General features: G+C 39.1%; 4 protein-coding genes across 6 annotated transcripts; 3 read left to right on the plus strand and 1 right to left on the minus strand.

The window, feature by feature from the left end:
- Positions 1-6,901: 6,901 nt before the first annotated feature.
- LOC121970550 (SNF1-related protein kinase regulatory subunit gamma-1-like) lies at positions 6,902-19,712 on the plus strand. 2 transcript variants are annotated; one of them, XM_042521333.1, is made up of 7 exons: positions 6,902-7,058; positions 7,138-7,178; positions 7,999-8,185; positions 16,711-17,150; positions 17,215-17,481; positions 18,813-18,985; positions 19,242-19,712. In XM_042521333.1, the coding sequence occupies exons 3-7, from the start codon at positions 8,026-8,028 to the stop codon at positions 19,501-19,503; spliced, it is 1,302 nt and encodes a 433-aa protein (XP_042377267.1). In that variant the 5' UTR covers positions 6,902-7,058; positions 7,138-7,178; positions 7,999-8,025; the 3' UTR covers positions 19,504-19,712. The 2 variants fall into 2 exon arrangements, with proteins under 2 accessions (XP_042377267.1, XP_042377268.1); XM_042521334.1 differs by lacking the exon at positions 7,138-7,178.
- Positions 19,713-20,306: 594 nt separating this feature from the next.
- On the plus strand, positions 20,307-28,489 carry LOC121970551 (ras-related protein Rab7-like). Of its 2 annotated transcripts, XM_042521336.1 has the most exons (9): positions 20,307-20,481; positions 20,566-20,636; positions 20,757-20,783; positions 21,083-21,182; positions 21,270-21,416; positions 26,649-26,729; positions 26,810-26,955; positions 28,016-28,115; positions 28,232-28,489. In XM_042521336.1, the coding sequence occupies exons 1-8, from the start codon at positions 20,479-20,481 to the stop codon at positions 28,077-28,079; spliced, it is 639 nt and encodes a 212-aa protein (XP_042377270.1). In that variant the 5' UTR covers positions 20,307-20,478; the 3' UTR covers positions 28,080-28,115; positions 28,232-28,489. The 2 variants fall into 2 exon arrangements, with proteins under 2 accessions (XP_042377270.1, XP_042377269.1); XM_042521335.1 differs by having other exon boundaries at positions 20,308-20,481; positions 28,016-28,489.
- A 17,247-nt stretch (positions 28,490-45,736) lies between these two features.
- Positions 45,737-47,058, plus strand: LOC121973549 (probable WRKY transcription factor 12). Its single transcript, XM_042524957.1, has 3 exons — positions 45,737-46,325; positions 46,449-46,580; positions 46,660-47,058. The coding sequence occupies exons 1-3, from the start codon at positions 45,847-45,849 to the stop codon at positions 46,883-46,885; spliced, it is 837 nt and encodes a 278-aa protein (XP_042380891.1). The 5' UTR covers positions 45,737-45,846; the 3' UTR covers positions 46,886-47,058.
- Positions 47,059-50,341: 3,283 nt separating this feature from the next.
- LOC121970552 (formin-like protein 20) lies at positions 50,342-52,421 on the minus strand. The gene has a single exon (XM_042521338.1). It carries the CDS (start codon positions 52,321-52,323, stop codon positions 50,710-50,712), a length of 1,614 nt encoding a protein of 537 aa, XP_042377272.1. The 5' UTR covers positions 52,324-52,421; the 3' UTR covers positions 50,342-50,709.
- Positions 52,422-71,745: the final 19,324 nt, after the last annotated feature.

The raw sequence follows: 71,745 nt of genomic DNA on the forward strand, positions 1-71,745 counted from the left end.
GATCACAACGAGTGATGTTGTGAACAATGATGAGTAACTCTTCAGGGGGAGAGTCGTCAACAAATGGATTTGTTGATGTGTACCCAAAATTGGGGCATGGGTTGATGTGTGCCCCAAAGATGGGTTGATGTGTGCCAATAGGGGGAGAATGAAAGGACCTATGAATGGGTGTAAGTTAGGCTTTCATTACCTAGAGGGAGTGTGCCCTCGTAGGGGGAGAATGAAGAGCTTAATTTATATGTTCATTACCTAGTGGCATGAAGATTGAGGCTATAGGATTAGCCTAACTTACATGTGGTATTGTAAGTGTTATTGTGGTATTGTCAAACATCAAAAAGGGGGAGATTGTTGGTGCAACATCCCTCAGGTCAAGGTTGACCTGGGTGACCAAGCTGAGTCTTGGTTTGAGTTTAGATGCTTGACAATAAGAAATTGATTGAAGCCAGGTGAAAGTCCTGGTGAGTGAAGCCAGGCAGAAGGAAAATCCTAGTGAGTGAAGCTAGGTGAAAGTCCTGGTGAGTGAAGCCAGGTGAAAGCCCTAGTGAGTGAAGCTAGGCGAAAGTCCTGGTGAGTGAAGCCAGGTGAAAACCCTAGTGAGTAAAGCTAGGTGAAAGTCCTGGTGAGTGAAGCCAGGCAGAAGGAAAACCCTGGTGAGTGAAGCCAGGTGAAAGTCCTGGTGAGTGAAGCCAGGCAGAAGGAAAATCCTAGTGAGTGAAGTCAGGTGAAAGTCCTGGTGAGTGAAACCAGGTGAAAACCCTAGTGAGTGAAGCTAGGTGAAAGTCCTGGTGAGTGAAGTCAGGCAGAAGGAAAACCCTAGTGAGTGAAGCTAGGTGAAAGTCCTGGTGAGTGAAGCCAGGTGAAAGCCCTAGTGAGTGAAGCTAGGCAGATGGAAAACCCTAGTGAGTGAAGCTAGGTGAAAGTCCTGGTGAGTGAAGCCAGGTGAAAGCCCTAGTGAGTGAAGCTAGGCAGATGGAAAACCCTAGTGAGTGAAGCTAGGTGAAAGTCCTGGTGAGTGAAGCCAGGCAAGGGAAAATCCAGATGGATCAAGGATGATCGGACATCTGGTGTTGGGAAGTCCAAGTAGGTCAAAGGATTGACTGGATACTTGGCACGAGGAAATACAAGTGGGTCAAAGGGATTGACCAGACACTTGGTGGGAAGTCCTAGCAGGTCAAAGGAGTGACCAGATGCTAGGCATGATGTACCAACAGGTCAAGGTTGACCGGATGTTGGTTTGAGAGGCTTGGAACTTGGTTTTGGGCAAAAACCAAGTGTTGGATCGATCAGTGGATCAATCCAGGCTTCTCCTAAGCGAACAGAGAGCCTCTGGATCGATCCAGATGTTCCAATCGATCAGTGGATCGATTGGGACGCGGCTGCTTCGCGCGATAAGCGCTGGATCGATCCAGGCGCTTTTCCAGAGCACAGAGGCGCTCTGGATCGATCCGTGGATCGATCCAAAGCCTCCCCGATCGATTGGGAACATTCGAATCGATCGGGATCCGACCGTTGGCGTCGATAAAGGCCGCAGGCGTTCATTTCCTTCGGCATCGCTTCACCGTTTCATCTCAGATCTTCGCCAGCTCCTCCACAGCACTCTCAAAGCTCGTGATCGCCAGTTCTTGAAGGTTCTTGGAAGCTCTCCGAGTCAAGAGGCGGATCAAAGGCAAGAAGAGAAGCTAGGGTTGGGGTTTTCTGCATTCATTGTAAGCTTTGTGCTTGTATTTTGTTTCCCTTTCCTTCTTCTTGTACCGAGAGTCTTGTAGGGCTTCTCCGCCCTCGGTAGTTACCGAAAAGGAGTGTTTCATAGTGGAGGGTGCGTGCGTGGTATGGATCCTTGGATTAGTCACCTCCTTTGGAGGTGGATACCAAGTAAAATCCTAGTGTTAGCGTGGGTGTATTTGTTTCTGTATTTTCCGCTGCACATCTTTGAAGAAACAATCAATGCCAAGCAACGCCGAGCAACGCCAAGCACCGAGCGAACGCGACGAGCTATTCACCCCCCCTCTAGCTACTTTTGGTCCTAACAGGTTTAAGTTAGGTTCACCCTTGTATTTGATATGTGTATTTGAGTTGTGCAGGTTTGCAGGATACACATGTGACTCAGGTTGATGGTTTCGGGTTTGGTGAAGGATGGAGCATCCGAGGGACCGTGAACAAGGTAGCAAGGACAAGGGTCGAGGGAAGCGACTTCGAGGCATACGCGAAGGATGGCATTGGGGACGAGCCGCGGGCTTGAATGCATCCGAGGGACGAGAGCCAAAGGAAGTAGGCTTGAAGGTAAAAGGTCAAAGCTGCAAAGGAAGCATCAAGTGAGTCATAAGGGTGAGGGTACGAGTGCACGAGAGATTGTACTCGGAGTAAAATCCTAGTTTTTAGGGTTTTACTGTAGCAGTACTGTAGCGCTACTGTAGCAGTACTGTAGCGCTACTGTAGCAGTACTGGCAGCGAACAGAATGTGTGGAATCGAGCCGTTGGGATGTAACGGTCGAATTTCCACAGAGGGCAGTCGACTGCATGTTTTAGCAGTCGACTGGTAGGCGGGGTTTTCCAACCCGTGGCCTATAAAACCAAAGCTTGGGAGCTTGGTTTGAGTTGACGAAATAGAGGTGGTTAATCTCTATTAGTAGTCTACTTGTGCCCTAGCGTCAAAAGAGTTCTTGTGAGGGTTGTGGTGAGGTTTCTCCACCCACAAGGAGCTACGTGAGCTAGCCGGAGTTTGCCGGGGAGTAATCCACCGAAGGATCGGGATCGTCCACCTTACGGACAGCCGTGGAGTAGGAGCCCTAATCTCCGAACCACGTTAAACGATCGTGTAGCTTGGTTTGCATTTCTTATTCTTGTCTTAAGCTTTCTTTGTATTCATATTTGTAGTTAGTATTAGATTTCCGCTGCGCATACTAACAATAGTGTAGAAAGCGAGTATTTGGGGGCGCCGTCTATCCAACCCCCCTTCAAGTCGGCCGTCCGATCCCCAACAAATTCTTCACCCAGAACTACAAGAAAATAAAGCTAATTAGTTCCGATTGAGGAATGAACAGAAAATATTTAGTTGAAATTTATCCTAGTGGATTTTTGAGTAAAGCCGTCAGCGAGCTCCCCGGGTGGAAGAGTGACCGCTCTGGCCGGGGCATTTGCCTATGTTTGTATAAGGAGACCTTGGATGGTTATTTGGTGCCTCAGGGAGCGAGGCTCGACATCGTCTGGGTGATGCCACTTGTTGGTAGGCAAGCGAAGGATGACCTTGATGCTTCGTTGGCCGCTCGTGTCTGATGGTTCTGAAGTGGTCTGACCCTTGGACTTGAACATAGGGATGACAAATTATGGATACCTGGCCGATCGGGTTGATGGGAGGAGACGACAAGTAGGCAACTAGTGATGTACATATTGTCCCGAGCGACAACGCAGACAACGAAGGTGTCCGATCGGAGGATGGAGGGCTAGGTAAGGTAGCCTCCCTCTTAGGGACTATCGAAGATGAAGTTTCACCCCGCTTGGATGGGTGCTGGAAAGTTGAAGGAGCATAGGGTTGTAGGGCTGAAGTCGTCAAGTGGGAAGAAGCCTCCTCCCGGTGCCTCTTGTGAAGTTGGATGAGCGGCTCACTAGAAGTGGTCGACTCCAAAGGCATTGAGATCGGCGCCATGGATTGTCGTTCAGGGGGCAATTCGCTAGTGGTGGTTGTTGCGTCGCTAGCTGCCACCCTACTTCCCCTAGCTTCACCGGTCGACTCTTCTGAGTGCTCGACTAGCAACAGATCCCGACTCTAGCTCGGCGATGCCTTTGGCATGATCTCTGTGTCGGCAAGCTAGCTCTTGCCACTCAACAATGCCCTCAACATGACTTGAGCTGTAAAAATGATAAAAAAAATCAGTTAGATTCAAAGACATCGGAAAGCAAAAGGACATACCTAAGGGGATGGGCAGTCACGTTCGGATAGGGCTTAGCCCAAACACATACAGGACTCCTTCTAGTAACAGTCGATGTATGTGATATTTCTAACCGGCCAAGCTAGTGGTTGTTTGGAAGTAGTCCGACCGGCTTCGATACTGACCGATCGGAGGAGACTTTGCTAATTCTATTTGCCAGTCAATCGGGCAGTCAGGCTGGATGGAGAGAGAACGTAGAAGTAATGCTTCCTCTAGTGCTTATTTAAGAAAGACATTTTATCGAAGTAAACAACGCTCACTCGAGATTGAAACAGAAAAGTGTCCTACTCAGATAATTTAGGGTAGAAAAAGTAATGAAACACATGGGGTACTAAGGGAATTTCGTGTAGACAACAAAGTATGACTACCCCGCACAATACTTTAAAAGAGTTGGACACTAATTGATACAGAGAAACATGACAATATCTACAAAATTTGGAGAAAAAGGGGTGAATGGGAAAGTGCAGGCCGGTAAAAAATTGGTCCTTAACGAATGACAGAAAACCATCTAGAGGCATATGCAGACGATCATAAGTTGAAGGGATAGCAATTTGATAACTATCGGGAAAGTGATAGGTAAGCTTCATTTGGTCGACCTCATCGTTGTTAAATTTAGACTCGATGGAGGTATACTATAACCTGGGGACAACCAGAAGGGGGTGGGGGGAGAAGTGAACTGTGCCATGAAATATGAAGGAGAAGTTCCAAAAAGAGAAGAGAAAAATGGCTTATTGTGAAGAAAATCGCCGGCAAAGGCTGTGGACGAAGAAGCAGAGAAGATGACAATGAACACGAGAAAGATAATAGGGTAAAAGAAAAGGCTGGGGGCTTAAAAACTTGGAGGATGGTTGCTCTGAGCCTTCCGATCAAGGGTTTTGGAAAATGGGGTTTCGTTGCAATCGTTGAATTCGAAAAGGCTACTGTCACATTAAACCCAAACAACCGTTTTGTCATATCATGTGACAACATGCAAAGGTGACATGTGGTATTCAGTTACAGGTGGTATTAATGATGAGGCAGAAAGCATGATTATAAGTCATGTGCAAGCGTGGGTTGCATTAATAGGTGAAGATCTGAACGATTTTCAAGAAATTATGGTGATATTAGCGGGAATTAAAAGACATTACAATCAAGGCAGAGATCAGCAAAGAGTTAGAAAATTGGCTAAGTGTGGCACACGACACACCCGAACGGCGATTATAAAACTATTTGCGGTTTTCATTAACAGCCAAACGGTGGCTATAAAACCATTTATGGTTTTCATTAACAGTCAAACGACAACTATAAAACTATTTATGGTCTTTACTAACGGCTGAACGACGACTATAAAATTTTTTGCTATCTTCATCAATAGTTGAACATCGGCTATAAAATTGTTGGTGGTCTTCATTAGCTGCCAAATGACAACTATAAAATAGTGCATGGTTAACAACAGTAGTCGAACGACGGCTATAAACCCAGGAACACCCAATCAGGAAAAAAGGAGTTCCAGAACACACTAATTATCCAGTCAATCTGACTTGCAGCCTCCTTCGACTATATTTGAGGGAAAGGCTTGTAATACTGTGACGAAAGGGGTGTCCACTAGTGGGTCAAAGTAGAAGAAAAGCAGCGGGCGTAGAGGTCAAAGTTAGAACAGTCAAGGGCCCAGGCCCGTGAAGTAAATCAATTAAGTCGAGAGGTGGTTATCTTCTGGTGGGATGGGCGTGACCATCTAGTCAACCCAATCATGTCCAAATGGCCGCTCTGGGAAAGCCCCCGATTAAAGCTAAATAGTCAAGCAGCAACTCCCCTGGACCACTACCCCCGAGCGAGAGGCATGTTTGGTTGAACAAAGGGCAACCCTCTGACAACAATACGACCGAACAGAAAGTAGGGCAATAGCTCTGTTCATCACGTCCGAGCTGAAACTAGTTGACCAAGCAGCGGCTGGTCAACCACGTGTAGACCCACTAGCTATCTTGTCATATCTTTTGGGAAGTTTATGCCGTTGAGAGCAGAGCATGTCCAGTAGGCAAATCGTACTCTAGAAGTTTTCAGGTCGTCACATCAGAGAGTTGCATGGTTGTTTAAGAAATGACGTCAGGGATACTTTTTGATTTATTTTTTCTCAGGATGCCTAGGAAAATGTGCCTACGCTTTAAAATGGGTTCACGAACACTACAACGACACTATAAAAGGAGGTTCCTATCTATAAGTGGAGCTATGCGTAACTTTGTTTTTACACGCTCTTGCTATAGTTTTTCATTTTTCTACTCACTGAAAACTGATTTGAGCATCAGAGGATCATTACTGGAAACTACTTCTCGACCCGACACTAATACCTCCTATAGTCCTATGTTACAGGTTTACATGAAGTAAATAGTTACTGTCTACTATATAATTATAAATTATCTGTCAAAAAAAAATTAAATTAACAAAAATAAATCATCAATTTGAGCTTCCAAATATTTAGTTTGGGAGACCATATTATTATGATTGTGAATCCATAAACTTATATATTTTGATTTTAAATATATAAGCTTAAAGGATTTTACTTTAAAAGTTTCTATACTAAGCCAATCAGTATTTTTCATTTTTTTTAAATTTATGGTTATGTCATTTAGAATTTTATTTTTCGTGTGTAGAAGTTAAGTTATAATATTAAATATAAATAAAACTTTAAATTGTAAAAATTTTAGATGTACACAGTTTGTGAATCAAACATATAAATTATCTTAATGGTTAAATAGGTAACTTTCGTCAACAATCATCTTCCTTCCTCATTTTCTCAACCACTTCTATTTTAGTTAACTAATGAACATGAGTTACTTTAATAAATCTTTAAAATTTAAAATCCCTTTACTTATTTATATTTTAAATAAATAAAAAAACATATATTTGAGCTTTATCGTAATTCCAACATAATTTTCCTGAAAAATACTTATTTATTTTAATACTCATAAACGAGGGTGTTTTTATAAAAAACCATACAATTATTAGGTCAGTGTGCCCTTTCCCCATTTCACGAACTCGCCGTCACCACCCCTCAGGTCGAGGCTGCCGTGTCCACGCGGTTGCTGGTAAAACTTGGACAAGCTCTACAACATCGTCCTTTCCAAGCTCTTCCTTGAGTTGCACAATCGAATCGAGGTCGTTAGCTCTCATTTATGACTGTGTTCTTTGTTTATCTCAACTTGCCCCTCTTCTCATTACCATTATATCCATGTAGATAACCTCAAGCCATTAGGACCAATCACACAACTGTTATAGGTATTATTCATCCGTATCCGCAATTTATTCTCATTTTTAAGAATGATTGGTTTTTGAACTGCCCTACTCCATAGAGTTTGTTCGTAGGCTCTTTGGGTTCAAGGTTATTTCATTGTCAAATGGATTACTAAATATAATATGCATACGAAGCTTCTCAAACTTGCTCATGCTTCATAGATCAAGAGAAAGATCAAATGCAAAATGGGAGAAGCTGAGAGCGGTTTTATTTCACTTATTGACAAACCAAAAGTATTACATTTTCCTTTTTTAGATAAAACTGAGAGTGATTTTTATGAGTCAAAGAATGATGCAGTACATATTTTAATTCTATTTTCACATTGGGCGTCAAATACTAATGCATTATGTTTTGGCAATGCATTTACAGTCCTTGTAGAGATGAATAAATGTTGTAGTAGAAGATGGTTCATGGAACCATGTCTATGCTTTAAGCTTTGAGTAATCTTTTGAATTGCTCCCTTTATGTATTTTCCGTCATAATTCCTGTGTTTTTTTTCCTGTTTCATTTCTGCTTTTTTGGTTTTCTCATAAAGCTCCTTGTTGTGATTGTAGGGTTAATTAATATATCCTGAACTTTTAGGATCGTATCAATTTCATTCAGAACTTCACTTGATATTTATACAGATTCAAATATGTAACAGTGGTATTCTTATGTTGAATTATTTTTCTAGTATTTATTTAATGCCTAGCCTGAGAAAAAAATACCGATTTTGCCACTTGTCTTCCCATTTATATACCATTTCACTCAAGATTTAGAGGTGCTATACTTTACTCTGATTCATCTTTCCTTTATTGTTGTTAGTGGAGATTAAGCATTGCAATCTTGGAAATGGCTCCTCCTGAAACAAGCTCTAGACTTCCAAGCTGTGATGCATATTTCGATGCTATCCAGTCGAAAAAGAAATTGCCATATTCTTTGCAAGAATGCCTGACTTCTGCATTTGCAGGGATTCCTGTTTCATCATTTCCAGAAGTTCCTGGAGGCAAAGGTAAATTTCCTCATTTTATCCAGACCTTCCAAGTTCAACTCTTGTATCTAACATGTGTATTCAGGTTCCTCTATTTCTTCTTCTTTCCTTTTAAGAAATTGCTTCTGATTGTGTACTGTAAAGGTAATTTATTACATTGTATTTTTTTCCCCTTTTGAAAAAGGTATTCTGATGCATGTTCTCTAAGTGCTGTTATAAAAATAAGTCTATTTTGTTGGTTAGTCCTAGGAAAACGTACCGGTTCCACTGTACAAAAATTTTTTGTACAAGTGTCAAACCTTTTCTTAAATAACCTATTGTGTTATTTAGAAGTTAAATTAGGAATCGCAGACGGAACTTAACATCATTGATTCCAAATTTAACTTATCTGTTCTTAATGGTTTAGATTTGAATCGCAAGCGGAACTTAACACTATTGATTCAAATCCACCTATGTTATTAATTCCATTAAATATTAATTTCCAAAATTGACTTCTAGGCATGGTTTAAAATTTCGAGCCGTGCCGGAGTTTCGGTCCCAGACCGAAACGATACAGTTTCGGTATCGTATCGTACCGTGCCGATACAGTTTCGGTAGTTTTTAATTTTAAATATAAATGTAAGGCAAAACAAATAAATATATTTTTCTTTTAAGAAAATTGATATATGAACAACTCAAATTAAAATTGATACATCATAATACAATACCTTACTAATACCAAAAGGAATGACGTGAATCAGATTGAAGCATTGGTTCTTGCAACATTCTCGTTAAATCAACTCCATAGTTTTCCAATGCCCAGATTAAATAATCATCCCATGACATGCAATATTGATATTGATTTCTCCACATGTCCATCAGCATGTCTCGATTGACCACTGAAAGTTGAATTTGAACTGGCACCACTAGAATTGGAACTAGTACAGGCACAGACACAGGCACAGGATAAGGATAAGCATACGTCCCTAAACTCTGATATGATGGATCACCATATGATGCATCAGAACTATAATAAGAAGGTTGAGAGTACGATGAACTTCGATCAGAATCAATCTCAGTTAAACTCTCCCGCATATCATGATAATCATGAGCTTTCTTTTGTTTGTCACCCTTAGATCGACGTTGATACTGGGATTTAATAATTCTACCTCTATGATCTTTATCTTGGGATGTATGTGTGTAATCTTTCTCACATGTCCAAGGCTCCGGTGCCAGAGTAGGAGGAACATAAGTGCTACAGCCACCAGATGCATCACCACTGCCATCGCTTCCATTAGTACTTGCACTGCTATTGACATCACTATCATCATTTCGAACTTCTCGTCGGACTATAGTGTCAGAAGGTGATGATGTTTCATCACTATCATCATGCTCTTGCTCATCAATTGCATTAAGTGGATTTTCACTAATTCTCAATGGACCTCTTTCTTTAAAAGCAGGAGTTTTGACTTTTCTTTCCTCTTAAGTAAAAATTGCAGGAGTTTTACCTTTGTCTTTATCTATGGACTTTGGTTGATTTTGAGGTTGAGATGATTGAGAACGTCTCGGTCGTGATCCGGAAAATCGAAATTCTTGGTCAAAAGCCTCATCATTATATTCTTCGCTGACATCTCCTCTAGCTTGTATTTTTTTAATCTCTTGAGTAAGAAATTGAGATGGTCGTGGTGGATCTCCAGTTTCATCAAGTAAGGGATTCTCAGCCTCCACGCCACTCCACCAATCTATCATTGGATCATCCTCAGTTTGGACAAATCCAATATCAAATGGGTCTACATCACTAGATTCTTGTTTTTCCAGTTCTTGTTCTTCTGTTATCGCTCTTAGTTGAAGACGCATATTATAATGAACGTAGACCATCTTCTCCAAGCGACGATAAAAGGACGATTGCGTACTTTTGTATGAATGAGGGAGAAAGTTGACCAATTTCTTTCGTAACCACTTGAAGACGTTGTCTGTGAGAGAATTTGTACTGTAATTTTTTTTTTAAATTTGGGGCTGATCCTCCATATTGTAACCACCACTCAGCTGTAAGATAAATAAGAATAAAATTAAAACAGTATTTATATTTATTGACAAAAACTAGTAATAATTTTTTCTATATTTACCTGCATCCATCTTATATCTGCATGATACTGCAAAAGAATCGCTAAAAGAACCATATGCCTCTCGAAATAATCGACTTTCATTAATAGCCTCAGCAGCTAATTCTCTATTTTTTTGGAGTCTTGATATTACATTTCTGAGGGCTACTAATAGATCTTCATTTGTGGCAAAATTATAACGATATTGATATGCCGGATTGAGATAATAACCTAAAATAATTAAGCATATATATAATTATTAATAGTAATATTAAAAATTCTTTATCATAAAAAATACGCACCTGCTAAATGAATATGTTTTCCCATTTGGTTGTCCCATCTTGTAGTGATTATATCAATATAATATTGATACTTGGTTGGTGATTGTAGACGTCTCTTAATTTCCTCTTTCGCTTCATGAATTAGACGGTAGACGTTGCCCATTTGTGGCTTCTTGTCCATATCGACTTTACGTAGAACGACGTACAAGGGTTCCACTGCAATAAGAATATCTGAAATATAGTCCCAAAATCTAGCAGATGTAATAATTTTTTGTACCTCCCTTCCTTTAGTAGAACTAGAGTATCGAGAGGTTTCCCAATCTTCAGAAGTGAACATGGCTTTCAATCCGACTTTTTTCTGAAATAATGATTTTAATAGGAGAAAGTGAGTTGCAAACCTAGTTGCTCCTGGTCGTAGAATCTCCCCATTAATAAATTTCCTTATTAATCCGTGAACCCAATGATGATTATAAAGGAATTTTGTTAACGATTGACCTTTTTTCACTACCTTCTTTACTATATCGAGTTTACCAATATCTGCCATCATCAAATCAATACAGTGTGCTGCGCATGATGTCCAAAATAACGTTTGATATTTTTGCTCCAGTAATTCTCCAGCCCTCTTGAAGTTGGCACCATTGTTTGTAATTACCTGCACTATATGTTCTGCACCTATCTCTTGAACTACGTTATCCATCAAATGATATATATAAGATGCATCATGATAATCTGTAGTTGCATCAACAGATTTATGAAAAATCATCTTTCTATTGCAGTATAGCAGAAAATTAATAATGCTCATTCGTGTAGGTCCTGTCCAACTATCACACATTATTGTAACCCCATATAAGCTCCATTGCTTCTTGCATGATAGGATCCAAGTTTTGATTTCCTCCACTTGTTCATCTAAATATGGACTAGCAATTTCATATGCAGTCAGAGGTTGAATACCAGGTCCAGATTTTTGAATGTTGGACACCATGCTGCGGTAGTATGTGTTATTTGCTGCATTGGGAGGAATTCGATTAAAATGAAAAAATTTAGCAATACTTTGACCTATTGATTTCTTCTTCTCCCTTGTATAAACATCATCAATCCTAGTCTGTTTGCTAGCTTGGTCTGAGAATGCTAGTGGATCAATATCAGCAATATCAACTGCACGTCTTCGTCCCATAGAAAGAAAGAAACGACCAATACCACCTTGTGTTGAAGTAACACGAACACTTTCACTCCTCCCCAATGTTGCTGCAGTAGTTGAGCCACTTCCACTAGCACCAGCTGAGCCACTTCCACTAGCACCAATTATAGTACCACTATGTTGCATATGTCGCTCATATTCATATTGAGTTCGAGAGGTACTAAGAGCTGCTAAATATTCATCATTTGGATCTTCACCACGACCTTCAAATTCATCATAGACTGGTTCTTGAGAGCTCCGCCTATCAAGCATTTCACGTTGTTGTTTATGCTTTAATTCTTTTTTGCCATCAAGTTCGTCTTTTATTGCACGACGAATTTCTTGAGAAACTTTTGGGCATTTAGAGACATCTGGATATCCACCAGCAAGATGTTGTTTTAGGCGTGTGATCCCACCGCCACGTCCAATCATATCGCAATGCAAACATTGCCATTGAAATCGGTTTTCATATCGACGTGCATGTTTCCAAGCTGGATCATAAGATTGTTGTTTTGGTGCCATTACCTATACGTTATAAAAATGTAAATATTCATAACTATAAAAATTAATAAAATTAAAATTTTAATTAATAAATATGATAATTATATTATTATTTATCAATTTAATTAATTATCTATTAATTTATATAATATATATCTATATAGTTAGTGTTTATATATTTTGTACCATATATAATAAAAATTACTATTTATATATTTATATATAATTTTAAAACTAAATTTATTCAAAACATCTAAAATTATATATTTTTAAAAATATGATTAATAAATAAATAATTTAAATTATTTATTCAATTATTAAACAGTTTAACAATTTTTCTTATAAAATTTTCTAATATATCACAAATTAAATTATTTAAGTAAACATGAAATATTTAATTTAGATATACATAGAGAATAATTAATAGATAAAATTTACTATAAATTAGTTAATAAAAAAATATTAAATTATTTATTCGATTCATGATCAGTTTATTTTCCTCATAAAATTTTCTATGATATCACTAATTAAATTATTTAAGTATATATGTAATAAAATATTTAGATATTAAATAATTAATAGATAAATTTTAATAGATTTTTGTGATAGATTTTATTTGTATTTTAAAAAAATAATTTTAAAATATTAATTTATATATAATTATATAAATTAATTATTAGTTCACTTAATTAATTAATTATTTATTTATAAAAATATACTAATTCATGATGATTTATTTAGAAAAAATACATTACAGTTTAATAAAAAAATGAAAAATTAGCAAAAAAAAAGACTAAAATTATGTATAAAATAAGTGAAAATAAAATGCAAGTGAGTTATAACATGCCTAAATAAATTTTAGGCCATTAATGATCAAATTACTAATATTTGACTAATTTAAGTTAATTTACTTAAGATAATATTAAAGAATTAATTAGAAAATTAAAAATTAATAAAAGGGATATAAACTTTGATACTGGAAAATAGTCAAAATTACGTTAATTTTTTAAAACTCCAACTCACAAAGGAAATTGGACATCTATTTAAATTATAATCTACTTTATATAATTCTGTTTATAAATATTCTATATAATTTTTATATTGAATAATTAAATTATTAAATACTATAATTTATATTAAAGAAAAATTAAATTTATTTAAAAGATTCAAATTTATTTTAATTTTTAATCATTTATAAAATTTTTAAATTATTTATAATTTTTAAATTATTTTAAAATTTTAAACTATTTTATTTATAAAATTAATTTAATCTTTAATTTTTAATAAATTATAAATTCAAACTTTTTTAATTATTTTTTTAAAATTTTTATATTTTTAATAATAAATAATAATAATATATATTTATATGTCATAATTATATTAGTTAATTATAATTTATATAATAATTAATTAGAAATTATGCATATTTTAAATAATTTATTACATATTTATGTATATAATTTTAATTTGATTTTTAATCAATTACAGATATGAATTTAAAATCTAAATACTTTTATTATTAATAAAATTAAATTTATATATTATAATTATATTAGTTAATTGGTAATTTATTTAATTAATATTATTATATATATAATTATCGTTTATATCACAATTAATTAGAAATTATATATATATATATATATATATATTAAATAATACATTATATAATTATATATGTAAATTTTTATAAAATTTAATATAACATTGTTATAATAATTATAACAGTTATAAGTTATAACATATAAATAAATATTTTATTTTAATATAATGGTTTTAATTAAAACTGTTATATTAAAGATTTTATTAAAAGAAACCCTATTCCTCCTCGCGAAATCGCGATCATCGCGATTCTGCCGCCCTTCCTCCTCCTCCTCTGCTATGCTCGCGATTCAGATCGCAGATTCTCTACTTTTAAATTGAAAATTTACTTCGTTACCTGCCGAAGAATTGTGATCGCCGCCTCGTTGCGTCGCCTCCTCGCCGCCTCACCGCCTCGCTGTCTTGCCAATCTCCGTTGCTGATGCTTCCAGGTAAGTTTCCGTCGTTTATATAATGTTGTTTCTGTGATTAAAGTGATTGCGTGATCGACAGAAGGAATCGAATCGATTCCTTCTGTCGCGCACTGTGCCGCAACTGGACGCACGCGAAGACGCATGCGATGACAATCCGAACTTCAAGCCCTCGTGTTGTGTCAGTCGCGTGCTGTCTCGCTCGCGTGCCGGTGCCGGTCCCCCATTGGAACGGTAAAATCCGTGAGTTTCGGGCGGAACGGCTCGGTATTTCAAACCATGCTTCCAGGACTGCATGGCGAGGCACATGACCTTCTTGGATATGGGAGCAACCACCACCGCCTAGACAAAGCCTTTTAAGGAAAGCTAATATTTAATTTCCTTAAATAACTCTAGGTTAACCAAAAAGAACAATCGAATCACAAATTCGATAAAGAAGAAAACACAAACTCGAAAAACTAATTCGAAAAGCTAGATCTAATGCCTCTTGTGTTTGAAATTCTTACAAAAAGAAATAACTAGCATGATGCGGAAAACAATTGCTAATTATACCTTCTTTTTGTATGCTAATAGCCTCGAGATCTTATGTCGTATTCCTCGCCTCGCCTTGGACGTCGTGTGGGCGACGATCCTCCAAGATGAACGCCACCCAAAAGCTTTCTTCCTCTTCCTCTAAAATCCTGCCACCATCACCACCAAGGAGAAGAGAGCAAAGGGAAAGGGAGAAGAGAGAGGGCCGGCCACCAAGAGATCCTCCAAGCAAGAGAATAAGAGTTGTGTCTCATGAAGTCTCCTCACCCCTTCTTTTATAATACTTGCCCAAGACAAATAAGGGAAGAATTTTTACAAAAAATTAAAATCTTCCTCTAGTTTTTCCTTTTTCCTTTTAATTTTCCTTTTCTTTCCTCTTGATTGAATCAATCACCAAAAATTAATTGATGATTTTATTTTTTTCAATATGGCCGCTCCACCTTGCTTGGGCACCAAGCAAGGGTGGCTGGCCCCATAAGAAGAAAGGAATATATTTTTTATAAAATTTTACAAGAAGAAAAACTCTTATAAAATTTTACAAGCTCTCTTTCCTAAAGTAGGAATTAAAAAAGGAAAGTTCTAAAAATTAAAACTATGTTTTAAAATTTAAAACTTCTCTTATAAAATTTCCTTTTTTAACATGGCAATAGAAAATTTAAATTTTAAAACTCCTCTTCCTTTTTTTTTCTAAACCATGAGGATGGTTAAAAAAGGAAAGTTTTAAAATCTTTTAAACTTTCTTTTAAAACATGTGACCTAATACAAATAAGGAAAGTTTTTAAAATTAAAATCTCTCTTTTAAAACTTATAGTTTTCTACCAAGAGAAAATAAAAAAAAAAAAATTCAAAACAACCCTCCTTGTTTGATTAATGTGGCCGACCCCTACTAAATTGTTCATCAAACAATAGGGCCGACCCCTATTGGAAGAGGATGTGGCCGACCCTTGCTTGGTCACCAAGCATTGGACCGACCCCCTTCTTGGACACCAAGATGAGCTTATATTTGGATGGACTTAAGGTTTTAATGAGGCTACGACAGGGACCTAGAGGAGAAATTGGTTTTGACCTTCCGATGATCTTGAGTATCCCGTGTTCGCCCCGAACACACAATTCAAGTTTATCGATAATAACTCATTCCACTAGAGAGTTATTATCGCACTACCGCACCAATCCCAAATTATATTATGGGTTCCTTCTTATCATGAGTGTGTTAGTCTCCCTGTGTTTAAGATAACGAATGTCCACTAATTAAGTCAGTTACTGACAACTCAATTAATATCTAGCTCCAAGAGTAGTACCACTCAATTTCATTGTCATTTCGGACTAAGTCCACCTGCAGGGTTTAACATGACAATCCTTATGAGCTCTTCTTGGAGACATTCTCAACCTAGATAACTAGGACACAGATTCCTTCTATAATCAACAATACACACTATAAGTAATATCATTTCCCAACTTATCGGGCATATTGATTTATCGAGCTAAATCTCACTCTTTGATAAGTCAAAGAAATAAATATTAAATATATGTGCTTGTTATTATATTAAGATTAAGAGTACACACTTCCATAATAACTAAGGTCTAGTTCTTTTACTAAGTCAGTACAAAAAGAACTTACCTAAATGGTCTTACTCAATACACTTAGAGTGTACCAGTGTAATTTATTAATCAAGATAAACTAATACTTAATTACACTACGACTATTCCGATGATTTGTTTCTTTCCATCTTAGTTGTGAGCAACTATTTATAATTTATAAAGAACCGACAACATGATCTTCTGTGGTGCATCATGTTGTCTACTATATAAATTAATTGAACAATTACATTTAACAAATAAATGTAGATATTGACCAATGTGATTCTTTTATTTCAAAAATAAATGTTTACAAAAGCTAGACTTTTAGTATATATTCTAACATATTTATCACTGAATAAAATTAAATTGCACACCTCTTTTACAGTAATTGAGGTACCAGGAGATACACCAATTGTTGAAGCAGTAAAGATTCTTTCAGAACACAATATAATGACTGCTCCTGTTATCAGAAATACTGATGGAGAGAGTAGCACCGATTGGAGGGATAGATACCTCGGAATTATTGATTATGCGGCAGTCATTCTCTGGGTTCTAGAGAATGTGGAGCTTACATCCATTGCTTTATCTGCAAGTTCAGCAACAACTGCAGGAGTCGGGGAAGGTGCATCTGGTCCAATTGGAGCTGCAGCTCTTGGTGCAACTGGTTCAGCAGCAGTTTCTGGGTTAACCATTGCAGTAGGTGCAGCTGTTGGTGGTGATGTCGCCATTGAGAAGGGCACAGGGAAAGATTCTCTGTCAACTGATCAACACTTAGGAGATAATTTCTACAAAGTCCTTCGAGAGGAACCTTTTGGCTCTACAACAGTAAGCACTCTGTTATTCTTATAGTTGATATTAAAGACTTACTCGTCTCATTTTATGTGGCCAGGTTAAATCAATCATGGAGTCATACCGATGGTCACCATTCCTCCCTGTTGGACTTGAGAGTTCCATGCTCATTGTCATGCTGTTGCTATCAAAGTATAGATTAAGAAGTATTCCAGTTGTTGAATCTGGCAAGTCACATGTTAAGAATTTCATCACACAGACAGCAGTTGTACGAGGTCTCCAGCAATGTGGAGGGAGGGACTGGTTTGACTGCATTGCTGCATATTCCCTTTCTGACCTTGGACTTCCTTTTATGTCATCTGAAGAGGTTACTTGCAAAAGCCTTGTGAATTATTGCAGTATATATAATTGTTAAAGTAATTGAAATTGCAGGTACTAATTTGACAAGTTTATGGCTAACTTAGTATTACATCACGGTTAAAACTTACAAGAATTTGCTACCATATTTTGTTCACTTTATTTGCCAACAAAATTTTATACAATTACTGCATACATTTCTGATTGGTTGGGGCATATATAGGTTTCCACTTTGTATGTTGAAGTTTGGGTACTCTGTTCCCATTAGTCTCATATGGGTTGGCACATTGGTTCATTATGTCTATATATATTGAAAGGGAAGCCTCTTCCTAAATGACTAGTCATTTTAAAATGGAATAGGGTATTCCTCAATCCAACATGGTATTAAAGTTAACATGGTATTAGATTTAAGCCCATACATCTAAGTAATGTGTATCAGTGTATGTGGAAGCGTGTTCAAGCTATGATGTTGTAAAGTCATCAATCTCACACGGATAAGAATGGCGGTTCATCTATATATTTGAATGATGTCCTCTCTCAAAATGACTAGTTATTTTAGGATAGAATGTCCTTTGTCCCAGTTCAATATGGAATCAAAGCTAGACTTGTAACTATGTTGAAGCTTTTTACTTGTGCCTAGTCAAATTATTCATCACACCATGTATAACCATCTGTCACAAACTTTCTGCCACACACAATGAATTACTTCTTAACAACTTTCCTTGCCTTTTGTAACTAGTAATGTGGAGTGGAGATTCAGTTTCATCCTCATGCTAACTTCCTGTCTGTTGAGCTTCTTTGTCATTCACCCATGAAATATCCAAGATAAGTTGTTATATATACAATTTTAAAATTTATACTATTTGTTTGTTTCTGTCTGAATACTTGCATTATACCCACATAAAGCTCCTTTTTCCTTAGTTTCCTGGATCAGGTTAAATAAATATTTACTTTGAGGACCAAGTGGATCAAAAAATGAATATTCTCATACTTGTGTACCAGGTGATTTATCACAATGTGTATCTGTGATTTAAATAGTTTTGTTCAGTAAACTCATTCAAATATTCTGAATGTACCATTGATTTAAGACAAAAAGTTGCAAGTGTAGTAATTCAGAAGATGCTTCGGCGACAATATGAATCATAAAATTCTACAGGATACTACACGCATTTGTTTAGTTTCACATTCTTGCTTGCATCCACTACATCTAAATTAGTAAATGTTTGCTGATGAGGTCTTCAAGTTCACTGTAGTTTCTGCTCAGACTTGTTTTCATCTGTTATATTATCTTCATCGGAAGAAGACCAATATCTGAAATTTGTATTGAATTCTCACTTTCAGGTTATCAGCATAAAAGGAGACGATCTGGTTTTAGAAGCCTTCAAAAGAATGAAGGAGAACCACATTGGTGGCCTCCCTGTCATCCAGGGACCCAGACGCAAAATCATTGGCAGCATTAACATTCGAGACATCAGGGTTTTGCTGCTGAAGCCTGACTTGCTCACTAATTTTGGGTACTAAAATACTGAACTATACTAGTAGAGATTTGGTAGGCCTTCATTTTGTTAGTCGGAGATCATTCTAATTATGTTTGATTATAGTCTGTTAAAGCAACTTAATATTGCATTGTAACTTCACCATATTAAAATTGGATAAATGTTCTTGGTCAAACTCAGAAAATATATAGTATTCTGGATCCATAATTCATTCATGCTCTGATATTGGCTATAGCACTAGTTTTCTGGCTCATGGTTCTTGATGTGTTTTCAGGCATTTAACCGTGATGGATTTCCTGAAGAACTTAGAGTCAGTTGCAGAACAACCAGTGACTTGTTCACCAAATGCTTCCCTTGGAAGTGTTATTGATCGTCTAGCATCAAAATCTGTTCAAAGGATTTATGTGGTTGAAGAAGAGAGTGAAATCGTTGGCGTTATTACTCTGAGGGATGTCATCTCCTGTTTCATCTTTGAGCCACGCTATGTGATTGACAAATACTTTGGCTGTGCCTTGAAGGAGTTGCAGAGCCGATGAAATCATGCAAAGAAGCAAATTTTTGATCGAAAATTGGAAGAGCGACGCTAGCAGCAAAGACAAGCTTCGTTTATGTACAGCCATGCAAGAATTTTGTAGTCTTTTTAATCTTTCGTGGGTTTCACATGAACTGTGCAACCTTTTAGTTGAATGGTAATATCAACATTGATTTTACGTGATTAGATACAAGTTTCTTGCCAGTTTGACTATATTGAACTGATGCATCTGTGGTAGCAATTAGTCTTTATCCTGCCATTAGTGTGAATATAGAATTTAAAAAATAATTCAATAAATTAGTTTAGTATTTTTATAAGTATAAGATTAATTATATTTTTTTAAAAAAAAGATAAAATAAAAAAGATAATTCTTATCTTTCACTTTTATAATTAGATTGTAGTATAATTTTCAAATCTATTTTATATTAATTGTGTTTTAAATCGAGTTTGGCTATGTTATATTGTTTTCTTTAGGTTCATGGCCATATGTATTTGTAATTTTAATTTTTAAGTAAATTCGAAGCTCATTATAGCACATAATTTGAGTATCCCAATTCACGGCGGGTACTCACGAATATCCTATTAATTGGGTGAAAAGGGCGGCTCGTGATCCGTCAGCATCCATCGGCATGACTCAGCTACTTTTATATCCCAACTGTCTCGACCCATTCCCAGGGGCCAGGGGGAGGGGCTCAACCATCCACCCTCCGTTTCAGATCCAAACGGAGATCGCCGCCCATGCCCAACGGTCCAGATTTCCTGCACCGTCTTCAACTCCAGCGGGGAAGTTAGTGGTATCCCCGTTCCGTTACAACCAGGCTCTCGATATAGAATCAATTATCGAGACCAACGGCGATCGATTGCAGAAGTAAACGACGGGTCACGCTGTCCCGTGCACCACTTTCGGTCGGCGCGCCCTCCCTCAGCTCACGTTCCTCCACGGAATCCTCGAGAAATAATAGCTCCGCAATTGCAATCAATGGCCGGTTCACTGATCCATCCCATTAATGTGATTCCATAGCCATTTCCCCCCTTCTCTGATCGGCTCCCGCTTGCCTGGTTTTAGGCGAATCCATCTTCGGCCATGTCGACCAGGAGGCGAACTTTGCTCAAGGTTATCGTTCTCGGCGACAGCGGGTAAGGGATTCCTCCGCCTTGTTCCCTCCGTCTTGATCTCGCCTTGTTACCTTGGATCCCTCCGTTTGGCTACCTAGGTTTTGGCTAACTCTTATTTGGTTTATTTGTTTTGACGTGTAGTGTTGGAAAGACGTCGCTGATGAACCAGTATCCTTCATCATCCTCTTTGTTTGTCGTCTCTGTAAATCTGAGGTTTCCCTTACATTTGATAATTACTGATCTGGACTGTTTTTTTCTTTTATTTGTCTTTTTTTTTTCCCGTAAACATGAAATGCCAATTACCTAGAATTGCACTCCCCTTGTTATTTCACTACAAACCAGAGATACTCGAGTTTCTGATCTCGGATTTATGGTGCTTATGGGTCGTTATGGAACAATTTCTTCATGGTCTAGTTGTTGTGTAGCCTTCTATCTGCATTTAGTGGTCTCTTAAACCTCACCATTAGATATGTGCACAAAAAGTTCACGCAGCAGTATAAGGCCACCATTGGCGCTGATTTTGTCACCAAGGAAATTCTAGTTGATGACAGACTCGTTACCTTGCAGGTGAGTTTGAAATTGAACGAACCATCGCCAAGCTTCTTATTGGTTCCTTCATTTAGTGCTTGAATTGTGCATCATTTTGTGGTTTAGATTTGGGATACTGCAGGACAAGAAAGATTCCAGAGTCTTGGTGTTGCATTCTACAGAGGAGCTGACTGCTGCGTCTTGGTCTATGATGTTAATGTCCGAAGATCATTTGACACTCTTGATAATTGGCATGATGAATTTCTTAATCAGGTCCATAGTATTATCTCTTTGGCTTTCTAGCCTAATTTGGCATTTTTTTACTCTAATTTTGTATATCTTAATGCTTTTGTTTGTTGATTTTCTGAAATATAATCCCTTTTCTGGTATTAGTTTTAGATACATCAGGATCTTATAGAGTGCTTCCATATCCTCTTCATTTGGATTAATCATGAATTGACTCACCATACTAACCAAGTAGCCAATGCCAGGTCTCGAGTTTTGTATGGGATAAGTATATGAGTTTTCCCATGAGTCTCTTATATCTGCCTTTATTATAGTCTTCTTTGGTTCCTAGTTTGATCATCCAAGCATTTATGTTTCTTTTAGAAGGTCTAGGATATATTTTGGTTGAGAGACTCAAATTGTTGCATTCGGCTGAGCTATTTCCACTCCACGAAAATACCAGCGGCTTTCCAAATATTTGATTTTAAATTCTTTGGCTACTTGGCTCTTGGGTGTGCTTCTCTCTTGCATAAGATCTCTTGGTAGAATGATGTCTTCCATGTAGACAATAAGGATGGCGGGTTCTCTTTTGAGGTGAACATTTAACTAAGAGGGTGGTATCCGTCCGACATTGTAGATAACCACATTGCTTGACTACTCTCGCAAATTTGTCAAATCAAGCTCTTGGAGCTGGTTTGAGTCGATATAATAATCCTTTCAGCCTATGAAGTTTGTTGATTTCAAGTTGCAATTCGAATCCAGGAGGGATGCTTACGTAAACTTCTTTCGCCAGGACTTCATTGAGGAAAGCATTATTGGCATCCAATTGATGAAGTGGTCACTTTAAATTTGCACCCAGAAATACTTCTCGAACTGTGTTCCATTTGGCTATAGGAGCAAAAGTTTCTTCATAATCGATTAAGACTTCCATCTTCTTTGTATTTAATTATGAAGACCCATTTGTAATCTACAAGGCACTTTCAAGGTGGTAGCTTAGTGAGCTTCCGTGTTCCATTCTTCTCTAGTGCTCACATTTCTTCTTCAAGAATAACCTTCCATTTTGGTATTGTGAGAGCTTCTTGTATGGATTTGGGAGCCCATGTTTGATCTAGACTTACCACAAAAGCCTTTGTACTAATTAGATAATCCCTTATATGGCACAAAGTTATACATTGGAAATTTTGTGCATTCTCTAACACCCTTTCTTTTTGCAATAGGAACATCACCATCTTAAAAGGGCTCAAATTAAAGTTACCTTATGGATCTTTTGATCTCGAATCCAGTTTCAATTCTTGGCTCTACTCAAGGAGTAGTTAGTGCTATGTCTCCCTTTTATTCTTTTCCTTCCTAGTCTAGGTGATGAGGTCATTGTTGTTTTCGAATTGATTAATGAGGAATGAAGGCTAGAAAGACTTGGGATTTTGTTTGGCTGAATAACATATAGAGAAGAGGAAATGTATGGAAAAGAAGTATTTAGAGGTTCGGACAGTTATGCAGGTGAGTCAAAGTATGGGACCATGAGTTTATTTTGGTGAGTAGGGACAATTTCTATTTGAGTATTGGCTGGATTTGATGAAATGTGGGGAATATCTAGGTCACTGTCCTCCATATTGATATCCCAAAGTTGATATTCTTATGTGCAACTATTCTTCCTTGAATGTCAGATTTTGGATAATATAGCTGATGTTTAATAAATGTAACATCCAAGGAGTTATAAAATTTTCTTGTGATTGGAAAATAATATTTGTACCCTTTTTGAGAGGAAGAATAACCCAAGAAAATACACCTAATCGCTCTAGAATCAAGGTTTCCCTAGTGTTCAACGGATATAGATAAAAGCAGAACAACCAAGTAACTTGAGAGGAATGGATAGAGATATGAGATGTATAGTTGAGTGTGTTTTAAGTGGGGTCTGACATGGGTTTTAGAATTTTAAGACTGGAGATCAAAAGCTCCTAAAAGTATTCTATTTATGAGGATATGAGATTAAAAGATATTAGAGTTACCTTGTGGATCTTTTGATATCGAGTCCACTTCCAATTATAGAATCCATGTTAGATCGGATTGATATATAGAGAACATAAGTGATTGGACTACTTCTAGGAGATGTCTGTATCTTCTTTCAGCTATACCATTTTGCTAAGATGTGTCAATGCAAAAGCTTCGATGAATAATCCTCGACTTAATATGTAATCACTAAGAATGGATGCAAAATATTCTTTTGCATTGTCTATTCTCAAAATTTATATTTATGTTTTGGAATTGAATTTGAACCATGGTATTGAATTTTGAAAATATTGGACTTGCCTCTGATTTTTTTTTTTTCTTTTATTAGGAAAACCAATGAAAAACATTGTGATTTGTTTTGTAAGGTACGTTAGGATAAGAATTTCAAATATGTATTGTGAGTTGACAAATTTTAACTCATTTGGATTTTTATCATTGAAAAGTGATGGAAAAAGGTTCTTAAGCTATATAGAATTTGGATGTGCTAACCTAGTGGCATAATATAATAGCATTGTCCCCTTTTGAAAAATGGATTTTAGATTTTGACTTGTAGACGTTAAACAACTCGGATGATACTCTAATAAATGTATGAAAATGCCTCAGGAAGCAAGGTATTGAATGGTTCATGAAGTTATTCAACTTGATATTGAAAATGTCTCATAAGGGTAAGTACTTTAGTCCTCCAATAAAAAAATAAGGAAACATACAAAATTGTGTGAATTATAGGTGCATTAAATAGATGAGTCATACCATAAAACTTTAGAAAAAAATAATAGAAGAAAATTAAGAAAACCAATGTGGTCGAAAATTAATTCGAATTCGAGCCTAAAAGTTTGACGATAGAATCTATACATTTTCTTAGATAATTAATCAAAAAGTATCGAGAAAAGAAGCAAGACTTACACATAGTATTCATTAAACTAGAAAAAGATTATGACAAAGTTATGAGGAAAATTATGTAGAGAATTATATAAAAGAAAGGTGTTAGTGTAGAGTATATTAAGACAATTAAAGATGTGTATGATAATGTAAGTGCATTAATTGAAGCGTTTTCTAAAAAAATTAGGGTTACCTCAAGAACTTTAAATCCATATCTTTTTGTACTAGTTATGGATAAATACACTGCAAGATAAGTTATTGTGATATATATTTATATATGACATTGTTTTGATCGATAAGACTCGTGAAGGTGGAAATGTTAAACTTGAATTTTGACTGGAGACTTCAGAAGTAGGTTTTAGACTTAATAGAGTAAAGATAAAATATATGAAATTTAAATTTAATAGTAGTAGACACCTCAAAAAGGGAGTCTTGGTACACTAGTAAGGTTGTTGCTATGTGACCTTGAGATCACAGATTCGAATCACGGAAAAAACCTCTTACAATGTAAGGTAAGGTTGTCTGCGATAGATCTAATGTGGTCTAACCATTCTCGGGACCTCGCATTAGCGGGAATTTCATACACTGGGTTGCCCTTAGTAGTAGATGTAGCAAGACAATTGTTAATATAGGAGATGCAAATTTTAAGTATTTATGTCATTTTTTAAAAGAATAGAGGGGTAGATAAAGATGTTTTACATGAGATACAAGTAGAATGATTGAAATGGAGAAGACCATTATATATTTTTTGTAATCATAAGGTACCTTTAAAACTTAAAGAGAAATTATACAAAATGATAATTAGATTTGCTATGTGATATGGAGTTGAATGTTAGACTATGAAACAAACACACGAGCAAAAATAAAGATGTTAAGATAGATGTGTGAATACGAGATGGATAGTATAAAAAATAAGAATATTAGAGAGAATGTCAGGTTGTACCTATTGAGGAAAAATAGACATGTTTAAGATGGTATGAACATGGACTTAAGCGACCAATAAACGCCCCTATTAGGTGATGTTTGAGTGTGACAAATACACATTAATCGAGGAAGAGGGAGCTTAAAGAAAAATTGGTTATCAACGATAAAATATGATAAAATTCATTTAAATATAGAGAATGATATAGTAGAGATCAAGTCTAATGGTATAGTAGGATCCATATTGCTGACTCTATTTAGTGGGATAAAAGTTTGGTTGTTATTGTTGTATTCGCATAAAGTAGATTGAGTCTTAAGCATTCTTTAGCATTGTCAATCATCTTCCTCGAATCTAAGACCTAAATTTCATAAGAAAATGGAAAAAAATTGATGACACAATTCTGATCAGTGAGTCTACTAACTGATTAAGTGATGGTAAATTGCATTTTAATTGAAGCACTAAACAGACAAAGTTGAGTGTTAGGTCTTTTAAAGTTTTTTACTTATTCGGTACGTTGAAGGTTGTTACACTATCTATCTCTAGTCATGCAATCTAAAGCTTCTAAATCTACAATCCATAAATTCAATTTATCTTTTATAATGCTTAAGACATTTATAAAATTACCTTTTTGTGCTATTGATCTGGCCCCAATTGCTAGAATAGAGTCAAATATTTTAAAAACAACAAGTTGCTGGTACATCCAAAGATTTTTTAGGAGATCACATAAGGCAGTGAGCAATGAAGGGAGTCTTGGTGCAATGGTCAAATTGTTGCCGTGTGATCTAGTGGTCACGATTCGGGTTGCGGAAATAACCTGGGTGGGGGTGAAATACTTGCGATGCAGGTAAGACTACATACAATAGATCCTCGGGACCCCGTATTGACGAGAGCTTTGTGCACTGGACTATCTTTTTTACATAAGGAAGTGAGAATATTCTATATATATATTTTAAAAAAATTATCATTATCCTTCACTAAGAAGAGTTGGATCTCCTAAGTGAGTAGATATGAAAATGTTATAGATCTTCAAACAAAGACCTTAAGCAAAAAATATTTATTTGAAATTAAGGAGTTGTTTTTGGTGCCTGTTGGATTTCATCAAACTTTTCTGGTGCCAGTTGCAAAGTTCTTCTCCTAGTTCTAATAATAGATAGATTATGTTGATGAGTTTTACCATAAAACACAGCAGGGCAACTGAGAGAAGAATGTGTTGTGAATAAAAAATTTTGAAAGTCAGTTCGGTTTTGTGCATGGAAGATCAAATATATATCAAGCCATGTATTGGTTTACCACATTTTGACAGTAGGCTTAGCATTGCTGACATCTTAACAGTTGACTTGTGGTGTCATAGCTGACATCTAAAAACTTGCTTGCTAATTCAACATTGCTTGACCGAGCGTAGTTATCTAATTTAGATGAATAAATTTTGACGACCGACATCTGATTTCTATCTTACAAATGTGATTTTGCAGGCTAGCCCTTCAGATCCCTCAACATTTCCGTTCATTTTGCTTGGTAACAAGATAGATTTAGATGGCGGAAACAGTAGAGTGGTACAGTTGGCAAAACGTAGTTCTTCAATTTGATTTCATTTCTCTAAATTCAATATATTTTTCTGTCGATTGTCATGAAGGTCTCTGAAAAGAAAGCGATAGAGTGGTGTGCTTCTAGGGGCAATATACCTTACTTCGAAACCTCCGCAAAAGAGGATTACAATGTTGATGATGCTTTTCTTCGTGTTGCTCAACTTGCATTGCAACATGATCGTGATCAGGATATGTAAGTTTTGTCCATGTAGATAATTATTTTTAGGGTTCTATTTATTTTAAATAACTGCATCTCATCCTTTTTTTTCCCTTAGTTGCGCTTATACTAGTTTGTTTCATATAAAATATTCCACATGCAAACCCAAGCATTTACATCAACTTTCTTAAACATAGAATTTATCTTAAATTTTACATTTTATGTAAAAAAACCTTTTGCATCAGCTACCTACCTTATCCATTCCCTAAATTTAGATATCATGCAATTTCTCTAAAATTAGGAAATGAAATTCATTCCCTAAACATTAAAATATTATTTAATTTGGGAGAGAGAAAAAATAAAGAGAATGGATTAGCTACCCTATCCATTCCCTAAATTTAGATATCATGCAACTTCTCTAAAATTAGGGAATGAAATTCATTCCCTAAATATTAAAATATTATTTAATTTGGGAGAGAGAAAAAATAAAGAGAATGGATTGGGTAATGAAAAGTAGATATTACATACGAAGAGAGAAAAAATAATAAAAAAAGTGGAAGAGAGAAGAAAATAATTAAAAAAAATAAAAATAATGAAAATTTTAGAGTAGTTGATGTAGTATGTAGTGAAAAATGATTGTCTAAATTTAATAAAGTGAATTGTTTATCCTAAATTTTAAAGATATTATAAAGAAACTAACTTTGGATGCTCTTAGAATATGTCGTAACAAGAAGAGGCTTTAAATGCAGCCCACTTTATGCAAATAGCACGTGTTTTGGCAGACTTGAATGAGATAAAATTGAAATGAGATTAGGAAGGGAGTATAATGAAATAAAAAGGGAAAATGAGATTACAAAAATAGTTCAGGAGGAATTTACAACAGAATGCAAGTGCCAAATTTTCCTTAATATCTAATCTAGTTTGTCTCGGATGTAGATCAGGAATTGAGGTTCCGTTACATCCCATGGTTATTGCCTTATGTCACCTCCGAAAGCAGATATTTGCAATTTAGTTCATTCATTTGTCCGTGCAACTAAACTTGGTATATTATTAAATGTTCAATTTTAAAACATTTTGTTTTTCAAAATCTTTTCAGATACTTCCAGACCATTCCAGAACCTCCATCCCAATCCGACCAAAGGAGTGGATGTGCTTGTTAGGTTAGCTGCTGCAGATACACTGCGTGGATTCTCCTGGTCTGTTGATTAATTGAAGTTTTCTTTTTGTTAATTTCCTGTTACCGTACGTTTTGGAGACGTAATCGGTATCCTGTGCGTTTGATCATCTATTGGTGAATTTTGTGGCCAAACAGTTTGGGTAGTCTGGTAAGCGAAGAGATGAGCAATCAACAAGACAAATCTTTTGGGTTTTACCATGCTTGCAACAGCATATGGTATAACAACCTGAAGTAGGAATATCTGTTGGTCTTGTGGACGCCAATTCTGTGCCTGTTGGTTTAGTTTATCACTTTTCAAAATGATTTTTCTTATATGTTTATTTTTGTGTAAGACCACATAAATAGTGATGATCGCTTGTTACTCAAAAGTAAAATGCCAATTCTGATTGTTTACGTATATTTTAAGGTGGGGGAGGTGTAGAAGAACTCCCTAACCAAAACATTTTTGACTTGTACCTTTTTAAGCAGAAAAGGCAAGGGAAAAAGGAACGATTTTAAGTTTCCTTTGCCGTTTTTAAGACGTCCAAAAAGGACGGAAGGGAGCAGGAAGAGGAATGATAACACTTGTTTAGCCTTGTGTATCCTGCAAATGACCAAATCATTTCAGTTCTCTCTTCTAGCAGACAAAAACAGAGAACTCTCATCTCTCTCTGGTCTTACTATCTTCGCCCTTACTGTTCCTTTCTTTTAGTTCATTTTTCACTCAAGTAGATAACATTAGAAAGAAGCATCGGTTGGCATGTGGTCACGGTTAGGAATTTGTACCGACTGTTGGGTTGGATCTAACATTTGTTGAGCATCTCCTTGATTTTGCTTTTTCTTTGAAAATTCACCTAAAAGTTATTAGTAGTTAGCATAGATGTGGATTAATGGCAGTCTGAACAATGTTTTATAGACCTTATATATAAATACAATGTTATGAATTATGGGATTTATAAATAATAAATAATGAATGTTAATATTAAAAGGAATGTTATGGAAAAATAATATTAATATAATGAGTATATCACTATAGATCTTTTATATATATATATATATATATATATATATATATATATATATAATTAATGAGATGATGGATATCCTAAACAGTGAAGTAGGAAACATCATCAGAGGCTGCTTGCTGAAGGACGACCTCCAAACGCTACCACGCTGGACTTGCAGTGGCGCCAGTCGAGACCTTTCCACGTTGCTGGCGGGAACTTTCTAGGAAAACCGTTTACTTATCTTTACGTTTAGTTGCATCCTGCTCCTTTCACACCCTCCACTGCTTTCCCTTTTAACAAAGCTGACGTCCATTTCTGCCTTCCCAATTCCCGCATTAAATTTGTTCCGTGTCGCTATTGTATCCCATTCCCTAACCAGCGGGATAATGCCACGCACCACTGTCGCCGTCTTTCAGAAGGACTGTAGCAGTGCTTGTAGCCGGCAGCGGCACTTTCCCCGTGGTTTCGCTCGTTACGGGCCAACAAATTGTGCACCTCAATTAGTCAATGTGGCATCGGCATCATTTGTCTCTTTTGAGTGTTTTACCCACCAACCAACTCTGGTTAGTCTAACAGAGATGCAATGACAATTGTTGTAGGGGTGGCTATAGTTCGCAATAATCTGTGTCTACGTACCACCCAATTTGAACGGGTCAGATTTGGATACTAGTTTACTTGTGGCTCAGTTTCGGAGATGTTAATAAGTCTAAATAGTTGGCTATATTGGACTAATTTAGTTACCCAAATCGATCAAATATATATGTCTGAATCTTGCTCACTTATGCAATGTTTTTAATTTTATGTTCATTTTTTTCTTCTATACCCTTTTGCTATGCAAGTCTCTTCTGTTTATGATAATTGGTCGAGTTCTATCATTATATTAGAGCAAAAAATAAAAGTTATCATCTTAACGGTCCCTCCAAAGTGGCTTCACATTCTCTGGAAGGAAATAAATTATCAGAAGTATCTGTCCTAGCGCAGTAACCCTTTACGTGGGGAGATCAGACACCCAATATAATATTTTGTACTTACTAAGAATTGATCATAATATCTATTGAAATAACCACTCATACTAATACCAATTATGTCAACTTGTGAGATAGTTATATCATTAATTATATATATATATATATATATATATATATATATATATATATATATATTATACTTGTCCAGACCTTACTAAGGCGTTTCCAATGCATTGGAAACGCTTTCGTCAATTTTTTTTTGTTTTACAGTGTTGAAATATCGCGATCAAATCTAGACACCTCAATTCAATTAAGTATATTTGTTTTTGTTTATTTTGTTTAGCTCCCGATTAAGCTAATTAAATTTTATCTTTAGAACTTAGAGGTTGAATTATAGTATTCAAGATAAAAATAAAATAAAATAAAATAAATTTTAGGTACTCACGAGATATATATTTAAGATGTCTAATAATATATTTTTTATTTTTTTAACTTTTAGTTGAGTCAATTATATTTTACCTATAGGGTTTAGGAGCTGGATTATAGTATTTAAATTGAAAAAATATAAGACTAAAAAAATTAGATATTCATGGAATATAATATATGTATTTAGGATTTAAAATTTAAAAAATATTTAAAAAATAAAAAAATGAATTGAGAAAACTGGATCACACATACAAGGTAAAAAGAACCAAATAATGTAATAACAGAAGAGAGAATACTTCGCTCTAACGCATATGTCACCCATGTAAAAGGACTGCTCCGTTAGGTTAAAAATATTCTGCATGATTTATCTTCCTTTGTGAGGATCTTGGAAGGAGTCTCGGATAAGAGTTATTACTTTATTTTACCGCCCACTAATAAGAGAGGAGAAGGCACAAGATCGATGAACTAGAGAAAAAGAACACATAAATATGACTAAATAAGGAAAGAACACGAGATCAACATATATATTTTTTTGAAATATCAATATGAAAAACAAAGAGTCAACTAGATTAAAATAAAAGTATACTGATCCTGTTCGAACTGTGAGTTGATGAAAGCTGGGTATGTGGTGTTTTCTGCTGGCTTCATGTAGACGTCGGGATGAGGTGGACCTCCGCCGAACCTGCAACAAAATCGGGCCGGGAAGGGATTCCCGACGACGACTCTCCGACGCTCAAGTCAGGTGAGAAGAAAACTGGAACAAGATAATGAGAATTGTAGCTACAGTGTGGATGATTTCATACCTTCGTCGAAGTCCGGGGGTCCTTATATAAGCCCCCAGGGAGGCGCGTGCACTCTCCTCGACGCGTGAGTGCTTCCCCAAACATACCTCAAAATGGATGTGTCAGAAAAGCACGTCTGACGTCATACCACAACTGTCCGAGTATATCTCTGACATGACAATGGAAACTTCCACCGTACGATCTTCTATCTGGTTCAGCCGCCGACCATGCTGTCTGTCGGCGGCACATATCTCGAAAAGGATATCTCTGGTCGTCCCCTTTGTACTCTTCTGCACCTTCTGTCTTTTATCGGGCTGAGCGGGAGAGACACTTGGCCATACTGGTCGGGCCGAGCGAGTGGGTCGCTCGGTCATATGCTCAGCTGAATAGCGCTTATGTTAGCCTACGGCCCAGCTGAGCGGCCGCTCGGCCCAGTCAACTGTCGTATGTGAATCCCTGAGGGTCGGAAACTCGAACTTTAGCCTTAGCCGAGTTATCTCCTTGCCGACCTGACCTTTTACCACGGCCGCTCGGAAAGGTGGTCTCCCGCTTCGCAGGCCTTCTACTGCGGTCGCCCGGAAAGGTGGCCTCTCGCTCGGCTCACCTTTTACGTCGATCGTCTCGACATTAACCTCCACGTGTCCTTAACCTCTGTCCGTATGGAACCCCTCCTTTGCTACCGGATCACGTGCCTCCCCCTCAAGTCTAGTCGAAGGAGGCTGCAAGTCCGACTGACTGGACTATCGGTCTGGCGACATGATGGTCGTTCTGTATATGATGAGAATGCCGCTCGGCCTAGAACCCACTGACACTTGAAGAGTTTGACATGTCGGTAGATGTCTTGCCGACCCAACGTCGGTCAACGCCGATGTCCTCCAAATTTCCTTGGAATTCGTGCAAATCCCCGTCATTAAGGCCGAGCACGCACCCTCGCCTGCGTAATGGTGGTCATTAAATGCGCCCAATGGGGTGATGCCACGTGGCCAGGCGACCATCATCGCCTGCTCAAGCTGTCAGGCTCGATGTGACCCTTGGTGCTTTGAATTCAACGGGCGAATGCACTCCTTGGATCCCGTGCCCTGGATCGGGCGGTCCCTGCAGCTCGAGCCCAACCTTTATAAGGCCGCTTCCTCTCCTTCCGCCGCTTTCGGTCTATCGCGCCCGTGCTTTTGAAGGTTCCTGCTTCGTTCTCCGACGAACCCATTCTCGACATTCCGGCCCTTCACTCTCTTCTCCAGCAATCATCTTTTCTGTAAGAACTCTTTGCTCACTCCCTTTTTGTTTTCTTCGTGCTTTTTCTTTGCATTCCGGTGGTGTCTGCGCATCGCAGTCACTGTTCCGTTCATCTCCTCCGTTGCCTTCTGTTTTCCCTTTGTTTTGCATCCCGGTGGCAATGGCTAGTTCTTCTGCCCCCTCTCTCGGTCTTTGGTATCAAACCATGGAGAGTAGGTTTGATTCGGGAGACGCCTTCAAATTACTTAATACCTATGAAATCCCTGATGACCATAAACTGATTCTGGCCGAGTCGTGCGACCGGCCCCATGACCCGCCGACCGACACTGTTACCTTCTTCCGCGACCAGTTCGTAGTTTGCAACTATTTTCGTATTCCGCTCGGCCAGCTTGTTCCAAATTCCTTTAGGCTGCTGTGCGGCGTAGTTGTGCTCTTCCGGGTACACAATATTCCCCTTAACCCCCAAATCTTCCATTATTTTTACTACCCCAAGCAGTCCGAGCTGGGCACCTTCTTGTTTCAAGCTTGGATCGGTCTAGTTTTCTTTGATAAAATGCCTACTTCCAATAAGCATTGGAAAGAGCATTTTTTCTTCCTACGTTTTCCCGAGCCACCATCATTCCGGACGAAATGGCAAACTTCGTTGCTGACTCCTCCCGAACTGAAAAGGTACCGGACTGAACCCGCTTTTCTGCATGTGGCAAACTTGTTGGTCGGGCTGAAGCTAGACATACACAAGTTGCTGCCCGAAGGGATGATGTACCTATTCGGATTAAGCCCGATCCGAACGCAGCTTCCGAACGGCCCGAGTAAGGAATAACCTTCTCTCCATTCCTTGGCGTCTAACTAATTTCTTTTCTTTTTCTTGCAGCCGAGACTATGATGAAATCAGTGGTGTTTGGCCTGCTGAAGCGCAAGGCCGACGAGATAGAGGCGGCTGCCGCACAGGAGGCGGAGAAGCTGGGCCTTACCCCGATCGGCTCTCACGAGGGTGAGAGCGAAGAGGTACGTACGGGGGGCGAGGCGTCGGCCGCGCGGACGGTCACCACCGATGCGGCCGAGGAGAATGCTCCACTGAGTGCGCCACCGGCCACTCGGCCTGAGGAAGCCGGCTTTGATGATGATGAAGTTCCGTTGGTTGGGCGTAAACGCCGCCGAACGGGCACCCCCACCTGCTCAGCAACCTCTGCCATTCACGTTTCAGAACAGACGGACGATCCCCCAGCTCCTGCATCTGTGGAAGCGCTATCGTCTGACCGGACTCAATCTCAAGGAGACTGGCCTGTCGACCCCGTCGCCGCTCAGCCTCTTACCTCGCTCCCTCCAGCTCGCCAGATAATCAAGCGCTCTCTCATCCCGCTCTGAGCCGGTGAGACAAACTTCTGCTCCTTCCGCGTTCGCCCAGTCCACTCTGGGCAGACATAGGACTATCAAGGCTCTGCTCCACCAAATGACAGAGGAATATTTGCGCAAGGCTGACCAGTCATCGAGCCCCGAACACTTGATAACCATTCGGGGGCCCCTCGCAAAAGTCTGGGAGGACGCCCGAGTGCGCGTGGGCGTGATGCCACCTAGGCTGCTCGGCAACAGCCATCTGCAACAAGCTACTGGGATAACTTTTACAAGCTTTTTCTTCTTATCCTCCGTTCGGTATTTTACATTTTTAACTGAATCGCAGCATTGGGCCAAGAGTATAGCGGTGTGCCACCGCTTAACTTTCCTCGAGGAGGAATTCAAAAAGCTCAAGGTCTCTGGGGGACCCCTCTTCAAGGCCCTTCCTATGCCGAGCTGAAGGCCGATCTGGAGAAGGCCAACAAACTGCTAGAAGCCGAACGACATAAATCTTCGGGCTTGCAAACCATGATAGACCGGCTCGAGACCCAGGTCCAGACCTACGATAAGAAGATTACTCTTGCCACTAACACGAAGAATCAGGCCATCACTGACCTGGAGGCGAAGAATGTTGAAGCCCGGACCCTTGAGGTCAAAGTCAAAGAGTTGACCGACTTGCTGGCTACCGAGAAGAATGGTCGTTCGACGGAGGTGGACGCCCTTCAGACTGACTTGAAGACACTCCAAGAGGCGCTGGATGCTTCTCGTTCTGCCTTCAAAGAATATCAGGATGCCGAGCCGAGTCGAGTCACTGTCATGAAGCAGAATTACATCCGCTCGGAGAAGTTTGTAGAGAAGGTCTACGCTCGGCTCGTCCACGCTTTCGAGCTAGCTATCACCGCAACGGCTGACTATATGAAGAAAAAGGGCCAACTGCCCGAAGACTTTACTGTTCCCGTCTGCAACCATGCTGACCTTCTGACAACGATTCCGGATGAGATTTTTAATTATTTAGAGTGAAGTCCTGTATGTATGTTGGCCGTCCGGCCTCTATCACCCTTTTGTAATCATCGTTCGGCTAGTTTTGTTGAATGAATTTCTATGCCTGTTTTCTTGTCTAATCATGCGCATCTGGACCGCGTGGTTTCTAAGCCCGTGCCTCTCTATATTCACGTTACCGTTCGGCAGTTTAATGCCGCATCACCGTAAGTTTATTGGGCTTTTATAACACCAAGGCTGGACCCTCTAATTGTCGTTCGTCAATCTATAAGTCATGTTTTCAATAATTGCTCCGACCCTAGGGTTTAACGTCGCCGCTGGACGGTCTTCAGGCCGGGGGGTTTATAGTCGCCGGTCCGACTCTAGAGTTTAACGTCGCCGCTCGACGGTCTTCAGGCCGGGGGGTTTATAGTCGCCGGTCCGACTCTAGAGTTTAACGTCGCCGCTCGACGGTCTTCCGAGCGGGACATTTATAGTCGCTGCTTCGACCCTAGAGTTTAACGTCGCCGCTCGACGGTCTTCAGGCCGGGGGGTTTATAGTCGTCGGTCCGACTCTAGAGTTTAACGTCGCCGCTCGACGATATTCCGAGCGGGATATTTATGGTCGCCGCTTCGACCCTAGAGTTTAACGTCGCCGCTCGACGGTCTTCGGGCCGGGGGGTTTATAGTCACCGGTCCGACTCTAGAGTTTAACGTCGCCGCTCGACGGTCTTCCGAGCGGGATATTTATGGTCATCGCTTCGACCCTAGAGTTTAACGTCGCCGCTCGACGATCTTCGGGTCGGGGGGTTTATAGTCGCCGGTCCGACTCTAGAGTTTAACGTCGCCTCTTGACGGTCTTCCGAGCGGGATATTTATGGTCGCCACTTCGACCCTAGAGTTTAACGTCGCCGCTCGATAGTCTTAAGGCCGGGGGGTTTATAGTTGCCGGTCCGACTCTAGAGTTTAACGTCGCCGCTCGACGGCCTTCTGAGCAGGATATTTATGGTCGTCGCTTCGACCCTAGAGTTTAACGTCGCTGCTCGACGGTCTTCGGGCTGGGGGGTTTATAGTCGCCGGTCCGACTCTAGAGTTTAACGTCGCCGCTCGACGGTCTTTCGAGCTGAATATTTATGGTCGCCGCTTCGACCCTAGAGTTTAACGCTTCAGGCTTGGGATTCTGGTAGCAAATATTCTCCATAAAGCTTCAGGCTTGGGATTCTGCACCTCCGTTACGAAATCCGCCAAGGACTACGACTTAATCGCCGAGCGGGGTTGATATTGGATGTCAAATTCACTGAGCTCCGTTGTCCACTTGATGAGCCGCCCGGATGCTTCTGGATTTAGAAGCACTCTTCCTAGCAGGCTGTTCGTCATGACAGTGATCGTATGTGCTAAGAATTAGGGGTGGAGCCTCCGTGCGGCCAGGACTAGTGCGAAAGCGAGCTTCTCGAGACCGGTATAGCGGGACTCAGCGTCTTTTAAAATGTGGCTAAGGAAATACACGAACTGCTCTTCTCCGTCCTCTTTCACCAGCGTCGAACCAACAGCATGCTCGGTTGATGACAAGTATATACGGAGTGGTTCGCCTACGTTCGGCTTAGCCAACACAGGTAACAAATTCAAATAGGCTTTCAAGTCTTCAAACGCCCGATCACACCTCCCGTCCCACTGAAACTTGGTAGCTTTTCGCAAGACCTTGAAGAAAGGTGGGCTCCGGTCGGCCGTTCTAGAGATGAATCGTGATAACGCTGTTATCCGACCGGCAAGACGTTGCATTTCCCTCAGATTTCTAGGAGGCGACATATCCTGCAGCGCTTTTACCTTGCTAGGGTTCGCCTCTATACCCTGCTCGGTCACGATGTAACCGAGGAAGCGTCCGCCTTTTGCTCCGAACAAACACTTTTGGGGGTTCAGCTTGACTCTATATTTTCTCAGCGTTCGGCAGGTTTCTTCTATATCTGCACAAAGATCCTCCGCCCGGAAAGATTTAATAAGTATATCTGTTGGTGCAACCTTAGGTCAAGGTTGACCTGGTTGACCCGACTCGAGGTGACTTGACTCGAGTTGTATTTTGATGTTTGACTTGGGAAGATTGTCGGTGCAACCTTAGGTCAAGGTTGACCTAGTTGAGTTGCATGTTGATGTTTGACACTCGTGAGAGAGTTCTATTCTTGATATGGGACAAGAATAGATGTTTGGGAGATTATTGGTGCAACCGTAAGTCAAGGTTGACTTGGTTGACCTGATTCGGGAAAAGTCCAAGCAGGGAGCTTGGCACCGGAAAAGTCCAAGTATGGAGACTTGGCACTGGAAAAGTCCAAGTACGGAGACTTGGCACGGGGAAGTCCTAACTGGGATGTTAGGCAGTTGGAAAGTCCTGGTGAGTGAAGCCAGGCAGTCGGGAAATCCTGGTGAGTGAAGCCAGGTGAAAATCCTAGTGAGTGAAGCTAGGTGAAAGTGAAAGTCCTGGTGAGTGAAGCCAGACAGTGGGAAAAGTCCTGGTGAGTGAAGCCAGGCAGTGGTGGAAATCCTGGTGAGTGAAGCCAGGTGAAAACCCTAGTGAGTGAAGCTAGGTGAAAGTCCTGGTGAGTGAAGCCGGGCAAGGGAAAATCCAGATGGATCAAGGGTGATCGGACATCTGGTGTTGAGAAGGTCAAGTAGGTCAAGGGAGTGACCGGATACTTGACACGAAGAGAAAAGTCCAAGTGGGTCAAAGGGATTGACCGGACACTTGGTGGGAAGTCTTAGCAGGTCAATGGAGTGACCGGATGCTAAGTATGATATACCAACAGGTCAAGGTTGACCGGATGTTGGTTTGGAAGGTTTGGGACTTGGTTTGGGCAAAAACCAAGCTCTGGATCGATCGATGGATCGATCCGGATACACTGGTTATTTGATCGGCGGTGACCGATCGGTAACAAACAAGATGCTATCAGTATGTTATCGATCGGTCCGGACCGATCGAGCCAACGAAGGCAAAGAGAAAGGAGAGGATCGGCGTGGACCGATCCATACTCGATCGGTCCACGCATCGATCAGAGACAACAGAGAACTTGGGCGAGTTCTCGAAGAGTCTTGATCGATGTCCGGGACCGATCAGAACAGTCCCGATCGGTGGGCCGATCGAGAATTTGGACCGATCGGGCTTCACCTGATCGGTCCACGCCTAGCCGTTGCGACACAACGACTAGATTCCGTGTCTTCTTTATCTTCTTCGCAGTGCGGTATAAAGGGTCCAGACTTCGTTCTTTGGGAAAAATCTTTTCTTCTAGAACTTTTCTTCTGCTGAAGTTTCTGCTTCAACTGAGCTTTGATTGAGCTCGCCTCCGAAGCTTCGCGTGAGCTTCCAGTCGTCGACCAGCTGCTGCGTTTGAGTTGTGAAGTTGCCGCTTCACCTCCAGTCGACAAGAAAGCAAGAAATTGGTAGAGTGCTATTGTATTCATATTGTATTGCTTTTGTTACTGTTCTTGTACTCTTTGTTTGCTGTTGCAAACGTTTGTGGCGAGGTTTCTCCACCCACAAGGAGTATATTGTATTAGCCGGTTCTCCGGGGGCTCATCCACCGACAGATTGACTGGACTCGTCCACCTTACGGACACGCCGAGGAGTAGGAGCCCTAACCTCCGAACCTCGTTACATCCTTGTGTTAAGGTTTGGTTTTCTTCTCTTTCATTTCTTTGTATTTTCCGCTGCGCTAACACGTTTTGTAGAAAGAAACGACGATTTGGGGTCGGCTATTCACACCCCCCCTCTCTAGCCGCGTACGAAGGATCCTAACAATATCATCCACGTATACCTCCAAGTTACGCCCGATCTGCTCCCGAAATACTTTGTTCATTAGCCTTTGGTATGTAACCTCGGCGTTCTTCAGCCCGAACGGCATTACGTTGTAACAGTAAGTCCCGTCCGCAGTAACGAAGCTCACTTTTTCCTAGTCTTCCCGGGCGAGTGGCACTTGGTGGTAGCCCTGATATGCATCCAGTATGCATATCAGCTCGCATCCTGCGGTGGAATCTACCAATTGGTCGATTCGGGGCAGAGGGTAAAAATCCTTTGGGCATGCTTTATTCAGGTCACGAAAGTCGATGCAGACCCTCCATTTGTTGCCTAGCTTAGAGACTAGCATCACATTTGCGAGCCAGCTTGGGAATTGCACCTCTCGTATATGGTCGACTTGCAGAAGCTTCTTGACTTCAGCTCGGATGATGACATTCTGTTCGGCGCTAAAGTCCCTCTTCCTCTGCTTCATCGGCCAAATGTCCGGCCGAACATGAAGCTCATGCTGCGCTATGCTTGGCGAGACTCCCGGCAACTCGTGAGTCGACTAAGCGAAGACATCGCAGTTCTGTTGGAGGCATTTGACCAGCCTCTCCTTCTGGTTCGCCTCTAGGTCGGATGCTATGAACATAGTGGAGTTCAGTCGGGCAGGGTGGATATGTACCTCTTCTTTTTCTTCATAAACCAAGGAATGTGGCTTTTGAGTTATGGCATTTACCTCAATCCGTGGAGCTTTCCGAGCGGCCTTTGCCTCGACTCTAACCATTTCCACATAACATCGTCGGGCTACCAGCTGGTCTCCTCGGACTTCTCCCACTTGATCTTCAATGGGGAATTTTATCTTTTGACAAAATGTTGAGACGACCGCTCGAAACTCGTTGAGAGTCGGCCGCCCCAGGATCACATTGTATGCGGAAGGGGCGTCGACACGATGAAGTTAGTGGTACGCGTTCTCCTGAGCTGCTCCTTCCCTAGCGAGATAGCTAGTCTGGTCTGGCCGATCGGGAGGACCTCATTGCCCGTGAACCCGTATAACGGGGTCATCATTGGCAATAGCTCAGCTCGGTCAATTTGAAGTTGATCGAACGCCTTCTTGAAAATGATGTTAACTGAGCTGCCTGTATCAATAAATATGCGGTGGATAGTGTAATTAGCTATTACCGCTCGGATGATGAGGGCGTCATCGTGGGGGACTTCGACTCCCTCGAGGTCCCGGGGCCCGAAGCTGATCTCAGGCTCGCTCGCTTGCTCCTGGCTGCAGCCGACCGCGTGGATCCTGAGCTGCCGAGCGTGTGACTTTCTGGTCTGGTTCGAATCTCCTCCTGTGGGGCCATCGGCAATGATGTTGATTTCGCCTCGAGCTGCGTTGCTTCTATTCTCTTCCTCCCGAGCGGAAGGTCTTGCTCGCTCTTGCGAAGCTTGGCGATGGACCCTCGGTTACTTATTCCACTCGGGTGATTCCCTAACCCCACACTGTCCGGTATCCTGGTGTCGGTGTCTCCGATCGGGTGAAGGGGATCGACGGCGATAGCTTCGGGGGCGTGGGGTGAGCGATCGGCGGAAGGCTTCGGCAATCTCGGGTGTTGTGGGTGGCTGACTGATGAAGTGAACAGAACATGGGAGTCCATACCTTTCTCTTCGGTTTAGGTCGATTGGCTGCTCTATGTTGGACCGCGTGCGGCCGGGGTTCGTGGTGTGGCCTTGCTCCCTCGGCCCGAGGTCCCCTCGGTGGTTGGTGGCTGGCTGGGGGCTTCCGCTCGGCGGTTGCCGGCGGCTCGGACGTCACTTCTTTTCTCCTCGCTGCTTGGGCTTCCTCCACGTTGATGTATTCATTGGCCTTGTTCAGCATGTGGTCGTAGCTGCGGGGTGGCTTTCGGATGAGCGATCGGAAGAAGTCGCTGTCCACGAGCCCTTGCGTGAATGCGTTCATCATGGTCTCCGAGGTGACCGTCGGGATGTCCATGGCCACCTGGTTGAAGCGCTGGATGTAAGTTCGGAGCGACTCCCTTGAGCCTTGTTTGATGGCGAACAGACTAACGCTAGTCTTCTGGTATCGCCTGCTGCTTGCGAAATGATGGAGGAAAGCCATTCGGAACTCCTTAAAACTGGTGATCGATCCATCCAGCAGCCTTCGGAACCACCGTTGCGCCGATCCCGAAAGGGTGGTGAGGAACACTCGGCACTTTACACCATCTGTATATTGATGTAGTGTGGCAGTGTTGTCGAACTTACCCAGATGGTCATCCGGGTCGCTGGTCCCGTTGTACTCTCCAATCGCCGGGGGCGTGTAGTGCCTCGGTAGTGGGTCTCTCAGGATGACTTCAGAAAATTGACGGTTGATCCACTCGGGGGATGACTCAGCCCGAGGCGCCTTCCCCTTTATAGCATCCCGTATGGGCGCTTCGTGTGATGACCCTTGATTGGCCTGTGCTAGCTCGGACGGAGTTTGGAACAATGCCCGATGAAACAGAATAGGGGCGGGCGGCGCATTCTCTGGAGTGCCGGTCTGACCTTTATTCTGCGCCCATGTGGAGTATTGCTCCGGTCGGTCCTCCTCCGCCGCTCGGCCACCTGATGCCGAAGTTGCATGTTGTGCTAATCGCTCGGCTAGCGCCTTCTGCTGCTGTTGCTCCACGATTTTCGCCGCTCTTACCTCAATAAGGGCATCGAGCTCCTCCTGAGAGAGTGTCACGGGGTGTGGTCGTCCAGCTCCTTCCATCTTCTCTGCTCGGATTCAGGTGCATTCCCACAGACGGCGCTAATTTGATCTTGTCCGAACTGTGAGCTGATGAAAGCTGGGTACGTGGCGCTCTCTGCTGGTTTCGTGTAGACGTCGGGATGAGGTGGACCTCTGGCGAACCTGCAACAAAATCAGGCCGGGAAGGGGTTCCCGGCGACGACCCTCCGACGCTCAAGTCAGGTGAGAAGAAAACTGGAGCAAGATAATGAGAACTGTAGCTATAGTGTGGATGATTTCATACATCCGTCGAAGTCCGGGAGTCTTTATATAGGCCCCCAGGGAGGCGCGTGCACGCTCCTCGATGCGTGAGCGCTTCCTCAAACATACCTCAAAATGGATGTGTCAGGAAAGCACGTCTGACGTCATACCGCAACTGTCCGAGCATATCTCTGACATGACAGTGGAAACTTCCACCGTACGATCTTCTGTCTGGTTCAGCCGCCGACTATGCTGTCTGTCGGCGGCACATATCTCGGAAAGGATATCTCTGGCCGTCCCCTTTGTACTCTTCTGCGCCCTTTGTCTTTTATCGGGCCGAGTGGGAGAGACACTTGGCCATACTGGTCGGGTCGAGCAAGTGGGCCGCTCGGTCATATGCTCGGCTGAATAGCGCCTATGTTAGCCTACGACCCAACTGAGCGGCCGCTCGGCCCAGTCAACTGTCGTATGTGAATCCCTGAGCGTCAAAAACTCGAACCTTAGCCTTAGCCGAGTTATCTCCTTGCCGACCTGATCTTCTACCGCGGCCGCTCGGAAAGGTGGTCTCCCGCTTCGTAGGCCTTCTATCGCGGCCGCCCGGAAAGGTGGCCTCCCGCTCGGCTCACTTTTTACGTCGATCGTCTCGACATTGACCTCCACGTGTCCTTAACCTTTGTCCGTATGGAACCCCTCATTTGCTACCGGATCATATACAATTAAAATAATCAATAAATAAAATTGGAGTAGTCTAAAATTAAAATGAATGTTTTTAAAATAAATATAAATAATATAAAAAAATTAGGGCCTTAATCAATTTGAGACCCTAGCCCTAGCCTTAATCAGATAGTGTCATGGATCCTAAAAATTAAATCCTATATATATATATATATTTTTTTTGTTGTGTCTATTTAGATGAATTTTCTAGATGAAAATTTTAGATGAATATCATTTATTTGTTTATTTATATATATATATATATATATATATATATATATATATATATATATATAAATAAAGGATATAAACCAAAAAAAGGCGACGGCTGACTCTCTAGAAGACTGATGGATAGATTCTGTGCTAGCTTGTCACCACCATTGATTATGCCAGAAAAGATGCGGGCGTGTTGTGTCCGGCAAAAACACTGCCTACGTCACTACGTGGAAGCTTCATTGAGCTCATCTATCTTATGCTCCCTCGCTGTCTCTGTTCTTGCTCTTCTCCTTTTTCCTTTTCATTGGTGGCGTTCCTATATGCATACATCCTGTCTCAATCTGAACCCAGCCTATCAGCCCTTATCCATCACTCAGCCCACTGAATATCACAATCTAACTGAATTGATCACGTCAGCAGCTTGGTTCCATCTAATTTGGCTTGCTTGAGACAGCACACCAACTAATCATATTACTATAAATTGTTACTTAATTACCACTTAATTGATACTAGCTAACAAGTAATTTATCATTGGGATGTACGTGCTCTAATTATTACTTAATTATCATTAAATTAACAGATGAATTTTCATTGATGAGCGGTTGATCTAAAAACGATGGAATGATAGGCCGTCGTCCACTACAAGTATTTCTCAATTTATCTGAGTGGCTGAACCGATCACTCTCAGGATTAGTCTACGTAAACTCAAGATGTCAACTAAAAAATAGCAATTAACAAATGTAATCTTATTTCAAACTTTTGAGAGTTTAACTAATCTTCCTAAAATTTTAATTTTGACAAATTTATATATAAACATATATATAGATACATATTTGGCTAATGCCGTTTAATTTTTTCAGTCGACAGTTCAAATGTTTGACCTAGTAAATATCCGTTCAATGTATTTTATTTTATCACGTTTATTTGATTGGATTAGCTAGTTTGGTCTTGTCATATTTTAAGTTAACTCAATTTGTCTAGTTAATTTACTCAACCCACCATCAAGCACGCTCAATGCGTTGGCCAATTAAGCTCACTCGATTTGCTCATCCAGTTAAAGCTCTCCTTGTCAATTAGTCCATTTTTATGACTTTCTCATCTAATCCACTTAACTCATTGGTCTAGTTTTATTTTATTTTTTTTCACTTTCAAAGAGATACAAATGATCAAGAAGGACAAAAAGATGTAACTCACTCTATGTTTCTTTGTGTGCTCAACTTGTCTAACTTGTCAGTCTCATTGCCAGGTTTTATCTGATCCAATTTATTTAGTTCACCTAATAATAATAATAATAATAATAATAATAATAATAAAAGAAAAAAGAAATCCGTCATCCTGAGGTTTCACATGGTCAGTCTCATAATCACATGTAAGAAGGCAAATCGAAAAATTATAGTTGACTAGATAGGGAGAGTTTTTTTTTCTTTTATTTTATCGAAATTCGAACTCTTGTCATATAGTAAGCCTAGTTGAGTTTTGGCTTAGTTGAGTAATTTTATCCTGTACTAGTCGACTCAATCTTATCTCCAAAGCCTAGTTGAGTTTCGGGGCCTTATTTAGTTCACCTAGTGCATCTAGACTTGCACACATCCAATTACCTATATAAATAACTGAATAAAAATATATATTAGAAAATTTAAATCTCTAAAATAGTCTTTTATAAAACAAGATAAAATAGTACACAATATGTTGTTGATTGAGAGCACTAACACAGTAATATATTTGTACCAAAATAGCAAACATGTAATAAACATGTAAATAAAAGAGTAAGGTTCAGAAATTGTTATCTCCTCCGGTTGAAGCGTCGGTGTGCCGACTGTCTTTAGAGAAATATTACCGCCCACGGTGCAGAGGCTCTCCGGCAAAATTCTCCCAAGATCCGACAACTACTCGCGTCGTCCATAGGTGCACTCCAAGACGAACGTCGCACTCGGACCTAACCTCAGATCGCGAAATACCAAGCCTCAGGGCAGCACACGCACACACAGAGAAGGAAGAAGGAGAAAAGTAGACTGCTCGAGATATTCCGAACGAGGAACAAAGGCGCAGCATTTATTCACTCCAAGAAAATAGTTTGAATTAAAAACACAAAACTTAACACAATAGACTTTTTTCTAGGCCCTGTATTAATGAGAATTTCATGTATCTTTTCTTTTTTATCTAGAGAGTTGCACAGTAGGATATCATGTGGAGGAATCTTTACTTTTAGAATAGAAGGTGATGTAGTTTATCCCAAAAGTTTCAATATCGTCAGCTCTATGGTGAGATACAATCAGATAAATGATGGGATCGGATACCTAATGAGATATTTTATATCTATTAAGAATTGATCTCAAAATTGATTGAAATAGACTCATATATAAGTACCAACTGTGACAACGACAACATGAAGAGATCCTTTACTTTTTTTTTTTTTTTGGATAATCCAAATATCTATCTCCTCGAACCAATTAATCCTAGTGACTCTATGTAAATTTTTTATCGACCATCATAATAAATTAAAAAATACTATGTATATTCATCCAAATGACTAATAATTCTAGTCAAAGTAAAAATCTCTTATAATATATAATAACTAAGATTCAAAGCTTAAAATTTTTAATTATTTAATAGAGAACCTAACTATTATCCTTTCCCGTTAGGATTAAATATCGAGTGATGATATTTAATTCTGAAATAGCTGAGCCATCCATCGACGAGACTTGCTTTCCAGAACAAACAAACTCTACTGGGAACCCATCGAATTCACCGTAAACCTCATCCCCCTCGTAAACTCATTAATTAAGCTGGAAAAAGGAAATTGAAATTCTCAGTTCGCAATACTTTTTTCATTCCTTATAATATAATTTAATTTAATTCAATTCACCTAGAAGCCGATCTAATAATATATTCAACGCACAAGCGGCGCCCTTTTACCATTCTCCCTGACACAAACCCTTAGTCAACGTCCAAACAAAGACTTAATTTCCAATAATGCTTCGGTGGACATTTAACTGACAGATGGCATACGTTGAGATGCCCACCGCAAGTTAGCCCCTACAAGTACTCCTGTACCGAATCCGTTAGAATCTATAAATATATACACTCGGTTGAAATCGCATCCCATATACATGAAATTTATGCACATGGACGCAGAGTGAGTAGCAACGGGGAAAGTTCCGATTTAAACGAGGCAGCTCGGGGGAAGCTACGTTCCACGAAGCTCGGTGGGAAGCAGAATTGTAGCTAAAGATCATATCGAATTTTAATTTAAATTCCATTTATAATTATTTTGGGGGTAGGAGGAGGAGGAGGAGGGAGGCAGGCATCTTCTTCCATCTTCGAATTGTTTTTTTCCTTTCTGCAACGATAGGCATCACTATAAATATATATAAGCAGGCGCATGGTTTTCATACCATGGCGGCGGTAGGATCACGAGTCCATGCATTGGCGCATGCCATCCCCCACAATCATAACTACGCCGGAATGGCTTATAGCTTTCCCGCCAACAGTTCGCAGCCCCAAAGCCACGGCGGCGGCGGCGGCTGTGGCTCTTCCCCTTCCTCTGCTGCGACCACCGCTGCTACTGCGGCCAATAACCGCCCGACAGCAGCGCAGCAGCTTCTCGACGACGTCGATCTGACCTCTCAATCTGCACTGGACTTCTCCGAGTACCTCCTGTTCGATCATCCGGAGTTCGCGGCGCCGCCGCAGTCTTCGACGGCGGCGGCGATGGCGCCGTCCGCGGCATTTGGAGGTTTAGAAGCAGTCGCCATGGCGACGCCGCCGGCTCATGATCCGGTTCACGATCAGTTTCAGTTTCAGAGCGGCGGCTTTAATCCTCCTCCGCCGCCGCCGCCAGCCAATTTGACCGTTAACTCTGAAATTGGTGCAGGGTAAGTTCCGCATTAATTAATCAATCAATACTTCTTCTTATTCTTGGTGGCTCATTCGTTACCTAGTCTGATTAATCATTTTTTTTTCTTCAATCTACTGATTCATTGTGGATATGTAAATAGGAGCGGAAGCAACCAAATGGGAGGAACCTCAAGGATCGCTTTCCGAATGAAGTCGGTGGCGGAGGTGCTCGACGACGGTTTTAAGTGGAGAAAGTACGGGAAGAAATCGGTCAAGAACAGCCCGAATCCCAGGTACGATCTTAATTTTAATTTTAATAATTACTCTCCATTCTCATTGCCATCCTAATTCTAACGCGAGATGCATATGCAGGAACTACTACAGGTGCTCTACGGAGGGGTGCTCCGTGAAGAAGAGAGTGGAAAGAGACAAAGACGATCCCAGCTACGTGATCACCACCTACGACGGCGCTCACAACCACATGAGCCCCGGCGTCGTCTATTACACCACCCAAGACTCTGTCTCCGGCCGATTCTACGTGGCCGGCGTCCAAATGCCTCCGACGACGACGACGACGACACCTTCGACCTCATCATAGCTTATCAGCACTATATGTATGCATCAGCTGCTCGATATCTATATATATCGCCAGCTACTACCTTCAATTCGACCGATCGAATGCAATCAATAGTTAGTTAATATCTATTTGAAGCTTGTAAATACATGCACGAGGCAAGTTTTTGGCAATGCAATAGCGTATGTTTTGGAATGTGTGTGCATGCAGATGCAAGGCAGCTCCTCTTGCTGATCTGTGCTAGCTTTTTGGGGGTAATTAATTTTCTATATATATTAATTAATTTACCTTTACTAATTAATTTCTATTGGTAATTAAGATATACACGATCGACCAAGTGACTTTATCAACAGAATTCAGCTTTTATCTAACTAGTTAGAATATCATTCACTAGAGATATCCACTAATTGACTTCTTTAAGTCTCTCTTAATTAATTAAAACTCTACAGGAGCCTATAGCCAGCTTCCACTCAGCTTCCTGAATTATATATATGTTAGATGCCGGAGCATTCGATATTCTATATAAATCAGAATATATACTAAATGATCTGCACCAATTGATTTTACTTGCAAAATTGATGGTGAATTGGAAGGCAGGAGGAAGGAGATGAAGACTTGACTTTATGCGCATGTGGTCATATATAACGTCGTCGTTTATATTTTGTATAAGAGAGAATCGGACTCTGGAATTGACTATTGACTTAGTCTGGAGTTTTGGTTTTACCTGGAATGTGTTACGGCCGGATTCCACGAATGAAAAGGATATGGTTACGTCTTCTTCGGATAACATATATAGGTATCGTTTTTGTACTTAATTGGTTCATAAAAATAGTATGAATTAAGGAGAGAAAAATAAATTAATTTTTCAAAATAAAAATATTATTGGGTAATATATTCTTTTCGATTATCTATAATTATAATTCGCCAATCCGTTAATTGGTAAATTCTTTCAGTGTAATTGACCTAATCCCTTCATAATGACTTAGTTGGAGTTTATGCTCTGTAAATCCAACTGACCTTCATAACTTGTAGTTAATTAGGTAGCAAGATCAGTCTTGTGGAGTTCGGAAGAGTTAACCTGCCCGGCTCAACCAACTCATCACCCAACCCATCGAATACAATCAGTCCATTAGTCAAAGTTTGCTCAATTTGACCCTATTATTCAACCGTTACACTAGTCCCATCCTGCACAATTGATTCGGCTAGCTTGTTTAGCCCATTCAACCCACTTAACTTACACAATGTGTTAGACCCGACTAATCAAACGAATCGGCATATTTGACAAAATTGAGCAAGATGACCGAGGAGAAAAAGAACCTACCTCAATGTAAGAACTGAAGATGATACAGTGCATGATCGGAGGATAGGTGAGATGAGGTGGTCGCGAGTCAAGATCGTAGGATGGTCAAAAGTCAAGCTTACGTAGTGGTCAGAAGTCAAGTTTACGTGGGGATCAGAAGTCAAGTGTATGTGGCGGTCGGAAGTTACGCCTGCGTGGAGGTCATAAGTCAGGCTTACGTGGGGGTCAAAAGACCGACCGACGCGAAGGTCAAAGATTAGGCCTGCGTCTAGTGTTAGGGGCCCAGTTGCAAGATGGGCTGAGTTAGGCACGAATGACGTCCTACGAACCAGGATACAGGTAGGGCATCTAGCCTTGTGGCACAGGACATAACGTACAGGTCAAGATCAGCCAACTAAGCGTACAGGTCGGGATTGGCCAACCAAGGATACAGGTCAGACTTATAACTTTGCAACATAGGACATATGGACTAAAGCGCACAGGTCGAGATGTGCCAGCCAAGGATACAGGTCAAGATTTATAGTCTTGCGGCGCAAACACTTGGACCAAAGCATACAGGTCGGGATGTGCCAACCAAGGATACAGGTCAGGGCTTCTAGCCTTGTGACACAGGACATGACGTACAGGTCGGGATTGGCCAACTAAGGATACAGGTCAGGCATCTAGCCTTGTGGCACAGGACATAGCGTACATGTCGAGATCGGCCAACCAAGCGTACAGGTCGGGACTGGCTGACCAAGGATACAGGTCGGGCGTCTAGCCTTGCAGCACAAGACAGCATACAAGTCGGGATTGACCAACCAAGGATACAGGTAGGGCATCTAGCCTTGTGGCACAGGGCATAGCGTACAGGTCAAGATTAGCCAACCAAGCATACAGGTCGGGACTGGCTGACCAAGGATACAGGTCGGGCGTCTAGCCTTGCGGCACAAGACAGCGTACAGGTCGGGATCAGCAAAAACCAAGAGCCAGTGCAGGGATAACGAGAGGAGGAGTCCGGGCGTTACGCGATAAGCAGCCCAAGAAATCGTAACCACCTGTCAGAGAATAATCACTGCTTGTCAGAGAATATGCTAATGGTTGGGTATGCACAACACTCTGATTCCTTCCTAGCCCTATAAGAAGACGCCATGTGCCACCCACCGTCAGATAAAGTCTGACATCTGACATTCCCTGATACCTGTCAGACTCCAGAAGAGTCCGTTGCGGTATAAAAAGGGATGTTTTGTCCCTTACACAGGTACACTCACTCGTCATTTCTTACTCGTCTTTACTTTTCGTCCTTTCTCTGTGCTTCTCGGGAAAAAATAATTGACTTGAGCGTCGGAGGGCCTGACCCGGAGACTTTTTCCCTGATTTCTGGTCTCTAATGACTTGGAGGCTCGTCTGAGTGTGCGCAGAGCCCTAGCGTCATCATCCTGATCATTACCCTTCGTCATCCGCCCGTGTGAACCCTTCCGGAGAGTGCCAGATAGATTGGACACCGCAGCGACTTTCCGTTAACTCCCAGTACATCGACGCCCGCCTTCATCTGACTCAATTTTCGGACGGGATAAGAAGATGTTGCTGTTTAAAAGATGTCATATTTGAATACAAATCATGGAGAGTCCCCTTTTAGCCGTCTGATATGACCACGATTTTATCACGGCTATCGACATTCATACATTCATTCCTGATCGAATCAGACGAATAAAAAGGAACCCAACCCTCTTACACAGCAAACTATCAGAAACTCAAACTAGCTTTTACATGTCTCCTAAAGAAGCAGAAGAAATCGTCATTTCTTCCTTAATCGAGAATCAGAAATCATGAAAAGGCCCCAATTTCCGTTCCTCCTAATGTAAGAACACAATCATAAACCGGCACTCTAAAATTAGGAGCGACATGGTTGTAACAACCTATGGTTTTAGAGGCAATGCCATCTAATCAAATACTCTGTCCAGACTACAAAATGTTACTCATTCTTTCACGCAATTTTATGCAATCCCCAGCGAGATGAAGGCTGTGTGAAGGATCCTATTGGTCTGTCTAGTTCTTGAACAGAGTGCAGTGGTGAACTGTGATCCAACCCATGAAATTATAATTTGTTCATTACTTGGAAGATCACTGATAGTAGTACACACTCTTGGCAAATGAAAATAATATGAAAGAAAACGAAGTTAAACAGACATAATACTCAGTTACCAATCCAAAATCAATCATTAATATATATTGCATTCGACTATATCAAAAAAGCAAACAACAATCACTTTCTGCTCATCCAATGAATTGTGTAAGTGTAGAAGCCTGGCCAACAAAACAAAGGCATAGGTACTCTCATCCTCTTTTTTCTTTTGTCATGCCACTATACACTCAAAACATACTATACTCAGTAATGTGCAAGCCTAATGCATGCAAACCAATCCACACGAGAACTCAATTTACAGACAAAAGTCAGACTTTAACTCTTTTTTTTTACTAGTTCAAATCAAACAATGGTTGAGAAATTACCTGTGAAAGTAAAAGTTCGTCCTTGGAAGTACTTGAGATAATGGAGCATGAATTTGCTTCAGATAAGATCATCATCAAAGAGGCTGCCTAAAATCATGGTCTCTTCTTCTTCTTGCTGCTGGTCGTCCACTCGTTGCTTCTCTCTAATTGAATTCAGTTTCTCAAACTTCAGACCTTCGCGGAATTGAGCAATGAAAAGGTCGGCCTTGTCATTAACATCAGGGCTTGGGCAGAACGGCATCATGTTTGTTGCCGTGCTATCGGATTTTCTGCTGTGGGTGCTGACCTCCTCATTGTCCGAGAACAGCGGTGGAGGGGGTGGGAGTAGGGGAGATGGAGGAGAGATTGGGAAATCAAAAAGATCAGCCTTCGGTTTCCTATTGTAGGAGATTGGTCGTGGTGGTGGAGGAGGACGAGGTGGAGGAGGCGGTGGTGCTTGCTTGCTTGAGCAGTGGGTTGGTGGATGTGTCGATGGTGGTGTTTTCTTTGAAACCTGAGTTGAAAATTGGGGAAGTGGAGGCGGAGGGGGAGGCGGAGGAACTGGAGATGCTGAGTGGATTCTCCGGTTCTTACTCTTCTTATGAGAAAAAAGGTTGCGGAAGACAGAGGAAGGGGGCGGCGGCGGCGGCGGAGGCGGCGGTGGCGGCGCAGGAGGGCGACCAAAGGAATCCGACTCGATGTAGTGCGACAAATCCTCGTGGCTTCTCCTCGACTTGCTTCCTTTCTTCTTCTTCTGGTAGAATGAAGTGATGGCAGCGGCGATATCCTTAGCTCCACCTCCCCTTCTCTTCTTAGGGTTTCTGTACGCAGGAGGTGGCGGCGGAGGTGGTGGCGGAGGTGGCGGCCCTGGTGCTGAATAGGATGTTTGGTTCTCTTGACCTCCCAACTTATAAGCTTGCTCCAGCTCCCAATCCCGGACATCCTCCACCGTCCTATTCCTCCGATGGCGAGTTCTGGGGTTGCTCTTGCGCTCCATCTCCCTTTCCGGAAGCTTCTCGAGACTCCTCCCCCTTCGGTGTCGCAGATGCGGTTGTGCCGCAGGCGGAGAGGACGGCGAAAGCTCCTGCCTGATTTCCGCTATCACTTCCTTGTCTACCAAATCGTTCGGAATCTTATGTGCAGTCATCCTCGACGGCGGCTCCGGCGGCGCCATACGAGGAGGCGAAGGAGGAAGCGGAGATCTCGACCTCGGAGAAGGGCTCCGCCGGAGAGCAACCGTATCAATGACATTTCCTGTCCAATCTGCCAGGCGCTGCTTTTCTCGAACGCGTAACTCCGGCCTCCTGCGATACAGCTGCGTGTCGTCATAGTACCGCCACCCGTCGTCAGCGTCACCCCACGCGGGGTCCTGCCTCAGATCTGGGTAGGAGCTGCTGCTGCGCAACCGACGAATCTGCTGCGTAGGGGGGTCGCTGATCCAGGCCTTGGGGGAGGATGCGGGAGGAGAACCCTGGACGTCGTCGCTCCGGCGGGCCAGGACGCCGCAGAGAATCGCGAAGACGACGAGGACGAAGTTGAGGGCATCCCATCCGGTGCGTATGAAGGCGGGGCGGGAGGAGGAGGAAGAAGAAAGGAAGGAAGGGAGGAAGAGGAGTAGGAAGATGGAGAAAGGGACTAGCAAACCCCACGGCTTGATCGTCGGAGGTGGAGGATCGGCTCGTTCTCCTTCCATGGGAGTAAAGGCGTAAAGCTCGCTTTCTGTTTCGATGGCGGTGGGTGGTTGGCTAAGCGTTCGCTGGAAGCTTTTCAATGAAATGATGATTGGAGCGTTGCTGGAGAGAAAGAAGTGATATATTTAAATTAAAAAAATGGATAAATAACTTATAGTTTGTTCATATTTTATTATATATTGTTTTTATCTACTTTCATGGAATTAAGAAAAAACTCTCTCTTGTTTTGCTTATCATCTCTTAACTGCGTATCTATAAAGTGCGGTGATAAAAGCGGCAAAGTAACGGTAGATAGGACGTCTTCTTACAGACATTTAATAATTGAGTCTACGAATTTTCCTTAATCATAAGGAATATTGGGCTGAAATGTTATAGGGGTGTCATAGTGAATTCAATCCGATAATTCGATCCGATCCAAATTAATGAGATTAAAAAAATTCAAGATTGAATTAGAGATTTTCATATTCAAGTCGGATCCAGGTTAAAAGATTTTCGGATTAAAATTTTTTAAGTCAGGTACAAATCAGATTCGGATTGAATTCGTGTTGATCCAAATTTAAGGTTTAATAGGTTTTTTAAAATTAAATTTAATTTAATTTTAAAAATTGAGATATTTTTATACATATTAATATTAATATTAATATTAGTATGATAATGATAAAATATTAAGATAAAAATAAAGAATTATAAGAAAAAATAATTAAAAAATCATTTTGAATTAGATTCTTTGAATCATATTCAAATTTAGGTTGGATTCAGATTAATTTTTTTTAAGAAAAATCTAATCTCATCTGATTGATTCATTCGAATTGACACCCTTAATATAGTGTGAGGAATTGTTTACCAAATTTATTCAAATTGTTGATGAAAAACTTTGGTTTAAAAAAATTAAATATCTAAATTTAAAAAAATAAACAATACTACAGCTTCCAAAAATTACTATTTTTAGAAAATTACTACAATTTGAGACTAACTCCATTACAATTAGATTGGGAACTGAGATGTATTTATAATCAAATTAATTTTTTTTTTTCTTACGCGCAGATTAACCTAATGAACCTGCGCAATCTGCGTGAAAAAAGAAAAAGAAAAACAAAGAATAAGACAAACAAAAAAATGCAATGCAAAATAAATATGCGCACTCTTCGTTTTGCTACTTGCGTCCTGTGCCCGTTGAACAAGTTGTCCAAGGAAGCCAGCCAGCCAGCAAGGGCAATGCTGCATGCTTCATTGCTGCAGCCTATTTACAGCTAACCACAGCTGTTGCATGCAGATTTAGATGATCTAGCCGTTTTACCCCTCCCATCTGACTTTAGATTTTTCAATTCTTACTTTCAACCATAGTCATATTTTATTTTAAAAAATTAAATATAAAAAATATTTCTTTTCCTCCGTTCTCTCTACTTACACTTATGATTTATACGATTCAAATTTTTTTTAAAAAAAATTAAATACTAAAATCAGAATCACATCAAATTTATGTTTTCTAAACTGTCCTCTTTCATCCATCTGTAGATTTTGATTACAAATTCACAAAAATTCAAATACGCTAGGTTCATCTGTAAATTTTGATCAAAATTTATTGATCGATCTAGAGAGCTTTGATTACATCCAGAACTTGATATCTAAGAGCAGACCAAGTTGATCTCCCCACACCAAGTCCAACTTGATCTTGATATGCTCTCTGAAAAATCGAGCTTAAGTATTCTAGCTGAAGATTTTTTCTCGTTGGCACTATTAAAGAAGGGAAGTCCAAAAATAGTAAAGAAGGGTATATTTGAATTCCTTAATACTTAAAAAAATTCATATTATTTTGGGATGGATGCAATCAAAGTTTTCTAAATTAAATAATAGATTTTGATAGAAATCTAAGTTTAGACAATTTGCATTGATACGAATTTGTAACTAGAGTTTGGAAAAGGTAGATTTGATATCATTTTAATTTTAGTAGTTAATTTTTTTTAAAAGAATGAATTGTATAAATCATCAAAATTAATTTAAAATTTTAAACGTTTCAAATGTGGATCGAATGTATTAAAAATTGACGTGGAAAAATTTAATGTTGACGGGAGACATAAAACTGGAAGATCATCTAAATAGTGTGATATTTAGTCATTCTCAAAGTATACTCAAAGTATAGTGTATGATTTAATTTTTTTCTAAATTTTGATTCCCTTGCATAAATTTCTGAAAATATAGATATACAGACTTATACATACTGGTCGATTTTATTTTCATCTCATTTGTGGAACCGTGAAAAATGCTCGGATAAACAAAAATCATCCTTTTTTTGTTTACGTCATCAGAGGTCGACTTTAGAATATTTACTAATCACAATCATTTTTTTATTTATTTCTCTATTATTTTAAATTCCACATCAATGTGGTACTTCTTTTCAATAATAATAATAATAATAATAATAATAATAATAATAATAATAAAGATATTCGTAGTCGTAAACCTCTTAAAGAGGTTTATATTCTGTCATATCATTATCACATCAAAAGTTAAAATTTTTACTTCTTTTAAAAACCATTCTTTATTATCATAAAATCTCTTTCTTTTAAAAACTTCACTTCTTTTAAAATTCTCTCTATCCTCTCTCAATTATTTTTTTTATAAATCTGGTCCCAAGATTTTGATACAGATTTATAAAAAAAATTATAAACCCCACCTATATAATGGGGGAAGGATTTATATTGAAAAATTTATAACATAAATTGCATGCTATAAATCTTTCACTACAAATATCTTAATAATAATAATAATTATTATTATTATTATTATTATTAATAAAGTATATGTATTTCTCTGTTTTTTTTTTTCTTTCCACCCTTTCATCTTCTTATCCCAGTTGATTGACGAAATTAAATAATAGCAGTCAATCCTTTAGCTGCTTGACTGACTTTTGGAGACGTATGCACCTCAACCTACTCTAATTTCTTAGTGGTGAAGATTAGAAATTAAGAAGATAGAGCAAGTTAACCCACTGTTGCATGCGTCATCCATGATAACTAAGTAATCATCAATTAGAAAAGGCAATGAATGACTTGAGCACAAAGGCAAAGGTCAATCAGGCAACACAGCTTTGGTAAATAACATTATGAGTGTCTTCATCGTATCCGATTTAAGATCATCACAAAAAAAATAAATCGTAACATCCGAGTAAACATGTGACAGATAGGGTATATAATACAAGGATAAGAGATTTATTCCTCAGCTATCTCGAGGATCGATCCTGCGATCTCATTGTGATAACACCCGCTACATACCAACTCGGATGATCCGCAAGATCAACTTTGGTAAAAAACATTGGTGGCAAAACATGATACCAGCGCTGTAATTTCTATGAGGCCAGAGAGGCAACCGCCTCAGGGCCCAGCCCAATGAAGGACCCATTTTTTTTAATTATATTAAAAAAATGAGAGATATGGACCCTAAATAGCCGTTAAACCTATTCTCATGGATCTGAGACACACCCCGACGCATGACTCTTCTTTGCACATAATTACTTCTCTGGTGTTGCTCTTTTTTGCATATGATTTCTTCTTCAGCATTCTTTCTATCAAGGCACAGATCCACGGAACAAGAGGTAATCATAATCTTCTTCTTCGACTATCTTCTTCGTCTTGCAACACGTGCCACTAATTGTAACCTAATCATGTAACAAGGATCGTTTGTGCGACCTAATCGAGTCGATTCTCGTAGTGGCTATCTCACTCGACGCAAGCTGGTGATTGGTCTTTGCTCGCGTGACTTAATTGCGTAGCACGGGGCTGTTGTATGCTACCTCAGTCGCTTGTGAAAACTACAATCTAATTGCATGGTGGTTACTATTGTCGCCTTGCTAATGCCTACGACCACCGCATTGGTCTCAGTGTTATAGGATACACTAAATGAACTATCAATGTTATCGATTGAGAAAGAAAGAGTTCGACAATTGAATTATGTAGATTTAATAAATGTTTTTATCTCTAAAATAACTAGACGAGTAGTGTTTATATAATTATTTTAAATATTTATTAATTTTTTTATTGATGTAATATATTTATTTTTAGTTTATTTATATATTTAGTATATATGTTATTTATAAATTAAATTTTATTATTATTTATCATAATAAAAGAATTACCTTTTAGCCTGTACTTCAGGCCGGTCGAATACCGGTACGGCTCTACATGATACATGATGAGAACGTTCACTTTAATTTAGACGGTTTTCACAGTCCATTCTCACGGTGGAAAAGATGATAATAATGCTCATGTTAAGTGTTGCTTACAGTTCCCGATACAGTGCATTTTCAAATTATAGGAAGGAAGGTCAAATATGGAATTGATTTCTAGTCGGTTGTATGACTAAGAGGTGAAGAGTTTTCCCCCGAAAATACAGATTGGGACGTTTTCTACGGGTTAACGTGAAAACTTAAAAACAAATAACTTGTCTGATTCCGATTGGCCAATTCAATATAGTAAGCAACCTAATCGTTTTTAAGTGTTTGTAGCATATGATGCATGTTATGGAGAAAGTGCAAGCTGAGCTACTTTGCCTCCGCGGTTTCAGGTTTTGCGTGTGATGTATATTTTTAAGTTGCATGTTAGAATTCTGATGTAACCCACTAATTCTCTCCTCTGTCTCGATCGGTGACAACCTGGCTACAAACAATTAACGTGTGAATCATGATATCATGTTATCATTCATCTCGTGAAGTCATTTTCCTATTCATCAGATCACTCTATTATCATGATCTGACGCCGTAGTCAAAATTTAAATTATCTGGAGCTGATCGACATTGGTGTTCTGCCAGTAGTCGCGGCAGAGTAATGATGATTGAGAGGAGTCAATATCACTTGTGTCAAGGAGAGCAGTAATTGTAAAACTATCAACGGGCCGGACAATAATGAATGTGATGTTGTGATGATCAAAAAAGAAAATAACAATGGTAGGATTGGAGACAACTGCTACGGATGTGGTAATATCCCATGGATATAGTACGCTAATAGGGAAAAGATTTACCACAATTGTGCTAGTCAAGTTACGGTTGGACACCTACGAGAAGGGATAAGGAAGGCGGCGACGTCGGCTGCACATGCGATAGATAAAGCGACCGTAAGAAGGTGAAGCAAACAACTCCAGTCCTAACATTCAGGAGGCCCCGGGCAAAACGATAAAATAGGCCCTAATTTTGTTTAATAAAGTAAAATTTATTTACAATGACTTCTTCTAACTTTTCTAGATGTAAAATCATCTATAATATTATTAATTTCAAGATTTTCTAAAATCTCATTTTCAATAGATAAAATTGTTAATACATTCAATCTCTCTTGCGACATTGTTGATCTCATGTATGTTTTTAGTAATTTTAATTTTGAGAAACTTCTTTCAGCTAATCCTACGGTAACAGACATAGTCAACAATATTCTATAAGCAATTGCAATATTTGGATAACAATCTATATTTTTTACAAAATTAAGAATATCAACTGTTGACATTATCTCATTTGATAAAGTTAGTTGTAATATTTTTAATTCTGTAAACAAATCATCTAACTCAACACCTAATGAATTATCATGCGTAAAAGTGGATGTCAGATTAATACAACATTTTCTCAACTGATCATTATCCAATGATTTTAATGTTTTCGAATCAAACAAAAAACCAAATATATTTCCAAATGTTTTCATTTCATCAAATTTACTTTTCAAAAAAGAAATTGTCATATCTACAATAATCACAAAATAATTAATTCTAAAAGATTCTTCAGGTGATAGTGAAATTTATCATCTTCTTTCTTATCAAATTGTTTTTTTCTAAAAATACGACGTTTCATTGAAAATATTGGTTCTATATTCATATCAGATGCAAGACTTTTAGTAATAGTCAAATTTGTTGCAAAACCATCATTCCTATATTTTTCAAAATATGATATTATACCATCTAATTGTTTCATAGCAGAATCAATGCACATAGATTTTGATTGTAACTTCTTACTTATCATGTTTATAGCAAATAAAATATCATACCAAATAACCATACCCAGTAAAAATTCAAAACTTTCAATTGAGTTAACTATACTTTCAGCTTCACTGTTAGACTTTGCATCATCACAAATGTCATATAACTCTAATAAAGCACTTCGTACTTCAAGAGCTTGAAACCTAATAGCTTGAACACTTTTAATACGACTTTCCCAACGTGTATTTGAAAAAGATTTGACAGTTAATCCTTTCACATTATCAAGTAAAACTTTCCATCTTTTAGGAGAACTTGAAAACAATGTATATATGCGTTGAACTACTCAAAAAAAAAAGAAATGACTTTAACACAAGAATGTGGCATATCACTAATAGTCAAATTAAGACTATGACAAGCACATGGCATGTATAACGCTCATGGGTTTATTTCAAGCAACCTCTTTTGAACTCCTTGGTGTTTTCCTTTCATATTAAAACCATTATCGTAACCTTGACCTCTAATATTTTCAATACTAAGATCAAGTGATTTAAATACATTTTTTAATTCATTAAAAAGTCCAAAACCAGATGTATCATTAACTTTTAGAAACTCTAAAAAATACTCTTATATTTTCACATTGCTAGATGACATATTAACACATCGTACTATGAAAGTCATTTGTTCTTGATGACTAATATCCGGAGTACAATCAAGAATTATTGAAAAATATTTTGCCTCCTTAATTTTCTTAATGATAATACTTCTAACATTACCGGCTAAAAGAGAAATCAACTCATTCTGAATTTTATGACCAAGATAATGATGATGAATTTCATTATTTTGAATGCATCTAATATGATCTTGCATCACAACGTCAAATTCAACAATCATTTCAATCAACCCTAAAAAGTTTTCATTACTTTCTTGATATAGTTTCTCATTAGATTCCCGAAAAGCCAAACAACGTTTAGAAAGACATTTTACAATTGCTAATATTCTTGTAAGAACTCATCTCCAACGCTCTCTTTCTTTAGAGATTTCTCATTGTAGATCATTATCAATTGTTTCATTTTTATCTAATCTCATTTTTAATTCCTTCCCAGAGTTCATATTAGTTATATGTTCAATAGAATTTTCATGTCTTTAAGTCGTTCACTGATATGTTTCCAATCTCTAAACCCATTATTTGCTAAAGAACTTCTACTATTTTCAGATTTAAATAACTTACAACAAATTAAAAGCAATAAACTTTATCTACAAGTTTACTGTATACCAACCACTTTCGGTCTCTTTCCTCTCCATTACTCAACTTTTTAAAATAATAAGTAATTGAAAAAGAGAAGTGATCAAAAGGAAATGTGATATTTATTTCTCTTATAGGCCCCTTTTCAACTAAAATATCATGTGCATTGTTATCAAGATTATCCCAATTTCTTGGGTCATATATATCAAGTGGAGGAATAAATTATTTATCAATATTATTATTCTCATTATCTACTACATTATTAACATTTTCATGCTCTCTTAAATTATCTCTATCTTCATTGACAGGTTGGCGAGGGCACTGGGGGCGAGCGAATCGCCTTTTGCCACATGAATTTCATTAGATTCATCATTAACATCATGAATTTCATTAAATTCATCATTAACATCATGAATTTCATTAGACTCCTCGCTAACATCATGTATTTCTTTAGACTCATCTATATTATCCCTATTTAAAATTTCTATATTTTCATTAGAACTTGTACTTTTAACAAAGAATTTATTAAGAACACCTCTTTGTGATTCAGTTAATTGTTCTAGTCTTTTTTTTTCTTTTTTCACATCCAGAAATATGTTTTTAGGCAACATATTATAATATAATTTAAATAAACTTAGTCTGAATATAAAAGGAATAATAGCACCTAGATTGAAATTATTTGTAGAATTGTAGGCTTAGCACTTAGCAGCTTAAGCACCTTGCTTCGGACACGGTAGACTGTAGTAAAACACCTGTTTATTAATTTAACAATTAAGTCAACATTAAATTCCAAATTTACAATTAATTAATTAACAAAAAATTCCTATTCTATGAACAATTAACTAATTAAGTCATAGGCTATGACCTATGACTTAAGTGAGCTTAAGGCACATACCGGTCCAAGATATTTAATGCACTGGTTCTGAAGCTTGCTTCTTGGGCATTTTTCCAGGTTTATTTCTCTTCCATCATCAACATCCAGCCTGAATACGAGCAAGAAAAAGGAGATTAAGATAGAGAAATCAATAGGTAAAATGAAGTGTATATATATGCTTCTGAGAGACTCACTGCAGAGGTGAGAGACGTAGAGGTGAGAGCGTCAGAGAGAGAGGTGCAGTCGTGAGCCGTGCAGAGTGCAGTCTAGCGGAGTGATTCGCCAAAGTAGCAGCCGCCGATCGGCGAAGGTGAAGGAGAGTAGGAGACGCAGAGCGGCAGTCGACAGAGGTGAGAGAGGTGCAGAACGGGGCGATTTCGCCAAAGGAGCAGCAGCCGACAATGAATTTCGTGGAGCAGCAGCCGGCGGATGAAAAGCAAAGTAAAAGTTAACTTAATTCCTAAATAAATAAATATATATACATATATTTATCTACAAAATTTGGCCCCCCCCCCAAACATTGGGCCCTGGGCAGACGCCCAGGACCGTCCGACCTCTGGGTCGGGCCTGGAAGCAAACAAGTAAGAGAAAGTTTAGATTTAATTAAAAATTTTAGGAGAAATAAGGATTCAAATAAAATTAGTATGGGATGATATGGGCTAAAATAAAATTTTAATTATAATTTTTAAAAAATGGATGGTGCTGAAGCTCACTCAAGCCCAAGGGTAGCTCCACCCTTGTAAGGGTCTCTTTTCAATAAATCATAGCTAGTCTACTATTATAGCAATATATATATAGACGCATACAAGCGTTGAAGTATAGCAGTTAACGGGAAGTAATACATAACTTTTCATGCAATTTTTTTTTCTTCTTCCTTGGTATGCGACTACCCTGCTTATAACGAGAGTAAGTACGGATTATAAATTCATTCAGTTCACTGTCTTCATTCCAAATTAAATATCATGTAATTGTTTATGTAATAATCAATCTTCTCTATAGGTAAACCTAAATCACTCATAAATTTTTGTACTGTAGAAGCTACCAGTCATTAGGTGATCAACAAGCATCAATTCTGACATCAATTAACAAATGTCATCATAACATCATTATGAGAAATAATGTTCTGTCTTGATGTTCAATAACCTTACAGTATTTGATAGTTGGAAATGACTAGATGAAATTAATGTCTTCCCATACTTCTCTTTTACTAGCTTTTAATATTTCATATAGTTGTTGAACTTTAAGTGTATGTTGTTATTTCATCTACATTGGAATGGTCAATTGCATTTATCGTGTCGTGAACCATTAATTGCATTTTCATTGGATGATGATTCCCCTATATATAGTCGTTGTACTAGATGAAAAAGCAACCGAAGTTTCAATCTGAAAAGAATATTAAGGATCTCTGTAACAGTATCAGTTGTAGTAATTTAGAATAATTTTTTTTACATAGGTGTACTTTTACAGTGTCCTCATTGCAAAAAGCTTTATTTCTATATTTGGAATAATTACACGGATGATCCTGTTCGAAAACGGAAGGGTGGAAAGCTTGGGATGTGGTTGTTGTACTGACTAGCTGTAGAACGTGCTTCGTTCTACAAAACAAGTAACATCAGTGCCGAGCCAGGGAAGGGATCTCCTGTTGGATCGTGATGTTTCGATAGAGGAGGAGGGTGAATATCGATTATGAAAATTTCTTCGATAAGAGTTAAACGCAGCGGAAAAATTAAGCAATGCTAACACCGACCAATTTTACTTGGTTCGGAGCCTGTGTCAACTCCTACTCCAAGGCCCGCACTCTTTGAGTGCTTTCGATGGGCAATCACTAGCAATTCGAAATTTATTACAAACTACATACAAGAATGCTAATGAAACTAAAAGAAATACCGACAAAGGAATAAATCGAAAAGGAGAATTGTGTTGTCGGAACTTTGTTAGCGTCGCAGGATCGCAGAGCAACAGAGCAAGCAGTAGAAGATCTTCTTGTCAGTTGTTGTCTTGAGCTCCACCCCTGACCTTCCTTTTATATGAGGCTCGGGGCGCCCCGGATCCCTTCCGGGCACCCTGGTGAGATGTGGCAGGTCCAACCAGCGAGCTCCATGTGGCGACGATGCGATAGGATAAAAATTGCCTTCCGGGCGCCCGGATCCCTTCCAGGCGCTCAGACCTCCGGGCGCCCGGATCCCCTCCGGGCGCCCGAACCACCTTTTTCCAGGGAACATCTTTCCTACAAAACAAGGTTAGTCCGAGGCAAATAGATAATGTATATCCTGCAAAACAAAGTGTTAGCACAGTTTATAAGTTCAATATAAAAAGTATGACTTAGATTCCGTCTTTCCGAGACCGGAATCTAGTCACGATCTCGACTTAGATATCCGAAATGGATCTATGCCGGATCGACGCCTAATGTTCCCTTCCAGGGAATGCGTCCTCACAGTCACTTCCTTCCAGTGACTTACCTTTAATTTACTCACCTGCTACACGTCCGGTCAGTCCTTCGACTCGTCTGGACTTCTCGCCAGCTATATGGTCAGCCCGTTGACCTAGCTGGACTTCATGCCAAGCCTCCGGTCAGCCCGTCGACCCGCTTGGACTTCGTGCCAAATGTCCGGTCAGCCCGTTGACCCATTTGGACTTCGTGGCAAGCGTCCGGTCAGCCCGTCGACCCGCTTGGACTTTGTGCCAGACATCCGGTCAGCCCGTCGACCTGTCTGGACTTAGCCTGTACACTCGATCAGAGTGTTAGATAATAGCAAACCTAACTTAACATGATTTGTCATTCATCAAAACCTGAGTTAGATCGTTAGTGCTAACCGCACCAACAATCTCCCCCTTTTTGATGGAATGACAACTTGGTTAAGTTAGTAAAAAATAGATGAAAAAATCAAGCATGATTTTTGAGGTTTTAAAGGTTTAAGTTAATTGCTCAATTTTGCATTTAGTTGCTCTAACTTAACCACCTATCCCTCCCCCTTTGGCATTCATCAAACAAGGATATAAGTCAAACACTCAAAAATACAGAATACAGACAAAGTTAAAATGTAAGGAATGATGTCAAGTTAACTTGGGGAAGTTTAAACTTTTAAAGATTTATTTAATGCATTAGCTTTAGTTTTTAGAAAATAGCTAAGTTTTAAAAAAGTAGCAAGATAACTTAGTGATGAGTTTATTTTGAGTAATTTTAAAAGATAATTTTTACAAAATTAATTTAATTTTCAGAAATGAATTTGCAAACTCAAAGAGATTTTTCTAATCAGAAATTTGAAAAGCTAATTTTCAAGTATAGGTGTATAAGTTTCAAATTTTACGATCAAGTTTTAAATTTTCAAAGTGAGTTTCAACTTTGAAACATTTTTTCAAAATCAAAATTTTAAGGCTAGTTTTCAAAACTAGATTTATCAAAACATTTTCAAACATAAGTGTTAATTTTGAAAAAAAAAATTCAAACATGAAAAATCAAAAATTTCAAAGTTGAGCTTTAACAAATATTTACTTTTCAAAACTGATTAAAACCAAGTTTGCAAAAGATTCAATTTTCAAAATCTTAGTTTATAAAATTGAAGAATTTAGTTTTATAAAAGTTAATTTTCAAAAATAAATTTATCAAATTAGATTTCCAAAGATCAGATTTATTTTTAAACATTTTTCGAAAACTAATTTCAAAATATTTTTAGTAAAGGAAAAATAAATATGAAAATAATTAATCCTCCCCCTAAACCTGACATTCAGAGTAGCTGTCTCACCAATTAGGCACTTACTAACTATCAGAAGATAGTAGCTTTCACTTGGTTAGTCAAGTTAAGTATATTATAATCAGTTAGTGTTTGACTAAACTGAGTAACTTAACTTGATCACTGTATGTTTGGTATTTAACGCCCAGACTTATATCGATGCACTAACATAAGCATCTTAAGTCCAGGCAATTGGCCTATACATCTCACCCCTTTCTATGTTTGTCAATCACAAGCAAGGTAAACCTAGGGTGTTTGTGAGATGCTCAAATACTAGTCTAGGGGACCATGATTTCTAAGGGGATTTTTCTAGTCTAAGGCTAAAATCATTTTGAAGTTCTAGAAGTAGGAAGGTTTTTAAAAAGTAAAATAATTTTAACCTAGAATTTAAAATAATTATTTTTGAAAATAATTTTTGAATTTTGAAAAACCCTAGTCTATTAAATTAGAATATAACCAATCAGATCTGAAATGAAAATCAATGGAACAATATGTACTATAAAAGCTGTAATAGAGTCATAACAGAGCTATGTAATAATCATGACTACTGAGATGATGAAGGAGGTGGTCCAGAACCCAACGACCGAAGCAATGCCAATAGCTCAGTGTGACGAGTCCGGTCGTCCTCTCGTAGGTCTCGTCACAGGTCGGAGATCTCTTGCCGCACATCTCGTCGCATATCGGAGACCTCTTGTCGCACCTCGCGTCGGAAATCGGAGACCTCTCGCCTTATGTCTCGGTGAAACTCGGAGGACTCCTGCTGGAGGCTCGTCATAGCTCTCTCTAATCTGGATACTCGATCGACTAGATTGCGAGGAGCGGGACATGGGGCTCGAGCTGGTGCTGGGGCAGGAGCGGCCTCGTCAGGAAACAGTGCGAGAAAGAACTCATCCTGCTCTGCCTCCTCCTGCTGGGCATCTGGGTCAGGCTGGTGCTGTGCCCCCCTCTGCCAAGTCATGATACCCTCACCATCTATATGAATACTAGCTAGGGAAAAGTTCCTAGCTCCTATAATGTCAAACTCGGTCATATAGCGGATGTCACCTCTGGTGACATCAATGCCCAAAGAGGACATATATGCTGTCAGAATGTGACAGTAGGGCATATGAACTCGCCCACTAGTCACGTATCTGGCCGAGTAGATAATGGTGGAAAAGATATGTAGGCTAATGTCAAATCTAACATATGACATAGGGCATAGAGGAGAAAAGAGTGGAATGGACGCATCATCGCGATGTCGCGTGTGCTTGGTAGTAGAATGCAAAAGACTAAGACCCTATAAAGGGCATAGTCCTGGACTCGAAGGGTAACTGACCTAAACTGGGTCACAGTGGGTACTCGCTCGCCCCCAAAAAAATACGAATAAGTCATATTAAGAGTAATATGCGAGTAGGGATCTCCAAATGGTAGCTCCCTGGGAGGATAGCACTGAAAGGGACAGGTGGATGACCGTACATCCAAAAAGTCCCGAATGGTAGTAAGGGATAGCGTGATATCAATGTCAGTTGCCCTAGCAATATAGGTAAAGTCGTCTACTTTCACTAGGTTGTTATAAAATTCGGCACACAAACTTATGTTTACTGGGCTAGTACATTCAACAAGGTTCTGCAAGTTATAATGGTTTATAGCCTCTATTGCTGGAACGTAAGAGCGTAAAAAAAAAAACGTTCTATCTATACATTTGGTCCTAATGGCCGTGTAGATGGTCGACTCAAACTTAATCCTAAGCTCGTTAGTAGGAAACCTAGGGTCAACACTGAGAGTAGAGGGCCCAACACCAGATTTAGAACGTTTCCTAAATTATGAAACAAAATTATACTTAATTAAAGAAAACAAACATGCAACAAAATTCTAAAAATTTAAATAGAAGACAAGAATTTTACCGAGGAGTCATTGCCAAAATATTTTAGAACTGACGACCTCGGTTGATTCGCGACCACGTATTAACCGTAGAACGAGGAAAAATTTAATTTTGAACGCTTTCGTAGTAAAACTTGTAAGAAGCTTGGACGAAAGCGAATGGAGGAGGTGCAAGTGGAGGGGGCGCCCCTGCCCCCCTATATATAGGGGACTCCGGGCGCCCGGACCTATTCCGGGCTCCCGGGGTCAAGTGGGGCGGGGCGCCCGGATCCCTTCCGGGCGCCCCGGGTCCGTATACCAGGGGCGCCCGCCCCTGGTTTTTGACTCTGGTTTTGATTATTATTATTATTATTTTAAAATTTAAATTTTAAAATAAAAATTTTAAAGTTAGGAAAAAATTAAGTTTAACTTTTAAAATAATTTTTAAGTTAAAAAAAATTTAAGCTTAAGTTTTAAAATAATTAAAATAAAATTTTAAATTAAAAAAATTAAGTTTAATAATTTTTAAGTAAAAAAATTAAGTTTAATTTTTAAAATATTTTTAAGTTAAAAAATTTAAGTTTAAGTTTTAAAATAATTAAAATAAAATTTAAAATTTAAAAAAAAATTAAGTTTAATAATTTTTAAGTAAAAAAATTAAGTTTAAATTTTAAAATATTTTTAAGTTAAAAATTTAAGTTTAATTTTTAAAATAATTTTTTAAGTTAAAAAATTTAAGTTTAATTTTTAAAATAATTTTTTTAAAAAAAATTAACTTTAATTTTTAAAATATTTTTTTTAAGTAAAAGAAATTAAGTTTAGTTTTTAAAATAATTTTTAAGTTAAAAAAAATTTAAGTTTAAGTTTTAAAATAATTAAAATAAATTTTTAAGTAAAAAAATTTTAATTTTAATTTTTAAAATAAATTTTTAAGTTAAAAAAAAAATAAGTTTTAATTTTTAAAATGAATTTTTAAGTTAAAAAATTTGAAGTTTTAATTTTTAAAATAAATTTTTAAGTTAAAAAAAATTTAAGTTTTAATTTTTAAAATAAATTTTTAAGTTAAAAAAATTTAAGTTTTAATTTTTAAAATAAATTATTAAGTTAAAAAAATTTAAGTTTTAATTTTTAAAATAATTTTTTAAGTTAAAAGAATTTAAGTTTTAATTGTTAAAATAAATTTTTAAGTTAAAAAAATTTAAGTTTTAATTTTTAAAATAAATTTTTAAGTTAAAATAATTTAAGTTTTAATTTTTAAAATAAATTTTTAAGTAAAAAAAATTAAGTTTTAATTTTTAAAATAAATTTTTAAGTAAAAAAATTTAAGTTTTAATTTTTAAAATAATTTTTTAAGTTAAAAAAATTTAAGTTTTAATTTTTAAAATAAATTTTTAAGTTAAAAAAATTTAAGTTTTAATTTTTAAAATAAATTTTTAGGTAAAAAAAATTTAAGTTTTAATTTTTAAGTTAAAAGAAATTTAAGTTTTAAAATTTCAAAATAATTTTTTTTAAATAAAGATTTAAGTTTTAATTATTAAAACTAATTTAAAACAATTTACGATTAATTTTAATTTTAATTTGAAGTTAATTTAATTTTAATTTTAAGTTATTTTAATTTTAAGTTAATTTAATTTTAATTTTAAGTTAATTTAATTTTAATTTTAATTTTAAGTTAATAGTCATCTCACCCGTATGTTTTCAATCAGGAAATCCTATAATTTTGTGAGAAGAATTAGGTTCAATTTTAGGGTTTGTTTTTAACTTGTGTTAGATTCATGTTTAGCTTTGGGTTCAACAAATAGGCGTTCTCTGGATAAACTTCTGGGCTATGGTGAGTCACTTTGACATCATTAGAATAACCATGCCTTCAAGGTTTTTCAAATAGTCCTATCCACTGGACTTAGTACAAAACCTTGGTCTAACTGGTTAGGATCCATAAAGGGTAGCTTCGGTCAGTTTCACTCAGCCAAATGCACCAGGTCGAAGTCATATATTCCTAGACATGCATAGACTAAACTTCCCTAACGTACTATCATTTAAAATTTCACCAGTACCATTTTTCAAGTTAAACTTGAACCCTTTTTAACTAATCATAATTACCCTGTCGGGTAGGTTGGTTAGGGTTACCCTGCCGGGTAGGTTAGTTTTGGAGGTGCCAGCTATTCTGGAGCCTCCCCCTGAATTAATGACCATTAATTTAATTTTTTGGTTCTTTGTTTATGTCTATTTCTTTTATAATTATATTTTACTTGGTGATAGTTTAAACTTTGTTGAGTTCTAATATATTTAGATTTTAAATTTTTTGGTTCAGGTTTGTATTCTGGTTTTTGATTTGGTTTATTTGACTTTACGTAATATATTTTATCTTTAAGAATATAATATTGGTTTGGTCCTATTTACGTGGTTAAACACGCTTTCAGAACCCAGGCTTTATTTGTTAGTTTGTATTGGGTTATTAATGATTTAAAAGTTTTATTTGAGTTTGACTTATATCCGAGTCCGGTTTTATTATAACATGTTTTTTGATTATTTAGAATTAAATCTAATTTTTTTGATCTGGTAGTAAATTTTTCTAACATATTTTTTAAATTATTAATTTCTAATTTTAATGATGAATTCTCCTCCTCAAGTGTTAGATCTTGAGTTGGTTTATTATTTACAACTTGTTCCTTGAGGATTTGATTTTCCTCGAGGAGTAATTTGTTTTCATTTTCTAATTTAACTAATTTATTATTTAATCACGAGATGATTTTAAAAAATTTTCGGTTTAAGGTTAGGAATACCTCTTCGGATTATTCGGAAATGAATACGGACTCGTGGCTCGATTCGGGTTCGGACCCGTCTTCCGATTCGTCTTCCGACTCTGCTTCGAGGGCCATCAGCGCGAGGTGGCTCTGGTGCTTCTGATCTTCTGCTTCCGATTCTTCCGAGGAGGAGTCGTCACATGTCGCTTTGAGGGCCTTCTTTTTAGTTGGCTTCAGTTTGTCGATGTTCAATCTCGGGCACTCGTTCTTGTAGTGGCCCTTTTTGTTGCATCTGAAGCACGTCACACTCCTCGATTCGGTTGGAGAATTGATCTTTTGAAGGTCCTTCTTGCTGAAACTTCTTTTCCTCCTGGGGAACATCTTCCTTACCAGGTTCACCAGGTGTTCTTCATCTTCAGAGTTCTGGTCAGAATCTTCTTCCAATTCAGACTTGTTCTTCTTTTCTGTTGAGGAACCCGAAAATAAAGATACACCTTTCTCAACCCCGACGTTAGTTTGCTCATACAGTTCTAATTCACAAAAAAGCTCATCTAGTTTTAATTTTGATAATTTTTTAGAGGTCTTGTAGGCATCTACGATAGATGCCCACAAGCTGTTGCGTGGAAAAGCGTTTAAGGCATACCTTATTAAGTCCCGGTTCTTCATTTGGTGCCCTATTGCATGGAGTCCGTTGAGAATATCTTTGATTCTTGCGTGGAGTTGGCTAGCCGTTTCTCCTTCCTGCATTTTTATGTTAAATATTCTATTTAAAAGCAAGTCTCGTTTTGCTACCTTAGCATCGCTCGTTCCTTCGTGCAACTCGATCAGTTTGTCCCATAGCTCTTTAGTATTTTTATGTGGTCCAACCCGGTTCAGTTCTTCTCTAGTTAATCCGCACTATAATGTGTTAATTGCCTTGTTCTCTATTGATGCCTTCTTCTTTAAGTCTGTTGTCCATTCTTCAGGATCCAGTAGATTCCCGGAGCTGTCTACTGGTATTTTGTAGGCTCTTGTGACGCTCAACCATTGATTGAAGTCTGTCTTTAGATATACTTCCATCCGCTTCTTCCAGTACGGGAAATCATCCCCGTTGAAAAGGGGAGGTCGCACTGTGCTGAAGCCCTCGATCTGCGACATTTTTAATCTGCACAAAAAAATAAATGGAAATGTTCCAAGACTTGGTCTTGGATTTAGTAGTGCGGGAAGAATTAAATAAAAATAACTAAATTGGTGTTGCACCAATTTAGATTTAATTACGACGGAAAAAATTCCAAAAAGGCAATAATACCAGTTTGGAGATATGTGAAAAGCTGAAAGCCGAAGATAGAATTTTTTTTTAAAGCAAATCACCCCCTTGCCTGATTGGTGGTTGCACCAAATCAGAGCGGTACCTGCTCTGATACCACTTGTTAGATTGTGATGTTTCGATAGAGGGGGGGGGGGGTGAATATCGATTACGAAAAATTCTTCGATAAGAGTTAAACGCAGCGGAAAAATTAAGCAATACTAACACAGACCAATTTTACTTGGTTCGGAGCCTGTGTCGACTCTTACTCCAAGGCCCGCACTCTTTGAGTGATTTCGGTGGGCAATCACTAGCAATTAGAAATTTATTACAAACTACGTACAGGAAATGCTAATGAAACTAAAAGAAATACCGACAAAGGAATAAATCGAAAAGGAGAATTGTGTTGTCGGAACTTCGTTAGCGTCGCAGGAGCGCAGAGCAGCAGAGCAAGCAGTAGAAGATCTTCTTGTCAGTTGTTGTCTTGAGCTCCACCCTGACCCTCCTTTTATATGAGGCTCGGGGTGCCCCGGATCCCTTCCGGGCGCCCTGGTGAGACGTGGCAGGTCCAACCAGCGAGCTCCACGTGGCGACGACGCGATAGGATAAAAATTGCCTCCCGGGCGCCCGGATCCCTTCCGGGCGCTCGGACCTCCGGGCGCTCGGACCACCTTTTTCCAGGGAACATCTTTCCTGCAAAACAAGGTTAGTCCGAGGCAAATAGATAATGTATATCCTGCAAAACAAAGTGTTAGCACAGTTTATAAGTTCAATATAAAAAGTATGACTTAGATTCCGTCTTTTCGAGACCGGAATCTAGTCACGATCTCGACTTAGATATCCGAAATGGATCTAAGCCGGATCGACGCCTAATGTTCCCTTCCAGGGAACGCGTCTTCACAGTAACTCCCTTCTAGTGACTTACCTTTACTCACCTGCCAGACGTCCGGTCAGCCCTTCGACCCATCTGGACTTCTCGTCAGCTATCCGGTCAGCACGTCAACCTAGCTGGACTTCGTGCTAAGCATCCGGTCAGCCCGTCGACCCACTTGGACTTCGTGCCAAATGTCCGGTCAGCCCGTCGACCCATTTGGACTTCGTGCCAAGCGTCCGGTCAGCCCGTCGACCCGCTTGGACTTCGTGCCAGACATCTGGTCAGCCCATCGACCTGTCTGAACTTAGCCTGTACACTCGATCAGAGTGTTAGATAACGACAAACCTAACTTAACCTGATTTGTCATTCATCAAAACCTAAGTTAGATCGTTAGTGCTAACCGCACCAACATCTCCGACGTTGGTCCTCCGACGCTCAAGTCAGTTACTGAAAATGTAGAGGAGAACGGAGCAACAATAACGCAAGCACAAACAGTAATCATGCATATCTCCATCGGTGCTTGGACCCCCTTTATATAGGACCCCGGTGGACGACGTGCACGCTCCTCGAGACATGGACACGTTCTCCAGGGAAGTGCCTCTGAAACCATACCTTAACAAGACATACATATCCCTGACAAGATAGTAGAAGTTTCCTCCGTACGATCCGCCTGCTAACCCATGTCTCGTGTCAGCGACACTATCTCTCAAAAGGATATTGAGCGATATAACAATGATCCCGCTGTTTGGCCGAGCGAAGTAGCTGCTTGGCCGGGACTCCTCTGCTTTGTCGGCCTCAGAGAGATAACAATGTTCCCGCTACTTGGCCGAGCGGGATAACTGCTTCTTTGCGGTGACTGAGCATAGTAGCTTGTTCATCTCG

Source organism: Zingiber officinale, chromosome 4A (genome assembly GCF_018446385.1).
Source record: "Zingiber officinale cultivar Zhangliang chromosome 4A, Zo_v1.1, whole genome shotgun sequence".
Classification (NCBI taxonomy): Eukaryota; Viridiplantae; Streptophyta; class Magnoliopsida; order Zingiberales; family Zingiberaceae; genus Zingiber; species Zingiber officinale.

Bases quoted from the DNA above. Each gene is read 5' to 3' on its own strand.
- LOC121970550 (XM_042521333.1), top strand. From the start codon at position 8,026: ATGGCTCCTCCTGAAACAAGCTCTAGACTTCCAAGCTGTGATGCATAT. The intron at 8,186-16,710 runs GTAAATTTCCTC...CCTCTTTTACAG, and splicing joins AGAAGTTCCTGGAGGCAAAG to TAATTGAGGTACCAGGAGAT. The intron at 18,986-19,241 runs GTACTAAAATAC...ATGTGTTTTCAG, and splicing joins GACTTGCTCACTAATTTTGG to GCATTTAACCGTGATGGATT.
- LOC121970551 (XM_042521336.1), top strand. The intron at 21,417-26,648 runs GTCCATAGTATT...GTGATTTTGCAG, and splicing joins ATGATGAATTTCTTAATCAG to GCTAGCCCTTCAGATCCCTC. The intron at 26,730-26,809 runs GTACAGTTGGCA...ATTGTCATGAAG, and splicing joins ATGGCGGAAACAGTAGAGTG to GTCTCTGAAAAGAAAGCGAT.
- LOC121973549 (XM_042524957.1), top strand. From the start codon at position 45,847: ATGGCGGCGGTAGGATCACGAGTCCATGCATTGGCGCATGCCATCCCC. The intron at 46,326-46,448 runs GTAAGTTCCGCA...ATATGTAAATAG, and splicing joins AACTCTGAAATTGGTGCAGG to GAGCGGAAGCAACCAAATGG. The intron at 46,581-46,659 runs GTACGATCTTAA...ATGCATATGCAG, and splicing joins AAGAACAGCCCGAATCCCAG to GAACTACTACAGGTGCTCTA.
- LOC121970552 (XM_042521338.1), bottom strand. From the start codon at position 52,323: ATGGAAGGAGAACGAGCCGATCCTCCACCTCCGACGATCAAGCCGTGG.